The sequence below is a fragment of the Vigna angularis genome, chromosome 7 (assembly GCF_016808095.1).
Source record: "Vigna angularis cultivar LongXiaoDou No.4 chromosome 7, ASM1680809v1, whole genome shotgun sequence".
NCBI classification, from domain to species: Eukaryota; Viridiplantae; Streptophyta; class Magnoliopsida; order Fabales; family Fabaceae; genus Vigna; species Vigna angularis.
In genome coordinates, this window is record NC_068976.1 from 25,112,336 (window position 1) to 25,184,267 (window position 71,932).

General features: G+C 34.7%; 7 protein-coding genes and 1 pseudogene across 7 annotated transcripts; 5 read left to right on the forward strand and 3 right to left on the reverse strand.

The window, feature by feature from the left end:
• Positions 1-10,015: 10,015 nt before the first annotated feature.
• Positions 10,016-10,948, reverse strand: LOC108337771 (probable sucrose-phosphate synthase). The gene is made up of 3 exons (XM_052879845.1): positions 10,840-10,948; positions 10,395-10,583; positions 10,016-10,292 (listed from the first exon to the last, which is right to left on the reverse strand). The coding sequence occupies exons 1-3, from the start codon at positions 10,873-10,875 to the stop codon at positions 10,245-10,247; spliced, it is 273 nt and encodes a 90-aa protein (XP_052735805.1). The 5' UTR covers positions 10,876-10,948; the 3' UTR covers positions 10,016-10,244.
• A 3,757-nt stretch (positions 10,949-14,705) lies between these two features.
• LOC108337474 (uncharacterized) lies at positions 14,706-17,584 on the forward strand. Its single transcript, XM_017574006.2, has 3 exons — positions 14,706-15,227; positions 15,513-15,878; positions 16,782-17,584. The coding sequence occupies exons 1-3, from the start codon at positions 14,946-14,948 to the stop codon at positions 17,421-17,423; spliced, it is 1,290 nt and encodes a 429-aa protein (XP_017429495.1). The 5' UTR covers positions 14,706-14,945; the 3' UTR covers positions 17,424-17,584.
• A 2,435-nt stretch (positions 17,585-20,019) lies between these two features.
• Positions 20,020-20,424, reverse strand: LOC108336581 (class I heat shock protein-like; annotated as a pseudogene).
• Positions 20,425-24,523: 4,099 nt separating this feature from the next.
• LOC108337322 (17.5 kDa class I heat shock protein) lies at positions 24,524-25,388 on the forward strand. The gene has a single exon (XM_017573821.2). The coding sequence runs from the start codon at positions 24,738-24,740 to the stop codon at positions 25,206-25,208; it is 471 nt and encodes a 156-aa protein (XP_017429310.1). The 5' UTR covers positions 24,524-24,737; the 3' UTR covers positions 25,209-25,388.
• Positions 25,389-27,968: 2,580 nt separating this feature from the next.
• LOC128197666 (uncharacterized) lies at positions 27,969-31,883 on the forward strand. Its single transcript, XM_052879846.1, has 2 exons — positions 27,969-28,065; positions 30,050-31,883. The coding sequence occupies exon 2, from the start codon at positions 30,057-30,059 to the stop codon at positions 31,254-31,256; it is 1,200 nt and encodes a 399-aa protein (XP_052735806.1). The 5' UTR covers positions 27,969-28,065; positions 30,050-30,056; the 3' UTR covers positions 31,257-31,883.
• A 2,116-nt stretch (positions 31,884-33,999) lies between these two features.
• Positions 34,000-34,626, forward strand: LOC108336582 (uncharacterized). Its single transcript, XM_017573055.1, has one exon. The coding sequence runs from the start codon at positions 34,000-34,002 to the stop codon at positions 34,624-34,626; it is 627 nt and encodes a 208-aa protein (XP_017428544.1).
• Positions 34,627-56,180: 21,554 nt separating this feature from the next.
• On the forward strand, positions 56,181-61,942 carry LOC108336225 (uncharacterized). The gene is made up of 5 exons (XM_017572585.2): positions 56,181-56,517; positions 56,874-56,971; positions 57,142-57,534; positions 61,479-61,527; positions 61,653-61,942. The coding sequence occupies exons 1-5, from the start codon at positions 56,285-56,287 to the stop codon at positions 61,729-61,731; spliced, it is 852 nt and encodes a 283-aa protein (XP_017428074.2). The 5' UTR covers positions 56,181-56,284; the 3' UTR covers positions 61,732-61,942.
• A 4,761-nt stretch (positions 61,943-66,703) lies between these two features.
• Positions 66,704-68,931, reverse strand: LOC108337058 (uncharacterized). Its single transcript, XM_017573496.2, has 5 exons — positions 68,487-68,931; positions 68,075-68,398; positions 67,608-67,977; positions 67,410-67,526; positions 66,704-67,321 (listed from the first exon to the last, which is right to left on the reverse strand). The coding sequence occupies exons 1-5, from the start codon at positions 68,712-68,714 to the stop codon at positions 67,212-67,214; spliced, it is 1,149 nt and encodes a 382-aa protein (XP_017428985.1). The 5' UTR covers positions 68,715-68,931; the 3' UTR covers positions 66,704-67,211.
• Between the last annotated feature and the right edge of the window lie 3,001 nt (positions 68,932-71,932).

Sequence of the window (71,932 nt, forward strand, 5' to 3'; positions counted from 1 at the left end):
ATTTTTCCAATTTTTTTTTTAAAATGCGTGTTTAACTTTTTTTTTTGTGATTATACTCATAAAACCGTTACTATATTGAACTACTATTATTTTTCCTAATATTTAGGAAAAAAAACAATAGATAATGAATGAGAGGAGTGTTGTAAGATCTTGGTCATTTCTTAGAAGTACACTTTCCTTAGCATGCATCAAATTGCTTATAGGCAACTAAAGTAAATTCAACCAAATTTAGATTATAGTAGAGACAAGAATTGTTCCTCGAATGAAAAAATTGTGCATTAATAATTATGTTTAGCATTGATAAAGACTTAGAAAGAAGGGAAAATTAGATTTTGATTGAGACTTTATCCTCCAAGATTCGTACAATGATTTTATTCTCATCTTAATTAGTAGGACTAAGAAAGGAACATTGGTGAACAATGAATTTTTAAAAGGTGAGATTCGATACATTGAATAGAAAATTTTATTTCAATAATAGTGTATAATGATGTCTTGAATGATTGTTGCATTAATATTGTATCACTAATCATTTTATGATATAATGTTTTATTTCCTCTAGTGCTCCAAATATCATTATAAAGTTTTTTAGCATATTCAACAAAAGTATTGTTTTAATATTAATTTAAATATGTTCCTAATCCCAACAAAAACATTTTAGCTTTAAATTTATGACATTTTCAACATTTACTTTTTTACCTTTTATTGTTAAGTGTCGTTAGTTTACTCCCCAAAATAAAAAATGTTAATTAGTATAATTAAAGTAATAAATATTTTTTCAAATCAAATTTTTTATATTTTTAAGCACATAATTTAATATTATGCTTATTATTTAATACAAATAATATATATATATATATATATATATATATATATTCATTCAAGAATTTACTTTTGACATGGTGTTTTTATTTAAAATAGTAATATTTTATGTATAACTTATGATTTATTTTCTATATATTAATTTTGTATCCCAACATTGAATCATAATAAAATAATTGTTACAATATATCATTGATTAGGATTTTATCTCTATAATAAAAGAAATAATAATAATTTTATACAATAATTAGTGGGTTAAGAGAGAATTGTGTAAAGTATAATAAATTTTAACTTATAAATTAAGTTAAATTATTAGACATATGAAAATAAATACCTAATAAATGATTTAAAACCTTTTTTTTGTCGCATCAAAGTTTCAATCTTCCAACTTCAAATTTATTAGATTAATACAACTAGAATTAATATAATTATATATTTAAATATTGTTCTTTTCTAAAATTTAACATTTATTAAAAGTAAGTTTATAAATTTTTATGATAACTATTTTAAATACTATACTTATTATAAATTGTTATTGGAAAAAATTATAGCAATAATTGATAATAATAATAAAGTCTTAAGGTTTTTCTTATCTTAAATATAGGAATTGCAAATTTACACATATAAGGTGTAATGAGAAAGAAATTAGGTTTAGGAGAAAAAAAGAAGATAAGAATGAAATGATAGAGTGTATGACATAAAGGTGTGTTGAAGCAGCATAATTAGAATGCTATCATTAATAGTAATAAATTGGAAAGAAATTTGTTGAGTGAATGCACGAGTTGCTGCCACTAACTCGCCGCAATTAACGCTCATTCATTTCTCACCTCACTCACTACTACACTTCTCAACTTCTTTTTTATTATTTTTCCTTTCATCATTCTATTACGCTATTGTGAAATTCTACCACTATCAATATTTTTCAATATATGAGAAAAATATATATTTCATTCATATATATATGAGTTTTAAATGTTATACATTTTAAAATAGCTTAATTTTTTAATGTTACTTTAGTCATAACATTTATAAATATATTACTATATGTACTGTTTAGTATAATATTATATTTAGGGTTCAATCAAATTTTAATTTATAAAATATTGTTTAAGTTTTCATGTGAGTTTCAACATTTTTTTCGTAAATAAATATTCGTTCCATGCTACTTAATATTTTTTTTCATTATGTAATTTTGTTTTGATAAATTATATTCTTTTAACAATTATTTTGACAAAATTTAATTTATCAATTTTAGTATGGTATTGTTTTCGGGGTATTGAAGGTTAAGTGTTGGTTTAGGTATGCTTAGTTTGACATAAGATCTACAGCGTATTTAGAATTTTTTTTTTTATTGACTCATGTAATGAGTGTGTTGAAAAGGTTTAAATTTAAAAGAAAAAATTATAATATAAAAGAAGGTTAAAATTAAGATAAAAATAGGTTTGATCCGGCACAGGTAAAATATATTTTAATAATAATAAAGTAAATCATGACCACTGTTTTAAATTTTTTTGTTTTCAAATACAATTTATTTATTTATCAGATTTTTTATCTTTGAATTTACTTGTTTTGCGGGTTTATTAAAACAATATATTCTAAAATGTGAAAACACACATTGTTTCCTAATTTATTATTATTGTTGTTATTATTGATATTGTTATTGTTATGGTAGTGTGTTTTTTTTAAATTACTGTATACACTTTTTTTAAGTATAAACACATCTTACATAATCATTAAAAAATATTAATCAAACCAATTTAATACTAATTAATGTTTATAAAATGACACAATCATGGAATGTATAATTTTATTAAAATTTGTATAGAAGAACACAAGAAAAAAAAATTAAAAATATGGATACAAGGATAATTATACCATCTAAAATTAAGTCATTATTTTTCCAAAGACGCCATTTTATTATCACTACATTAATCAAGAATTATTTGCTAAATTGTGTAACGTAGAATTATAGAAACATTAATCAAGAATTATTTGTTAAATTGTGTGACCTAGAATTATAGAAAGTTTAATAAGAGTCTCAAAATGGATTCAAATCTGAATAAAAATAAATTTTGAATGAAATTGATATCATATTAAAAAAATATATAAAATAATACAATAACTCAAGATGTCGTTGTGAGGACCTGAAAATAGGTGGCAAGAGCTGATAGGTACTCTGGATTAATGAAGCCAGACTCTTAAAACCCATTAAGCTTAAAAAGTAAATTTTTCAGCAGCTGGTTCATTAGCTCAGCCCTTATCTCTCTCTAGACCACTTGTTCTTCATTTTCTCCTCCTTCTCTCTACTACTCCTTCTTATTCAGCCGTTGCATGTCCGATTAGGTGGTGCCTAGATACTCCTGACGCCGAGAGCTTCAAGTATCACCGATTACTTTCTCGTTTCAATTGGTGAGTGTTCTTCTCTTTCTCTGTGGTTTCTAGGGCTGTGAACACGCAAGTATTCTACTTTGCATGTGATTACACTACAAAAAAGTATGGCATTACCGAAGGCCAGAAGCCTTCGGAAAATGCCAAAAGCCGTCGATAATGGGTGTTTACCGAAGGCCTATCGACGGCCAAAAATCCTTCGGTAAATCCCTTGTCGCTAACCATTACCGAGGGCTTTTGCCCTTCGGTAATTACCGAGGGCCAAAAGCCTTCGGTAATTACCGAAGGGCAAAAGCCTTCGGTAATGGGCATACGAGGGCATTTACCGAAGGGCAAAAGCCTTCGGTAATATGCAGGGCAGGTTTCAACAAAATGGTTTTTGTTGTGCAACCCAGACCTGTATAACAAAATTCAATTACAACCAGACCTGCATAACAGTTTTCAAACACATACAAACAAGCATAATGTGCATCTCAAAGATCTAATCAATGATCAATATCCAATGCACATCAAATAATCCACAGGACATCCATTAATGTATATAATGTTAATATCTTACACGTGATTCATCTATTTTTAAATTTGAACAAGTTTCTAAACATACTCTAACATTATCTGATGTATATATTACAAACCATGGTTAACTACTGTGGTCACATAATATGTTATGTTATGATATAGAAGATTGAAATGGGGAGAGATATATAGGTGGTTGATTTAATTTCATGTGTCCTACTCGTTGCTGTATCTGTCCCTAAGTCCCCAAAAGTGAACACAAAAAGGCCAGAGACATTCCTTGAGTCTCTTTCATTGATTTCAAGTCCACATCACACATGCAGCTAGCAGAAATTTTCACTGCTTTTAGTTTTACTCTCTATGTGAAATATGAGTACTACCTCATGGGAATTCCAAAAAACATGTACCCTCATTAAAAGCTTTTAACTAGGCATTAGTTTTGGTATACCAACAAGACTGTAGTTTTGGACCTCTCTCTTACTAGTAACATTAGGTTCATGACCCTTTGTTTCCTAATTAAGAATGAGATAAAGTTTAATACTGCACTAATATTGACTTGTGCTTTAACGAAGCAATCCCTGGAATTGTATTTCCAAGCAAAATTTTAAAATAAAAATAACTATTTGAGAAGAGTAGAAAATAATTGACATCATGCAGTTGTTCCTTTGCAACATTAGGAACATTAAGCTTGTTCTCAGCTTCCTGAACCTAAAGCATTGCAAACACAACCAATCCTAACATGAATCTAACCCAGACAAAATCAAGCAACAGCTTGTTGCAAATAATAATAAATATGAAGATATAAATAAAATAGAAATAGATGCCATCAAAACAAGCAAACATTTTTAAAACAAGCAAACAACAGCAAAACTCACACAAAAAAAATGTTAGAACAGCAGAAAAATGAATGTTAATACAGCAGCATTGGTCCCCTCAAAACAACAGCAAAAATTGGCTCAAAACTCACGGTGCTATATGGAATCAAGGCAAGATCACTCCCTCACATACACCCTTCTTTCAAAATAGTAATGTGTCTCTCAAATAACAATTCTAGAGCACCAAGTCAAGGCTAAAGCAAGTGGAAAAATGTACAATCCAACCTCAACACAATAAAAGAACCAAGCCAAGACAACATACACTTTAGAAGCCAAAAATGGAAGAAATCTGCAAGACAAATGGTGAAAAACAGAACCTAGAAAGCAATAAACTTGTCACAGAAAAAATTGGCAGCAATCTAAAGATTAAGAGAAGACAAAACAACAAAGAATTAGGAGTAAAAAATAGTGGCACATTAAGAAGACAGCACCAAACAAAGTTAACACAACTAAGAAGCAAATCACACCAACATGCTAGGCATACATGAAGAGTAAGATCTAATTAATGCTAGAAATAATTTGGCAAACCTCAAACCTATATATTTTGTATTTTTAATGAGAAAAAAAGGCTTCAAATGAATTATCAAACACGCTAGAGACAGTAATTGATTTTCGGCCAGACCTCATACAATTGCACACAACATTGAAGTTGATTTGAAAATTTTTTTACAGTATGCAGAGGTGAAATTTAAGTCTCGACCAAGCAGTATTGAAAGAGGAAAGTGTGTTTGATTAAAAGGACAATTGGAATGGGGTAATGCCTCTATGGACACAGAACATATAAGTAAAGTTCACACACTTAAATCCTATGGTGATCAAACTCAAATCAGCATACAAACATGGAGATGTAAAAGACTCTTAGCTATGCCATTTCAGAAATGTTTTCTAGAAAACTCCTAAATAGGAAAAAAAATATGACTCAAAGCAAAGCTAACAATCAAGAAAGACATATACAATCCGGCCAAGACAAAGAATAAAACTGGAACAGGCACACACAATGAAATAGGACACCTACTCTCTAGATTTTTAATTCTTTAACAGTGACTCAAACAATGATATTTTTGTTGAAGGATTCAACTAGCTTTCTTAATATTATGCAATTCAAGTATTTGGTTTTTCTTTTTATATATTTCACTTTGCTCTGAATATTTTGCACTATATGAATATTCATTAAATGGCATGTGTTCTTTTACACCATGCAAATGGGAAGGAATTCATTGTAACAATTCCAAGTCCATCTCCAACACACATCATGTAAATTATGGTCTCATAGGTACCTTTAACACCCTCAAATTCTCAGCTTTCCCTAACTTAATTATCCTAAATATCTATAACAACTCCTTATATGGGTACATTCCACTACAAATTGGTAACACGTCCATAATAAATATTTTGAATCCTTCTTCAAATTTTTTCAATTGTTCCATCCCTCAACAAATGTGGACATTAAGGAGTTTAGAAGGCCTTGATCTATACCAAGGTCAACTAAGTGGACAGATTCCTAATTCCGTAACAAACTTGTCGAACTTGACATTAAACAATTTTCCACCACTGACTTGTGACTTTAGGCTTAAATAGTTTTCCAAATTGACATATTTAATCAAACATTATAGGACAACAAGCAACAATTAAAGTAAGTTTGCATTCATCTTGGTTTTACCTCAATTCTCCAATTACCAGAAGCAATCACAGAATTAACAAACACATCACATTGGATTCACATGTCATATGCAAAATGGTAAACTAATTAACACTAACTTGGTATTTTACGCAGAAGAAGATGGCTTAATCATCGAAGCTCAACACTGCACGAACCCTCGACCTTAGTCAACGCACTAGGGAGCCCCTCCTTGCGACAATGGCCTCCTCACACCAACATCCATGACCACGAACCCTCTACAAGCCATGAAATTGTCATACCTCCACCAACCACAAACCATAACCACGAACCAGGAAACCCTTGTACCTCCACCAACAACAAAACACAAACCCTAGGAAACCGCAAGCACATAGGAAAGGGAAGACCACAACGATGGGCCTCTCGATAGCAAGAGTTAGTGAAAGTTGGGGAACTCCAGAACACACTGTGATTGAACAAAAATGGAGGTAGGGGAACATGACACCGACAACGAATTGGGGAATAACAGTGGCAAAGTGAGATTTGGAAACTAGAGAAAAAGTGCAAGGTTTATGGCGTAGAGAAGGGAGGGGTGATGTTGGGGTTTGGCGAAGAGGAGGGAGACGGTGTGCGGCGGCGAGGGGAGAAGAGAGAAGCGGGAAGAAGCGGGAATTGCGAAAAAATGGCCACCGTTGAGATTAGGGTCGAGAGGTTTTGGGAGGGAGAAGATTTCACAATACTGAATTTGGGAGAATGAGATAGCGAAATCCCAAATTCTCATTTCACTCAATTGAACCTTTTACCGAAGGCCGTATTCCTTCGGTACTGTCACTGCTTACCGAAGGATAAAAGACCGTCGGTATTAATCCTTCGATAATAAACATATTTCTTGTAGTGTTAGTGGTTCTTCCTTCACTTTCTATCTCAAATTAGGTTTTGAGAACCGTTCTTGATCACTGAATGGTGAATCGTAGGGTCCTGTTGAGTCATTTTCATAGTGCAAGGTACTGTAGACGTGTGTGAGCTGTGTTGTTCAACTTTAAGGTAAGGGGAGCTGGACATTCTTTGATTTTATTGTATGGTGTGCATGTGTGATGAAATCTGTAATATTCTACTGTTTGGATTATATGTTAAGTTTTGAGGGTATGAAATGGTACGTATTGTTCATATGTTATGAAACTGTGTTGTGATGTTTGGAATTGATTTGGATGGGTTTGGAATCAATTGGAAGTGAGTGAAGTGTGAAGTCTGTATAACCTTGGTTGGATAGGAAATTTGGAGCTTATATAGTTCTTAGGTCACTTTGAGAGGAAGTGAGATAGTGAATTTGAGAGTTAAGGGTCTAGGGCTCTTGTAGTCTGTTGGGACAATATAAGGAGGTTATTTGTGACTTGTTAGAGTCATCAAACTGATCAAAACAGGTGCAAAATGGTTGAATCGAATTTGGGTCCCTAAGTGGTGGAAATTGGCGTTTTAGAGTTGAATTTGAGTTGTAATTACTTTAGAATGGTAGTAGGAAGGTTTTAGATCATCTAGACAAGTTTAATTAAGTATAAAATATAAATTAGAGGTGTTAGAAGTTGGGAAAAATGATTAGAAATGGTAAGGGGTGTGTGAGTTGCATAATTTACCAAAACTTACGTTCTGCAGATTATGCAGACTCGTTAAGCGAATGTTTTCGCATAGCGAGTCCTCGTATAGAGAGGTGCTCTCTGTTTGATCATTCGCACAGCGAGTTGGTGCGCTGTGCGAATGGCTAGAAAGGGTTGCTCTCTGTTTGGTGATTCGCATAGCGAATCCGGGCGCCGTGCGATTGGGGTTGCTTGAGAAAAGGCTAAATTAATTCGAATAACGAACTTGGTGCGCTATGCGAATTTTAGATGTCCCTTTGTTAGGAAAATTTGCCCAGCGCATCAAGTGTGGTGTGCTATGCGAATTTTAGCTGAAAAAAACTTCCCAGTCAGGGAAATTCGCTCAGCGCACCAAGGGTGGTGCGCTGTGCGAATTATATGTGGCAGATTGAGTGTTTTTATGTTTTTGACGTTTTGGGAGTTCTGAACGTCCATTTTGGACGTTCTTTAGTTCGTTCTGGGGGTTTTTGACCCTTTCGGAGCCATTGGTGAGGGTCTCCAAGCTGTTTGAATTACTTAAGTATTGATAATTAAAAGTCCTAAAGAAATTTGTGTTAATAAGTGATGGTTTTGTGAAAGTATGTAATGTATGAGTTGTTTTTATGACATGGTTGATGTTGTATGATGGTGTATGGGTTTGGTATGAGACAATATAGTAAGAATGCACTTGAATGACTATGAAATTTTATGTTTGATGAATCAAAATGGTTTATGAGGTACATTATTGATCTAAGAGGAATATCATGTGATTTAAAGTGGTCGGATTGAATATGAAATTAAGATCTCTCGATGGGATCAGTTAGTGTATTGAATGAATGTGAGAGGCTTCCATATGGGGGGTTAGCCCTAACACTCCAACGGTCTTTCATTCTCACTTAGAGAGGATTGATGCGTGTGGTGGGAGTAGTGTGAGGTCCTAGGGTAGGCGTTATCACTGAAGGTCTATTCCGCGGTAACGGACTAGCCTTGTGTATGGTCGGGTGGAACCCGTCGGCAATGGCTTTGCAAAGCAGTAGGGGCCATCACAAGTGCACAACCCGCCCCAGCTCTACATACATTCTATGTCCGGACGTGTCTAGGAGTCTTAACATGATATGATGCTGTCTTGATGAGTTTTATGAAATAAATGCTTATGTTTATGATGACTAAGGTGTTTATGTGTGTATGGATATTCTGGGAAATGCTAGATTGATTGAAAATGAATTGTATGATTGTTTGAGACCTAGCTCACCCTTGCATTTGTATGTGTTGCATGTGTTTGCTTTCCCCCTTGCGATGATCATCCAATCCTTTGGATGTGAGCAGTAGGTGATGATGTAACTTTGGAGCAAGCTTTGGAAGTTGAGGAAGACCCAACCCCTAGTGCTTAGGATTTCTACTAGCTCTTAATTTAAATAGCTCTTTATTTTGAAAGACTTATAGCCTTCATTTTATCATGATCTGTATTTTGGAGAATTATGAACTTGTACTTAAGTTTTAAAACTTTCCAGCCAGACTTGGATAACTGTACTCCTTAATCCTATATATTGTGTACTCTTAACTGCTTTCTATTATTATAATTGATGCATTCTACATATATATACATTGCTATATATTTTGAGATGTCACAGTCGTCCTTAAAAAAACTAATTATATATATATATATATAAATAAATATATATATCATAAACATTTTGTACATAAAAAAGGAAATATAATAACTAATTATATAATAGATAACATACACTACAAAAAAAAGGGCATTACCGAAGGCCATAATCCCTCGGAAACAGCTAAAAGCCATCGGAAAAAGACATTTACAGACGGCCTACCGACGGGTATCGAGCCGTCGGTAAATTCCTTGTCGCTAACTATTACCGACGGCTTTTGCCCTTCGGTAATTACCGAGGGCCAAAGGCCTTCGGTAATGACATGAGATGGGTATTTCCAGAAATCATATATTTTCAATCATACATAACAACCACAAATTTTATCCTAGCATCAATTCACACATAATGACTTTTCAAGAATCTCGAAACCATTTACCGTACATCATATTTCATCCAACATATTCAAGTATATATTAATTCCGCATCAACATTATGTTATTTAAAGATGATCCTTATATAAGTTTTCCAAACACCTAAGCACATCCAGGTCTAAACATCATAAAACCCAATGCACTAAAATATATATATATATATATATATACCAACCAGAAAAATACACATAATAAACCATAAATTTCTAGTAAGTTGCATTTATTTCATCTCTCGATAGTCGACCTTGCTTCAGAAGTTGTTCCAACTTATCACGGCCAAGCGAGTGCCCAGTAAAAAGCATAGGAACATTTAAGGCGCCAGCTAAAAGAGCAGCAAAGTCACCTGCATCTGCATAATGTCCATGGATGGCGACTGGTCAGATAGCATGCCCGCTGCCAATCTGTTCCCCAAGAGATTTGGACATCTGTATAATGTGGTTAAGTGCTCCGTCAACAAATTCAGGAATGTATGGCCAGAGAAGTTCTTTCGGAATATATTTATCTCTCGGACCAAATGGAAAACGAACAATATAAGAACCACTACTCTCTCCCATGTCATCTCCATAATCATCCGCGTCTCTTGGTGTCAACATTTCTGTTGGCTCCGCATAACTCCAGTCTACATCCGGAGCCGCCACTTGTCTAGTTAGCAAATCAACCCGATAAACTCCTGGCATAGACCCCAATGCCCTCGCTAGTTCCACCACATACTTAACCTATTCAGCAGAAACAAAGACAGATGGAAATATTTTAGTTTGCACGTACTGGCAGTGTGAAAAAACAAAAGGAAGACAAAGATCCTTTTTGGATAAGTTTTTCCCTGAACACTGGCAGAAAAAGAAAACTAAAAAAAGTTGGAATAAACTTTCTATCAAAAGCTGAAACGAGTTGTTTTAAATAAGTCTATTTTGTATATAAATTAAAATCAGCATTTCGAAGAAATTAAAAAACAAATAAAAATGAAAGCGCTACCTGACCACCGGTATCAGAATCACGTCCTAGCTCCATATTCTCACCTCGTATTAGGCCATGAATTCTGCACACATATGCCCCTTCTTGTTAAAATCAAATAACGAAATCAAACCAATCATAGCTTAATCTAATCAGCGAATACACATATTACACTCTGCACAGCAGAATAAAGAAACAAACAGTCTAACTTCAATATCAATCTACTTATCACCAGAGCTCGATTCAATTACACATTCATTACAATAAAAACAAAAGCAAAAAGATAGAGGTGAAGGACACCTACCTCACGAGTACAATGTAGAGCTTCTTCCCTTTCTGACTGTTGGCCCAAGTCTAAGTATAGTTTTCAAATTTTGATTTTTCTTTAACTGTAATAATTTCAGTTTGGAAAAACACCCTTCATTCCATCGAAGCAAGTTTCAATCAAGGTTTGGATATTGTAAGTTTCCTTAATAATTATATGAAAACTACGAGATATATATATATATATATATATATCCAGAGTATTATAATAATATTTGTAAAAATTAGAAAGTATTATAAAAAAAATTATTTATTTTTATTGTTTTAAATGTTACACATATTTCACATCAATTAATTATTTATACGTCCAATTTATTAATATTATGAATATCATAAATTTATATAAGTAAATATACTTTACCACAATATAATAAGCGCAATAATAAGTATAAATACATTTATTCTTACAAATTAAATATAAAATGTCATTATTAAACTATGTAATACATTTTAGCTTATGGTCGTTCATAGTCATCTCTGATTGCAGATTAACATAATAACTTGTTAATATTATTATCTTTTTTACAAATGAAGATAGTAGTAATGTTTGAGTTTTGGGATTTTTTTTTTTGTTTTTGTTATTTCTAGAAATATATGTTTTGTTTCTTTTGTGATTTATTTTTAAGTTCTGGTAAACCATCATACTTAATGTTAACCATTTAAACTAAATTGTATTATAAATAATCAAATCCAGAGCAAATTAGCTTCTCTTTTTTTTTTATTTGTATAAAAGTTCTTCTCAAGTTTTTTTTTAACTCTTATTTTTTAAAGATATTTTTTACTTAAAAAAATTAACAATGATTTTTTATGTAGGCATTTGTAGATTTTTAGGTCCGGGTTCATGTGAGTTAAAAATTAAACCTTTGTGGTTTGAAATAAATTGTTATTAGAGAATATTAATATTTTCAGTTAACTCATTACTTAGTCTCAATGAAACAAATTATAAATGGCATGACCAAACTTGAGTTGGATGACCAGAGTTAGTGGCAGGAGTCTTGGCCTCCAAATTATTTTACATATAAATTAATATAAATACATCCATTTTCTTTTGATTTTAGTATATTATATATATATATATTAGTTAATTACTTATTGTTGCTAAAAGGCCGATGATAAGCAATGTGATTAATTATATTAATTAATTAAAAGGTAGAAAAACACTGAAGTGTTATAATAAGTAATAACATGGAAGCCTGGTTGTAATTTTGATAAAAATAAATAGAACTTCTGTTGTGAGAAAAATGAATTTCCTTTTCAGAATGAAACACTTTCTTCAGCATTTGCTCCTTTTTCCTACCCAAATGCTAATTCTTTTGAAATATAGAAATACTTACCTTTTTTTGTTTTACTTAAAATACCCATTTTAAAAGTTTTTACACTGCAGTTAAGGTTGTGTTTGAAATAATTAATATCCAGTTATTTCTCAAGCAAAATTACCTCCAGATATTTTTAGATTTACTATAATATTAATTAGTGTGGATGATTAACATATTAATTGCTCTCAGTAGAATCTTTTCTATTTACAAAATTTGACTCTGAAATGAAACCAAATCTAATTTTACTCACAGTTTTATTGTCTTAATTTGTAATTTAATTATTTTTTATTAAATTTGTTTATTATTTTGCGCGCACACACACATGTATACACATATATATATATATATATATATATATATATATATGTGTGTGTGTGTGTAATATTTTAAGCCTCCACTATTTAATTGTTATCTTATTAAGTGTATGATTAATAATTTCTTCCATCTTATGATATTTAATAATTAATATAAAATAATATTAACAATAATTTATTTTAAATATTTTATTAAAATTGTGGTAAATAATAAACTGTTAATACTTTCTCATAATTTCATATAATCACCTGATTGATTAATATAGGTGTGAATGATGGTTTCAAATTACCCAACACTTTCTCAATAAAAACAATAAAAACCATTCATTTATATTAAATATAATATTATTTTATATTAATTACAGGATATAAAAACAAATGAGTAAAAATCATATCATCTGGTTAAAAAAAAGAATAAACAATAGTAAATCAATTAAAAAATATAGAAATAATTGAATACTAATGTATAAAAAATAAACACTCAATTAAAAATATCTCAAACAACGTCAATATATTACAACTTTTACTTCTTTCTGCCTCCTTGAGAAACTATTCACTCCAAACGCAACCTAAAGCAAGCCCCTTTCAGTACATATCAATACAATATGATATCAAACAAAAATCATTATCATGAATATCCACTTAAACTAATTGTGATATATTGCAGAACCAGTTTTGTTCTTAATTATATAAAACTCATACACAAAAACATTTCATAAATAATAAAGCTCTTGATAGTTGTAACAACATGGTATATAGTTAATTGGTGCAGCATTTTTCATGAACGTGAGTGAAATGATTCAGAATTGAGAAACGACAAGATGTGTTTTGTCGCTTAACAGGTTCTTGTGACCAATAATCAGAGATAGGATCCGACCACAGCTCATGTGGCCCTGTTCGCCGGAGACATGAACAAATTCATGTGAGCCTAACCTATAACCAGCAACCACCAATTGGCAGGGCCATGGGCTACCATTCTCAATTACAATTACAATTTTAGAATGTTGGTCGCATCTTCCATATCTAACATTCACATCTTTATGTTCTTCGCATGCATCATGTGTTGCCCCGACATTATCTCAACTTAAAAGGTATCGTATCTTCAATAACCATCATCTTATCCTTTTAACCAGTTACCAATTATTAGTTAAAAAAAGACAAAGCTTGTATAAAGGTATTCATGCCATTCTGGGAGGTAACAGAGTTTGAATTGTGGGGTTATTACTCTCTTTCGACCTCGTCCTTGTCCAATTGCAACTTCACTCATCACTTTCTCTTTTTCTTTTCTTCATTTTCACTTTTATTTTAACCCCTTAATCAAATTCACTTATTGTGTATGTGTGTGTCTCAAGAGAAACTACCCCAATTGTGTAGCGGCCACACTAAGTATATACATGTTTCACCTCCTCACAACCACATTTCATACAATGTCAATTTTAATCTACTTGATTAATCAATAATATTACTATGTGAAAGAGAAAGAACACCAGATTCTTACATCATTGAATTTCCATTTACGTTTTTTACTTAAAAACAACAATAATAAACTATATAATTTTAATACGGAATTTTGTTGATCCTCCTTTGAAAAGACATGTAATTAAATACATTGGACAGATTTTGGTTAATAATTTAGCTAAAAAGTGATGCAATAAATTCTTACAATTTGGCGTTTGGAAAGACTATAAGAAGGTATGAACCGGAGGACTTTTATGAGGATTTGGGCTTTGATTTTGTGGCAGAGTAAATAAAGATAAGCAGGGACAACCTAACTTAGCATGTTCCCTTTGGAAAAAAATAAAATAAGTTGAGATGAAAACCTTAAAATTATTGAAACATGTACATTAATTTTAAAGGGAAACCTTAAGTTATTAAGAAAAGTACGAGAGGCGTGCGAACACGACGAGATAGACGAGTGAGGGTCCCCATAGTTTGGTTGTTAATCTTTTTCCAAAGTAACATACTCAATACTCAACAACACTCGTATAACTATTTCCTTCTCCCTTTCCGTTCAAGACTCCAACCCTCTCTTTTCTCTTCTCTTTCGTCACTTTCTCATCTCATAAGCCATCTCAACCCATAAACATTTTCTTCATTTCATGCTCATCAAAATCAAACCACATTTTCTTCACTCATCTCTTTGATTTCTGCTTCCTATATCTCTCTCTCTGCTATGAAGAAACTCTGTCCCAATCTTGCTCGCGAGGATGGACTCCAAACCGTGCTCGAGGTTCCCATCCCAGAAGAGATTTTCACCATCAAAAGCGGAACCAGCAGAGCTTGGCATAACATGAAGTCATGGATGAAGCCAAACGTTGAATCTTCTACATCATCATCACTCTTTGGGGACCAAAATACTGATATCCAGCTCTTGCTTGGTGTTGTTGGAGCACCATTGATCCCTCTCCCTGTCACTTCTCACGACCAACCCATCACCATTAAATCCCATAACATTGTTAGTATACTAGTTACCAAGACAGCATTCTCTCTGTTTTCCACGCAGTTCTTAGATGTTTTTGATACTGTTTTTCAATTTAGAGTTTCACTTCAGTAATCGATGTTATCTTTTAATGCAAAAATTTACTATTACCAGTACTATATGTCGATTACTGATATGAAACTCGAATTCTCTATGCTGAAAAGCAACCCCAGAAAGCATCTGAAGAAGAACTATAATAAGTTTTTTTCTTAGTAGTGTATATGTATCTAAAGTTTGAATCTTTCATTGTGTGTCGTGAAGGAGGCTTCGATGGCGAAATACATAGTGAAACAGTACGTGGCGGCTGTGGGAGGAGAGAGTGCTTTGAATTGGGTGGAAAGCATGTACGCTGTGGGGGAGGTGAGGGTAGGGACAACAGAGTTTTCAGGAAGTGAAGAATGTGTGAGTAAGAAGAAGATGGTGAAAGTGAAGAAGATGCAGAAGAAAGGGGAAGTGGGAGGGTTTGTTGTGTGGCAGAAGAAGCCAGAACTGTGGTGTTTGGAGCTGGTTGTTTCTGGGTACAAAATCAGTGCCGGGAGTGATGGGAAAGTGGCATGGAGGCAAACACCATGGCACCATTCTCATGCTTCTCGTGGCCCACCAAGACCACTCAGGCGTTTACTTCAGGTAATTTCACTTTAAATTATCCTTTTCTTTTTCAGTTTTTTCCTCTTTAATTTGAGTTCTTAATCATGATTATGTTTTGATATGTTATATTCTAAACCGTGTTCTTGCAGTAATACTTGTTTCGTCTTTGATTGTATTAAACTTGATTTCCTGAGTCACTCAAGCGTGAATCTGAATTGAATGTGTTCCCAAATACGTTGCATTCCCACTTCACATGCTGTTTTTTTTCTCTAGCAATTAGAATAAAGGTTTAGCTCCCTGCAGCAGAAAAGCTAGTTTGAATATGTTTTCAAACGCTGCCTAACCAAAGCTTAGTCACCCAAAATCAAGTGCTTCCCTTTCAAAAAAGAACACCAGAACTTTTTCTCAGAAAAGTCAAATTACTTTCCTCATTGCTTTTCACAGAAATTGATAACTTAGCCCTCCCAGAATGCAATGGTGTCTACATTTATTAACAAAAGTCAACAATTTAATGCAAAGAAATTTCTTCCTTATATAGTCTGAACCCAAAAGTATAATACTCCTTCAATTTGACAGTTAACAATATCTACCTCATTCTAGAAGTCAACAATATCTATCTTCATTCTTCAGTGCATGACAACTGGTTTATCCATTTTTGTCAAGTCCTTCCAAGCCTTTCAACACGTACTCGCATTTAAACATCTTCTGGCTATTACCAAGACATCAAGTATGACTAACAATAAGCATCATATGCATTATCAATAGGCATGATTGACGTACCATTTTCCCATGCTTCTTAAGTCTTATCAATCAATTCTTTAGGCTAAGGATTGACGTACCATTTTCACATTACCTCATGTTTATTTCCACACTTTGGTTATGAATTTGTAGAAACACTGTCATCTATTCTGCAAGTTTTTGACAGTTAATGCCTTTAAACAGGGTCTTGATCCAAGGTCCACAGCCAATTTGTTCAACAACTCCATATGCATTGGAGAGAAGACAGTGAATAACGAAGAATGTTTCATATTGAAACTTGAAGCAGATTCCAATACACTTCAAACAAGAAGTAGCAGCAACGTAGAGATTATACGTCACACTGTGTGGGGCTACTTCAGCCAAAGAACAGGTCTTTTGGTCCAATTAGAGGACTCTCACTTGCTGAAACTCAAAACCACAGCAAATGATGCTATATTCTGGGAAACCAACATGGAGTCTCTAATACAAGACTACAAAACTGTGGATGGAATTAACATAGCACATGCAGGAAAAACTTGGGTGACACTGTCTAGGTTTGGTGAAGGCCCAGAGAGCCATTCCAAAACCAGAGTAAAAGAGGTTTGGAAGATTGAAGAAGTGGATTTTAACATCAAAGGGTTGTCCATTGATTGCTTCCTACCACCCAGTGATTTGAAGAAAGAGGAAGAAAAAGTGGTGGAAGATTGTAGGATGGCTGCAAGCAATACAAAGTTACCTTACAAGATTCAATCTGCTTCTTTTAAGATTAGTGTTTCCAAAGTAGCTGCTGTTAATGTGGATGATTCAAGTGGTAGTGAAAGTGATGGTGATGAAGAAGACATGTAATCAGTACCTTCCATTTTGTAAGACCACACCATTTGATTTGTGGGGCTTGGTCATGCTTGTAGGAAATATATATAGTGTATGTCAAATAACATGAGTATGAGACTAAAATCATTTCTAAAAAACTAAAACATTGTTCAGTCTAATATTAAATATTTGAGTAATACTGGTTGTCAAATGAACAACTATTTATTTGCATATTTATATATACTAAATTACAGTAATACCCATGTTGATGTCTACGTGAACCAGAAATAAAATAAAAATAGAAGCTAAAACAATAAAATGGAATAAATGAATAAATAGCAAAAACAAAATCAGAAAAAGAAAGGAGAAATAGTTTATTTCATCTTTTTTCGTTTTATTTCTCTTTACTCATTTAATAAACCAATAAACACAATATTTTTTTCTTTCTGTTGGGTTCATAGTTCAAAGGATGAAAAACAAAATGAAACAACAAAATGCAAGAATAAGAAAAAAAAGAATATTGGACAAGAAATGCCGTCATTGATAAAGAAAAAAGAAAATAACAAATGAAGAAAAAATGTAATAAATTGAAGATGCTGGATATAATTTTGGTCTTTTAGATTTGCTTAATCGATTCAAGACTCTTTTTCTGCCCAAAATAGTAACCATCTCACATCATCTCCATTAATGGAGATGTTCTTTTCCGAGTGCTTAAATGTGTCTTATATATACATTATTTGTTTTAACTTTTTTTCTAATTTAAGTATTTACATAACTTTTTTTCCAATTTTTAATTTATTTTATATTATAATTATGTCATAATTTCTAAAATACATAAGCACTGGTGCCCATTAGTATTTTTTAGATTTTCTTGATGTACTGTGTACAATTGTCAATTATTCTTATAATTTAAAATATATAAATATAATGAGAAAATCACTTCGTACTACTTCTTAATAAATTTATTTATTTTAGATGTGTATTTTACAAAATCTTTATAGTTGAAATTTTAGTTTAGAATTTTAAATTATATTTGATTTTCTTTTATTGTTTGTCCTTCTTAATTTATTTTTTTATGTTCATATATATATATATATATATTATTTACTTTATTAAAATATTTTAACAATTTTCTTCAAAATAAATTACTAAAAAGAGATTAAGTAGATCTTAAACTCTTCGCATATAATTAGACTAAATCAATAACAGATTTTAACCTATTTTTTGAGAGTCAAAAAAATATACATAAATTTATACATTTAATAATTGTTAATAATACAATAAAAGTAAATAATCTCAAAATAATACACATAAAATTTATATATTTAATAATTGTCAATAATACACTAAAAGTAAATAATTGAATCGTGATTAAGAAGTAATTAATATCATGCTTAAGAAAAAGTAGTGAAGAAATTGAATTTTGAAAATCAAAATAATATACTTATTTCCTTTTTCATAGGAAACTTTGTATCACAAATGAATCTATTCTTTCATTTTTCATAAAAATAACTTTGTATCACAAATGAAACTATTCTTTTATTTTTCATAAAAATATCTATCTAAGAACTTTTAAGAAATAAATCTATTCTTTTATTTTTCATAAATATATCTATAAAGAAAACGTTCAAGACGAAAAAATATAAATCATCATAATTTGATTAAATATTAAGATATGATTACTAAAAAGAAAATCTATCAAGTCACAATTAAAAATGATTAAAAAAACACATAAATAAATCATGACAGAGATATAATTATTAAAAAGAGATACATAATTACTAAAATGAAAATATATGATAATTAAACCCAGTTAAAAATATTAAAAATATATGAGATAAATGAACCAAGAGAGATGAAAAATAATGAATTTATATTTAACTTTTTTTTCTCTTTTTTTAAAATAGAAAAGAACATGGAAAATAGTAAAAGATGAATAGAAATTGTAAATTAATAAGATGGCAAAGGAAGAAAAATAATATTTCAATAACTTTTTTATTTTTATTACATTTAATTTTATGTTTTACTATTTATTAATGACATGGTTTATAAATAAAAAATAAAAAAATTATCTAATTTAAATCCCATAAATTCTCTAGGACCACCGCATCCTCCAGTTCCAAGAAAATTTGTCCGAGATATTTGTCCTTGAACTAAACTGTGTGAACAACAAAGCTAATAACATAAAATATTTTATATTACTTCATTCAAACTCTCATACTATATCATATTATATGCAATTTTTCCTCAAGGAGATAGAATCAATTTATTACAAGTGAATACACAAATCACTTTTGGTTCTCACAAGTACTATATTGTTTTAGTTTCATCAATAGAAAAACACTCTAAGAGAAAACACAATCCAACTTACTAGCTATATTTCCAAATGTGAAAGATTGTAAATGTTATCACTCATCTATAAAAATTAGTGTTAGATCACTAATTAATATATATATATATATATATATATATTGCAATAAAAGATAAACAGAGGCTAGCATAAGTGACTTGAGCTAACATTTATTGAAACATGTAACAAGAAACTTGAGAACCACAAGATTAGAACTTTACATAACTGTAATGCATGATGATACAAAGAAAACACAGGATAGAATATAGAAGAAAGAGATATCTAGTCAGAGGTTTGAATTGACTTCATCTGAGGTTTCTTCTCTTCCTCTTTAGGTACAGTAACAGTAAGCACCCCATTTTCCATACCGGCCTTGATCTCTTCAATTTTTGCATTCTCGGGAAGCCTGAACCTCCTCACGAACTTCCCAGAGCTTCTCTCAACGCAGTGCCACTTATCATCCTTCTCTTTCCTCCTCTCTGCTTCTCTCTCCACTAATCTGCAGCACACTCCCTTCTTCCACTTCCACCTTCACCTCCTCCTTCTTCAACCCGGGAAAGTCCACCCGGGAAGGTCCACGATGAACACGTGGCCTTTGCATTCTCTTTCCAGTCCACGCGAGTGCTGAGACAAAGGATCGTACGCGTAGTTTCGTCAACCACCAAAGACGTTTGGGATGAGAGCCATGGCTATTTACAGGATTTTCAGCCCCACTTTCTTTCTTCTACAGAGAATAAACTGAGGAACATTTATATAGGAAATTATGCGTTAGGTTAGCCCATGTTTTTCTTACCAACCGCTACACATGACAACTTGCTCAACGAATCCTTCAATATCTCAATGGCTCTCTAGCAATCGATATAGCTTTAAACCAAGTTTTCCACGAGCGCACCAAACACATCAAAATAGATTGTCATGTCGTTTGTGAGAAAATTAACTCTAAATTACTCAAGTTGTTGCCAATAACCTCTTACCAGCAAGCAGCGAATTTTTTTATTAAACCTCTAGATTAGTGTTAGTGTAAGGGTTGAAGTAAGGGTTAAGATTAAGGTTTGAGTCTGGGTTGAGGTTACATTTATGGTTGGGGTCGAGGTTAGTATCAGGGTTAGAGTGAGAGTTATTCTTAGGATTATGGTTATAGTTAGGTTTAGAGTTGATAATTTTTTGGCAAATATACCAATTCATTCAAGTAATACAGTGAAATAAGTTTAAAGTATCGTTCTTCCAAGGAAATTTGAGTTACGTTATTTAATCAAGCTTGTTTATCAAAATCAATTTACTGATGATAACATTTGATTTCAATTTTGGAAAATGGCATAAAATTAACAACGTAAAAATTTAAGAATGTAAAATTGGATAAAAGATCATTGTAATTGGTCTTAAACTACATTACAGTAACATCCTGAACAACATGCGTTCTATATTCAAGCATTCACATCAATGTATCTTGATTTAATTTCTTAAAGCAAGTTCTAAAATTATCAATTAAATGATTAATTTCTTAATTATTCAACAAATAACTTGCATTAACTTCAGATGTTAAGAATGATCAGAAGCACATAAGTTATTCCTAGTGTAGTTACTTTTAGTTGATTTTCTTACGTTTATGTTCCAAAAATACTTTCCAGTAAAAAAAAGAACGTTTAAAGAAAATTATACTTTTGTATAATCTTAAGCAAGTCAAGAAAAACACAAGAGCACAGACATATATTACACAAGAAAATTACATTAATGTAAAGTCATACAACAAATTCTAATGAACAGAAAAAACTAGCCTCTCCTAGACATCTAGAACATACTCTTTACAACAATTCCTTGCTGAAAACGAAGTCTTGATGTCTTGAAGTGTTTCCTGATCGTCTCCTCAAGTTCTCCAGTATTTTTCGTGCTTAGTTATGTTAGAAGATAGTTTTTGTCTTTCTCTCATGTCTTTTAAGCCAACATCATTTAATTAATTCGCTGTGTATGCGTTGAGCGAATTTCTTAATTGTTGTTCTTCAACTGATGACATTCGCTCAACGCATAATGCTGGTGCATTGTGCGAAAGTCTTCCTTATGATTGTGCAAATTACGGCTTGCGCTTAGCGAGAATTAACTGACAATAGTCCAAATAATGTAACCTTTCCTGTACAATGTTTACACAACTTTCTACTTCCTTTTATAACTTTGCAATGAGGAACAACATGAATAATTACAAGATTGAGCTCAAATATAAGTGTAAAAACAACTCTTTTTCACACTTATCAACTTCTCCAAACTTGAACTATTTCATGCCCTCATGAAATCACAAAAGAAAATAAACATCACAACAAACATTTGACATTTTGATAAAATGACTTTGCACGTCAGAAAAATCACATGCATTCCTAAAGATTTCAAACAAGTATGACATGGTGCATCACTCATAAAATCACCTATGCATATAATATGAGCAACCAGATCAACATGTAGCATTACTCACCACTCAAGTGTTTGTCCTCACATGACAGTCGAGTTGTCATAGAACTTCATTAGCTTTTGCATTTCATTTAATTCACACACCATTGGTTAAGTCAAAAGGTCTTTTTAGGTTATGGCTTGACTTGGATAGAAAAAAAAAATCATGGTTTTTCTTGGATTCAAAGTCACCACTTTAAATAGAGAACATCAGTACATGCTTCAATTCCCAAAGCAATCATCAAATACTAATATATATCACTCATTCCATACCATTTCCTTTCACAACTCAACCTTCTTTTTCAGTTCAAGCACCCTTTTTATCAATCCCTTTCTTGTTATGATATTTTCTTCCCCCAAACTTGAATTCAACCTTAACCTCAATTAAAGCATAGTACATGTTCTCTTCTAGTGTTACCTTAACCTCAATCCGTTTTGTTGCCAATTAGGGTTTAGGGTGTAGGGTGTAGGGTGTAGGGTGTAGGGTGTAGGGTGTAGGGTGTAGGGTGTAGGGTGTAGGGTGTAGGGTGTAGGGTGTAGGGTGTAGGGTGTAGGGTGTAGGGTGTAGGGTGTAGGGTGTAGGGTGTAGGGTGTAGGGTGTAGGGTGTAGGGTGTAGGGTGTAGGGTGTAGGGTGTAGGGTGTAGGGTGTAGGGTCTAGGGTCTAGGGTCTAGGGTCTAGGGTCTAGGATCTAGGGTCTAGGGTCTAGGATCTAGGGTCTAGGGTCTAGGATCTAGGGTTTAGTTAATCATGGTTGGTTATTTAACCATAGTTGGTTAATTAACCATGGTTGGTTAGTTAACCATGATTAGTTAACCTCAATTAGTTAACCATAGTTAGTTAATCGCGGTTAGTTAAATCGCAGTTAGTTAAATCGTAGTTAGTTAACCATGGTTAGTTAACTGTGGTTAGTTAACCATGGTTAGTTAACTGTGATTAGTTAACCATTTTTAGCTTACCACAATTAGTTAACCGCGATTAGTTAGTTAATCGCAATTAGTTAACCATTGTTAGTTAATCACAATTAGTTAACCATTATTAGTTAATCACGATTTGTTAACCATGGTTAGTTAATCACTGTTTATTAACCATGGTTAGTTAACCGTGATTAGTTGACAATGGTTAGTTAATTTATTTTAGTATTTTAATAGTATGAATCGTTCAATTATATATTGAATATTGAATATTGTGGTTATATTGAATATTGTGGTTATATTGAATATTGTCATATTTTTTTTTGCAAATGTAATCATAGTTGCATTAATTATATATTTTTTAAAATTTTAAAAACTTTATTCGCAATGATTAAATAATATCAGTTTCTTTTGTATACATTAATAGTATGAATCGTTCAATTACAAAAATTATTAATTCGATTTTTCTAACAATTTTTATAAGGCAAATCTATCAAACATGTCAATTTGTATTGCATGGAAGGATAAAAGATATTTAAATATCGATAAAAATATATTATTTTTTTAAGAATATAAGAAATAAAAGTAAAATATATTTTTAGTAAAATTAAATTTGTGTACATATGTTACATTAAACGGGAACTAGGTTCAGGCCCTTGAAGTATATATTTTTTTGTTAATACGAATTGAGTAAATTGGTTTAGTATAATTTAAATAAATGATTGCAAACTCAAATATGAATTAAATGTATAAATGGGATGAGGCAGAGCCGTAGATTTATCATTGGTCGATCACGTCATTTCACATGTCTGCTCTTCAATTATTCTGATTAAACGGTTTGAATTTAGGAGTATTATTTGATATGATAATTAACATACGTGATTAATTTTGGGTACTTTAATCTCTTTTAATACGTGAGTTTAGTCTTAATTTATTTTTAAAAAATATTATATTTTGGGTACTATTTAAAAAATTGGCTAATTTAATTATTAATTATAAAATTTGTATAAAATATTTTAAAATTAATCATTTTTCTATTTTCAGTAGTTGATCTTTTAAAAACCAATAATTATGCATACTCATGACTGTGTATGCTTTTAAAATCTTGATTTTGGCTTATTAATTTACAATATGTAATTTTAAATAAAAATATAAATAAAATAAAAAATTGAGATTAAATAAATTTGAAAGGATTTAAAGATAAATTTTTATTATTTATTTAAACGAATTTGAAAATAAACTAGAATAAATTTTGAATTAAATTTATTTTAATATGTTATATCCGTCCAATTCTATATTCAAAAAATGGTTCGAAAAATATTATCTGTAGCAAATGCATGGTGATAGGTGATGTGAATACAGCCGTACACGTGGCAGTGGTATGTTAAAAATATGCTTTATTTGTTCCGGAAACATCTTCATGGTTCTTTTTACGTCCACGCTGGCATCTTCTTCGTTCGTTCATCTTCTTCAGAACGGTCTAAACACTTCTTCTCTTTTCTGCCATCACTTGACTCATCATGAAAACTCGCGAACACTCTCCTCACACCATATAAATACGCTTCTTCTTCTCCACTTTCTCATCACTCAGCAAAATCTCATCAAGAATAACCAAGCTCAGTTCTATCCATCAACAACTCTCAGCAAAACGATGTCGCTCATTCCAAGTTTCTTCGGCACAGGGCGAACGACCAACGTCTTCGACCCCTTCTCCCTTGACGTGTGGAACCCATTCGAAACCGCACTCTCCTTTCCGCGTTCCGAGGTCTCGAGCGAGACGGCGGCGATCGCCAACACGCGCATCGACTGGAAGGAGACCCCGGAGGCGCACGTGTTCAAAGCGGATCTCCCGGGGCTGAAGAAGGAAGAGGTGAAGGTGGAGATCGAGGAGGGAAGGGTGCTTCAGATCAGCGGACAGAGGACGAAGGAGAAGGAGGACAAGAACGACAAATGGCACCGCGTGGAACGTAGCAGCGGCAGCTTCCTCCGCCGCTTCCGCCTGCCGGAGAACGCCAAAGTCAATGAGGTTAAGGCTGCTATGGAGAACGGAGTGCTCACTGTCACTGTTCCCAAGGAGGAAGTGAAGAAGCCCGATGTGAAACCCGTTCAGATCACTGGCTAGGCTCCCGAATGGTACCTATGTGATCGGAATCAAATGATGATGTTGTGTCTTTTCTGTATGTCTTTTTTTTTTTTCTCTTTATCTGTCTCAGTCTGACAGAGATGAATAAAATGTATGTGTTTGAATTGAGTTTAAGGAGTGTCAGATAATACTGAAATGTTATAGCAGTGTTTGTGTTCACTACTTTAGCTTCAGAATCTTGTTTCATAATGTGAAATTTTACTATTCCCGCGCAATATAAAAGTTATCGATCTTATTCTTAATAAAAATGTTTTTTTTTCTAAATAGATAAAAGGTGTTTTAACATATATTAATGATAATTTGATATAAGAATAACAGAAACATGGAGTCAATTTTAACAAATAATTATTAACGGATTATAGCTAATATGGATATCAGTACTTTAAAATAGATATTTATGTTGAAGTTCACTTTTAGGATGTATTAAAATGACATTTAACAAATTAAATTAGAAATTAAAAACAGTTTGATTAATATTCACTTAGTTAATGCTTGAGTTCTTTGTCCACCACTGGTGGACATTTATGTCTGGTTTTTCTGGTAACATTCTTCGATGTAAATGTCAACACGCATGGGTAAGAAGGGAAGTAAAGTAGAACTTGCATCGTCAGAATAAGATAAAAGCTGGTAGAACTGAGATTGATGTCTGAACAATTGTAGACACTATAAATAAACGTTTTGTAACTGTACACGTAGGTCCAAGCTGACTTCAAACTCATTGATTGATAAAATAATGGTATTATGATTCATTTAAAGGAAAATATAAGGAAAAAATGGTCAGTGTAAATTTTTCGTATTTCTTCAGGAAAGAAGGAAATAAAAAGTAAGAAAGGATAAATTTTTATATTTTTTTGAAAAAGAAAGGAGTAAAAAATAAAAGAAGATAATGTCAAATGAATTTTGTATTTTTTGAGAAAAGAAGAAAATAAAAAGTAAAAAAGGATAAATTTTTATATTTTTTTAAAAAAGAAAGAAGTAAAAAGTAAAAAAAGATAATGTCAAATAAATGTAAAAGATATAATAAAAAAGAAGAGAGTGTAAAATGAATATAGAAAATTTAAGTGTATAAAAAATTATTATTGGTGGACTTAGTTAAAAAGTCCTAGAGTTATTTTAAGAAAAAATATATGTTCACTTTGACATTGAGAACATTTTGATATATGTGTTATTTTTTAAAGACTTTCTAAGTTAAGTGTTAAGTCAAGGAAGAGCAGGTGCGAATTCTTTTAACATATAATGTTTTTTTTTTCTTTGTTATTGCACTGGAAATTAAATTCTCTCATATTTTTCTATTGTGTATCAATTCTATCTATTTTTAAACCGTTAATATTAATTTATTAGATGGGTTGTGGTTGAATTTTGTGTGTCATGATATTTATTTTCTGACTATACAAGAACTTTTTCATATAGAAAAAAATTTTGTGGTGTCGTGATATTTATTTTCTGATTACATAAGAACTTTTTGATATTGATATGGTAATTTGAGATTAAGATTTAGAAAAAGAATTTATTAAATGTTTAAAATTGATGATTCTAACAATAAAGATAACAATAAAGAAGAAAAGTGAAATTAAAAATTTTATTGTTGAAAGAGGAAAATCATTTTTTTCCAAATTTTCTTTAATAACGAAGTTGGTTTCCATTAAAAGTTAAAATGCATTGAAGTGAAAATTTGATATTAGGATTTAGAGAAAAAAAATTAGTTTATGAATGCTTAGGAATTGAGGATTTCAATTGTAAAAAGATAAGTGAAATTGAGAATTTTACTGACGGTAAAGTAAAAATGGAAAATCAAGTTTTCCTTAATAATAAAGTGAGTTTTATTGAAAATCAAAGGTGTGTTGGTGTCAAATATACATAATTTATGTGTATATATTTTAAATTTTCTGATATGAAAATTTAAAATTAGAGTTTAAAAAGAAAATTAAGTCAATAAATGTTTATGAATTAAAGATTCCAATAATAAAGAAGAAAAACGAAATTGAGAATTTCATTTGAAGATTGAAGGTAAGTTGGTATTAAATATATACCTTAATCCTTATGTATATCAAATTTTCTTTTTTTCTTAGTTTACATTATTAAGAGTTTTTCTTTTTTCTTCTTTGTCTCTTTCTCTTTGCATCTACATAGTGAAATATATATATTACTTTTTACTGTTTTAGTTTTTTTATTATTCTGAAATTATTTTAGACTTTGGATATAGATATTGTAAGACCTTGAAAATTTAACCCAAAAATCCACCTGTCAAATCTCATTTAATGTACCGAACCCCATATGTTAACTTTAATTATTACTCCCAAAACCCTGCTCAAGTGCATTTAAAACGCACTCTCAAACTTTGCACACTGACGCCAGGTGTCAAGAATGGAAGGTTCGAAAATCAGTAGTGGAATACAGGTGCCCACAAGAGAGCGCACGTTCGTCTGGACGTGGGGCAGACAAAAAATGATTTTCTGAAAACGCTGCCCACTCTCCTGCACGCACCTTCTTCTTCCCAAACTCAGACCTTCCATTTTCTCCTCCTTCTCTCTACTGTAACTCATCCTTCCCTTCTCCGATTCCATTTCAAAGACCATAGGAGAACTCCCGGCGTCATAAGCTACAATCTGGACCGAACAGTTCCAGATTCTGAAACTGGTAAGTTTCTCTTCTTCGTCGAACGTTCTCTTGTCACATGCAAAGCCAAATTATGGTTGCATGAAGAGTTAAATTCTAAGTATTTCTTGATTTTTATGGTTAGATTTAGTGGGAGGAATTAAGTAATCTTTGAGGGTAGAAAGCTGTAGACGGACGAACCCGAAACCCTGCATATAGAACGTTTCAGTCACGAATCCGGGTAAGGGAAGCTTATTTGATTTAATTCATATTTTTGTTTGTGTGAACGATCGCTGTTTGATTGAACGAATATGGTGTATGTTGGTTGACCTGTATGATAACGTTTGATATTTTATGTATGTGAATATGATTTATCACTTTGAAGTATGAAGGAATAATGTGAATTCTAAAGTATGTAAATTGATATTTGATATGAATTTATAAAGTATGAACTGATATGTTGAATCTTGAGTTATAAATAGACGAAAATCTGAAATATGGAATTCCCACTATGATAATGTATGTACGTTATCGAACGGTCTTATACCGTTCGGTTTTCTAGTAAACTGCCAAAAATGGAATTCTTTCATTTGGAGAGAATTCTGATCGAGAACGAGCGTTCTCGTGTGAAATACTATGTTTGAGCGTTCGGCTCAGCATAGTGGTATCTGGATATCTGAAATAAAGTAATAATACATTTATACCCTTACACTTTAAAATTAGTAACGCTCGGTCTTATACCTAGCGTTCGTCATAAGTAGCGCTCGGTCCTACACCTAGTGTTCGCCCTAATTAGTGCTCGGTCTTATACCAAGCGCTCGTACTATCGTATAATCAACCTTGATAAAATAACGTTCGTTCAACATTAATTATATTTCCCTTTTTCCCATGTCGGTCATTTACTGGCATCGGACTTCCGTATGTGAATTATTCCAAAGATAGTTCTCAACATTCTTGGTTATTCTCCTTACATTGGATCCGGTCTAAAATCTCCATAATGGAATTATTCTTTAAGTACCAGTGTGAGCTCAAACGAGTTAGTTCATTTAACTGACTCACGTGGAAATTAACGTTCGTCACAGATTTCCTTAGTTTATTCGGTCCTTTTTATCTACAAGTACTTCTCTTAGTCTTATTCTATTCTGAACAGGAAAATCATTGGTATCATTCTTATCGTTCGTCCTCGTTCTTTAGAGGGCTGGACGTTCGTTATTTTATGTCCATGTAACTAATGAGGAAAATAATAATAAAGTAAAGGATTATAAAGGGTGAACCTTATATGGAATGAGTATACGATTATGGAATTTGAACGAGCGTTCCGGAGAGGAACGACTCATGTATTGAATATTGGAATTGGTAAAGTATGACTGTGGTTATGCTAATGCTGGCTGTTCATCCTGATGTTCCGTGAGTACTCGTCCTCACGTAGAGGGGGTAGGTCATGTGTGGGAACGGCAGGAGGTCCTAGTCCTTAGGGGTACTTTGGATAGGGCTAACCTCGAGTGGCAGCTGTTGAGTGTATCCCAGTTACTACATCACTCGGGTGCAAGAACGCCTGTAGCTACGCAGATTCATACAGTCCGGACGGTCCGTCTAGTGATAGATTTCGTATGATTATACATGTTGAACTGTATGCATGTGTGTTGATTGAAATGTTAAATTTATATGTTGGTGTATGAATTAAATTACATAAGCTTACCCTTCGTTTTTCCTTGTGTTGTCTCTCGTCCTTGTACTTCCGTCCTGTCATTGCAATGATCATCCGTGTAGATGTGAGCAGAAGGCGAGGTATTGTTGGAGGACGTTATTGAAGAGGAGAACTTGGTGGACGTTGAAGTTAAGGTCAAGCCTTAGGTCGTCCAGCTGACTTTAGACTTTAGTGTTTTGTAGTGATCGTTCGGTATTTATTTTGTAAACCGTTCGATCCTAGTGCTTCGTTATTTCTGTCAAGTTACAATCCACTTCTGTACTTTACGCCGCTCGACTTTGTGAGCGTTGTTTTAATGTAAGACTGCACTGTGTGACTGTTAATTGTAATTAATTCTAATTTATGGTTATTACTGTATTTTGGGATGTTACATTAGTGGTATCAGAGCAGTTTTGTTCTCTTAAGGACACTGTAGGTTATGAGTACACTGTGTTTTTGCTGTGTGCTTAATGTGTGTTTAATGAGTTAGTTTTCAACTCTTTGAACATGACTAACGCTCGTTTTTCTCTGTTTCCAGAGAACAAATGGCACCTAGACTCCCTCCTCCACCACAGCCAAATGAACCTGATGCGCCCAACAACACTAGGTTGTTGGAAACGGTGATAGATAGGTTACAACAGCAGAACACTACATTGATGGCACAGAACGCTACCCTACTGCAGCAGAATGAGAATGCTTTGCAGAGTTTGGAGGCCTCTCGCGCCAACTCTGAAGCAACACAGAGGCAATTGATGGAGATCCTTGCCGCTACCAAGGGCACACCAGGAGCGTCCTCTTCCAACGCTACCCATCAGGCTGAGTGGAGCTTGGAAAGCTTCCTTCAACATCACCCAGCTAAATTCAGTGGAAAGTGCCTCCTTGACAAGGCAGATCAGTGGTTGCGGGATATGGAGAGAATCTACAACGCCAAGAGATGCCCGAACGAGAACAGGTTGGCGTTCACAAAATATCTACTGACCGGGGAAGCAGGCCACTGGTGGGCGAGCATGAGAGCTATCTTAACGGACGCCCAAAATCCCATCACATGGGAAGTATTCCGGAGCAAATTTTATGAAGAATACTTCCCTGACAGCGTCCGTTTTGCAAAGGAGGTGGAATTCCTTCAGCTGGTACAAGGCGGAATGTCTGTCTCGGAATACACCAACAAGTTCAAGCATCTAGTCCGTTTCAATACGATGGCCACCAATGAGGAGTGGCAGTGTAGGAAGTTTGAGAACGGACTGAGAAGTGATCTGAAGGTCTTGATTTCCAGTTTATGTATCCGAACGTTTCCTGCTATGGTGGAGAGAGCCAAAGTACTGGAGAAGAATATGAAAGAAGTAGAACGGCAGAAGAAACAACAACAGGTGGTTAGGGGGCCGACCGTGACCAGAAATAATGCTAATCTGAGAAGGTCTCCTTACGTTCGTCCAGCTCGGTCTCATAATGGATCGCAAGCAGTGGTTGCCGTCGGACAATCTGGGCAAGGAAACGTGACTTGTTTCCAGTGTGGAGGACCACACTATCGATCATCATGTCCTCAACTGGTGGGACGAAAACACTGCACTCGTTGCGGAAGGAATGGGCACTTAGAGAATGAGTGCAACATGGGTGGACGTGCTGTGATGAGGCCACCAAATGCTGGGAGGAATCAGTCGAGAGGTGGTGGCAGAGCCCAAGCTGTTGGACGTGTATATGCTCTGACTGGTACGGAGGCAGCAAGCTCAGGTAATCTCATTCGGTGATTGCTTGCTGTTTGGTAAACATTGTTGTGTGCTGTATGATTCGGGGGCGACCCACTCCTTCATCTCGAAGGCGTGTGTTGAAAAATTGGGTTTAGAAGTGAGAGAGATGCAGTTCGACCTGGTGGTGTCAACCCCAGCGGCTGGCAAGGTTAGGACGTCCACTATGTGCGCCAGGTGTTCTATAGAAGTGGAAGGGCGTAAGTTTAAAGTCAATCTCATCTGCTTACCTCTTCAAGGTTTGGAGGTGATTTTAGGAATGGATTGGCTGACTACCAATCGCATTCTCATAGACTGTGGCGCTAAGAGATTGGTCTTTCCCGAAGAAGATGAAGAAGAATTTTCTGTGACGCTCGGTCAGTTGAAGGAAGACATCATGGAGGGTGCCAGCTGTTTCCTGATTATGACGCATGAAGATCAGGAGTTCGGAAGTTGGATACAAGAACGATCGTCCACTAGTAACAGTAATGGACGATCGGTTGTGGATGAGTTTCCGAACGTCTTTCCGAAAGAAATACCTGGACTTCCCCCTCCTCGCGAAGTTGAATTCACCATTGATTTGGTGACGACCGCAACACCTATCTCTGTTCAACCGTATAGGATGTCGCCAGCTGAATTGGTTGAACTCAAAACGCAGATTGAAGAATTGATGGATAAGAGATTTATCAGGCCGAGCGTATCACCCTGGGGAGCGCCTGTTCTATTAGTGAAGAAGAAAGATGGCAGCTCACGGCTGTGTATAGATTACAAGCAATTAAACAAGCTGACCATCAAGAATAAGTACCCATTGCCAAGGATAGATGATTTGTTGGACCAACTGCATGGGGCCACCGTATTCTCAAAGATTGATTTGCGGTCTGGATATCATCAGATCAGAGTGAAGGAAGAAGACATCCAGAAGACTGCTTTCAGATCGCGTTACGGACACTACGAGTATGTAGTGATGCCGTTCGGTGTGACGAACGCGCCAGCAATCTTCATGGATTATATGAACCGCATCTTCAGGCCGTACCTAGACAGATTTGTGGTTGTCTTTATAGATGATATTCTCATCTACTCTAAGACTCAGAACGAACATGAGGAGCACTTGAGGATTGTGCTTGGCGTACTAAGGGAAAAGAATCTGTATGCCAAGTTATCAAAATGTGAGTTCTGGATGAAGGAAGTTCAATTTTTGGGCCACGTGGTATCGGCTGGTGGTATCTCTGTAGATCTAGTGAAGGTGCGAGCGGTACTGGAATGGGAGAGCCCGCGTTCGGTCACTGAGGTTCGTAGTTTCGTGGGACTTGCGGGCTACTACAGACGTTTTATTGAGGGATTTGCTAAGATAGTAGCTCCGCTAACTCAGCTGACCAGGAAAGATCAACCGTTCGCTTTGACCGATCGGTGTGAAGAAAGTTTTCAAGAGATGAAGCTCAAGTTGACGAGCGCTCCAGTTCTAATTATTCCAGACACAGCCAAACCGTTCGAGGTATACTGCGACGCTTCTCATCAAGGTTTGGGCTGTGTGTTGATGCAAGAGAAGAGAGCAGTAGCGTACGCTTCTCGTCAACTAAAGATTCACGAGAGAAATTATCCAACGCAAGACCTGGAGTTGGCAGCGGTCGTTTTTGCACTAAAGATTTGGAGGCATTATTTATACGGATCTACGTTCCAAGTCTTTAGTGACCACAAGAGCCTCAAGTATCTATTTGATCAGAAGGAGTTGAACATGAGGCAGAGGCGTTGGCTGGAGTTCTTAAAGGATTACGACTTTGAACTGCTTTATCATCCGGGAAAAGCTAATGTAGTGGCAGACGCCCTAAGTAGGAAAGCAGTTCATGTCTCGGTTATGATGGTGAAAGAACTCAGTCTGATTGAAAGCTTTAGAGATCTAGGGTTACAGTTCAAGTTGGAACCGAACAGCATCAAATCCTGTAACCTTAGAATATCCAGTAACATTTTTGACCGAATCAAGACGAAGTAACGAGAGAACGAAGACCTGGTGAAGATTCTAAATACGCTCGGTTCAGATCAAGCTAAGTAATTCAATACTGGAACGGACGACCTATTACGCTATATGGATAGGACGTGCGTTCCAAACGACGGAGATCTGAAGAGGATTATCTTGGAGGAAGGGCATCACAGTCGTCTTAGCATACACCCTGGTATGACTAAGATGTATAAAGATCTCCGAGAATCCTTCTGGTGGCCTGGAATGAAGAATGATGTCGCTCGTTTTGTGGCGTCATGTCTAACATGTCAACGTGCGAAGGCAGAGCACTAGAGACCGGGCGGTTTACTTCAGCAGTTGGAAATTCCTGAATGGAAGTGGGACAGCGTTTCCATGGATTTCGTGACCCACCTACCACGCACGGTCAGAAATCATGACTCAATTTGGGTGATTGTGGATCGACTAACGAAGAGCGCCCACTTCCTGGCAGTCAACTTGAAGATGTCGATGACCAACTTAGCTAAGTTATATATCAAGGAGATCGTTCGTTTGCATGGAGTCCCTTCGAGCATCATTTCTGACCGAGACACGAGATTCACATCTCGATTTTGGCAATCTTTGCAAGGTGAATTGGGGAGCAGACTGCAAATGAGTTCAGCTTATCACCCTCAGACGGACGGCCAATCTGAGAGGACCATCCAAACGCTTGAAGACTTACTGAGGACGTGCGTCCTAGATCACTTAGGCGCTTGGGATGAAGTCTTGCCGCTAGTGGAATTCACATACAACAACACCTTTCAGGCTAGCATTGGAATGGCGTCGTTTGAAGCTCTCTACGGTAGAAAATGTCGAACGCCACTTTGTTGGTTTCAAGAAGGAGAGAATGTGTTAACTGGACCCGAACTTATCCAGCAAATGACCGAGAAGGTGAAGCTAATCCAAGAGAGATTGAAGACGTCACTTAGCAGGCAAAAGTCATATGCGGATAAGAGAAGAAGACCTTTGGAGTTCGTCGCAGGAGATCATGTGTTTCTTCGACTCAACCTGATCACTGGAGTAGGTAGACCCGTTCGTCCAAAGAAGTTATCCCCCAAGTTTGTCGGACCTTGTCAAATCTTGAAGAAGATTGGACCAGTAGCGTACGAGTTGTCTTTGCCACCTCAACTGTCAAATCTTCATCCAGTCTTCCACGTTTCCCAACTTCAGAAGTACATAGCGAACCCCTCTCACGTATTGGAGTTGGAAGACGTTCAACTTCGTCAAGATCGAACGCTGGAGATGCAACCAATCCGTGTGGAAGATAGCCGCACCAAGTATTACAAAGGAAAAGACGTTCATTTAGTGAAGATGGTGTGGGACGCAGAGACTGGTGACTCATCGTGGGAAGTGGAGAATGCTATGAAAGAATTGTACCCTCACCTATTTCCGGGTAAGATTTAGTTTTCGAGGACGAAAATTTTTGTAGTTAGGGGGAATGTAAGACCTTGAAAATTTAACCCAAAAACCCACCTGTCAAATCTCATTTAATGCACCGAACCCCATCTGTTAACTTTAATTATTACTCCAAAAACCCTGCTCAGGTGCATTTAAAACGCACTCCCAAACTTTGCACACTGACGCCAGGTGTCAAGAATGGAAGGTTCGAAAATCAGTAGTGGAATACAGGTGTCCACAGGAGAGCGCACGTTCGTCTGGACGTGGGGCAGACAAAAAATGATTTTCTGAAAACGCTGCCCACTCTCCTGCACGCACCTTCTTCTTCCCAAACTCAGACCTTCCATTTTCTCCTCCTTCTCTCTAGAAAACCTTTTCTTCTCTCTACTGTAACTCATCCTTCCCTTCTCCGATTCCATTTCAGAGACCATAGGAGAACTCCCGGCGTCGTAAGCTACAATCTGGACCGAACAGTTCCAGATTCTGAAACTGGTAAGTTTCTCTTCTTCGTCGAACGTTCTCTTGTCACATGCAAAGCCAAATTCTGGTTGCATGAAGAGTTAAATTCTAAGTATTTCTTGATTTTTATGGTTAGATTTAGTGGGAGGAATTAAGTAATCTTTGAGGGTAGAAAGCTTTAGACGGACGAACCCGAAACCTTGCATATAGAACGTTTCAGTCACGAATCCGGGTAAGGGAAGCTTATTTGATTTAATTCATATTTTTGTTTGTGTGAACGATCGCTGTTTGATTAAACGAATATGGTGTATGTTGGTTGACCTGTATGATAACGTTTGATATTTTATGTATGTGAATATGATTTATCACTTTGAAGTATGAAGGAATAATGTGAATTCTAAAGTATGTAAATTGATATTTGATATGAATTTATAAAGTATGAACTGATATGTTGAATCTTGAGTTATAAATAGACGAAAATCTGAAATATGGAATTCCCACTATGATAATGTATGTACGTTATCGAACGGTCTTATACCGTTCGGTTTTCTAGTAAACTGCCAAAAATGGAATTTTTCATTTGGAGAGAATTCTGATCGAGAACGAGCGTTCTCGTGTGAAATACTATGTTTGAGCGTTCGGCTCAGCATAGTGGTATCTGGATATCTGAAATAAAGTAATAATACATTTATACCCTTACACTTTAAAATTAGTAACGCTCGGTCTTATACCTAGCGTTCGTCATAAGTAGCGCTCGGTCCTACACCTAGTGTTCGCCCTAATTAGTGTTCGGTCTTATACCAAGCGCTCGTACTATCGTATAATCAACCTTGATAAAATAACGTTCGTTCAACATTAATTATATTTCCCTTTTTCCCATGTCGGTCATTTACTGGCATCGGACTTCCGTATGTGAATTATTCCAAAGATAGTTCTCAACATTCTTGGTTATTCTCCTTACATTGGATCCGGTCTAAAATCTCCATAATGGAATTATTCTTTAAGTACCAGTGTGAGCTCAAACGAGTTAGTTCATTTAACTGACTCACGTGGAAATTAACGTTCGTCACAGATTTCCTTAGTTTATTCGGTCCTTTTTATCTACAAGTACTTCTCTTAGTCTTATTCTATTCTGAACAGGAAAATCATTGGTATCATTCTTATCGTTCGTCCTCGTTCTTTAGAGGGCTGGACGTTCGTTATTTTATGTCCATGTAACTAATGAGGAAAATAATAATAAAGTAAAGGATTATAAAGGGTGAACCTTATATGGAATGAGTATACGATTATGGAATTTGAACGAGCGTTCCGGAGAGGAACGACTCATGTATTGAATATTGGAATTGGTAAAGTATGACTGTGGTTATGCTAATGCTGGCTGTTCATCCTGATGTTCCGTGAGTACTCGTCCTCACGTAGAGGGGGTAGGTAATGTGTGGGAACGGCAGGAGGTCCTAGTCCTTAGGGGTACTTTGGATAGGGCTAACCTCGAGTGGCAGCTGTTGAGTGTATCCCAGTTACTACATCACTCGGGTGCAAGAACGCGTGTAGCTACGTGATGAGAGGGTCGCACCTCTCACAAAAGTTGTGCATAAAATAATGCAGTACAGTGCTAGGAAGTGACTCCTAGGTCGTCTCTCAAGGACCAAATGTGGTTCAGTCAATAGGTCGAACACGTAGTAGGGGGGTTGGTGAAGAGTTTGTGAATGCGGATGAACTTAAATAAAAATGAAAATTAAATACAACCAAACATAATTGAAAACACTGAAATAAATGAACAACGCGTGAAAATCGAACGGTCCTACAGATTACTGAACGGTTTTACATTGAGGCCGAACTATCTCTAAATCAAATAAGAAAATTGAAAATGCAAGAAAATTAAAAAGCCGAATAGAATAAACAGCATAATGAACATAAACAATAAAGCGAAATAATAGACATCACAGTGAATTGAAAAATAAACTAAACAATCCCAGAGATAAATATCCAAATACAACTAAAACTATTAAAATGCAACACTTAAACTGAAACATTAAATGCACAATGTTGTAAGCTAAACATTAAAAACAATTCATCACCACAAGAAGAAAACGCTTGAAGAGTTAATTTAAATAATTTAGTAAACTGCTGTAAAATAAAATTTGTGTTGCACCGTTTTTCCATCCAAGGTCGTGGCCTATCCAGTTGATGCATGCATCTACTTCTTCATTCAAAGCTAAATAAAAATAGTCACTTGCAGCATATCCCAAAACCAAAATAACTTCTATCTTCTATCATTGAAATCCACGGCAAACTCCTTTTGTAAAAGCAAATACAATAATGATGAAAATCCATTCCCCCTACAGCAGCTTCAGCGTTCCTTTTAAAAGAAAATAAATGCATTTTTTTTTCACTCAAAATGAAATCACCGCTTCTTCACTCAGCTTGCAACCAAACATTAAGCAACCATTCAATGCAACAGTGAACTTCTGTGATGATGAGCTTTGAAAGACAGAAATGAAAAATCAGCAAAGATAAAAAATGCTTCTAAGTGGGTGGCGGCTGCCATGTCCAGCACATCCCATTTTCTACAAGAAAGAAAACTAACTCTACTGGACATCACCATTCATTAATGCACCGTTTGCTTCCAAAAGAAAGAAAAATGAAATGTGCTTTTTTATATTCTGGATGTAATCCTATGTCTAAAAGCAACGTTCCAGCCAGCTCCTTCCCGTGAACTCCATTCCTCTCCGTATCCTCCCTCCAGCTCTCTCTCACTCACTGTTTTTTTTTTCCGCCCCTGCACCGTGAGCTTCTTGTGCACTATATTTCTCTCTGCCCCAGAAAAAAAAACATTCCTCCTAGGTGGCGGCTACTTACTTCCTGCTTCCCCTAACCGTGAAGCCTTCGGATGTGTGCTACTGGGCTGCTTCCGTGTGCACCTCCCAAGATGCTATCCGTCATCACCTATCACCTTTTGCTTCTGCTGGAACACTTCTTTGCTGGACGCTGCTGGAAAATGAAAAATAATGTTGGGCCGTGGGCTTCTCAATGTGTCATGCTTTTCAATTTGGATTTTGGACCTTCCACAGTTTGCAAAGCAATAACTAAATGCTCTGAACCAAAACCGTGTGGGTGGTGGCCCCTCTACTTTCCGTGCCTTTCTTCTAATCACCATGCACCAAATTTAAAAGAAAGAAATGATGTTTCTGACCACTTTCTCCAATTCATGTGTGTTGCCATCCATTCTCCGTAACACTCCACTTTCCACTTTTAAAATCCAAAAGCTTTCCATGTGGGCCGATGTGCATGTGGCTGCTTTTTTTTCTTTGCTATTCAATAAAGCCAAGCCGTTGTATGCCTTGTTTAAGAGTGTTGGGAGCTTTTAGCACTGTCCAATTATCAATTCCTAGCCACCACAAGTACCCAACAGCAAGCAAATGCAAACAGATTAGAAATCACTCAAACAGTAAGCATTGGACTGACATAGGGGAGTAAAAAAAATACTGGGAACAGCACAGAACGAATTTGAACAAAATAAAAACTATACATGAAAATAGACATCCATACGAAACTATGAAAAAAAATTACATGAAAAACGGATAAGAATTGAACTCAAACGAGGACACACAAGTTGACACAACATTCACGCAGCACTGTGCGAAAATTGAAATGACTGAGATGCATTGGGCTCAATTGCCATTTCTCATTTAACCTTCGAATGTCCCAAATTGTATCTCCATATTTTCCTTGTAAAATAATTAGCTCAGATAATTCAAATTAGTTAAAATAAGAATTTCCGATCAAATTTAGCACAATTAGGAAAAATAGGATAATACTGTACATTCAAGCACAATTCCCTGATTAATTCTGGCATAATAAGCTAAGTGAAGTGAATAAAATATTGACTCATCACTACGCAGATTCATACAGTCCGGACGATCCGTCTAGTGATAGATTTCGTATGATTATACATGTTGAACTGTATGCATGTGTGTTGATTGAAATGTTAAATTTATATGTTGGTGTATGAATTAAATTACATAAGCTTACCCTTCGTTTTTCCTTGTGTTGTCTCTCGTCCTTGTACTTCCGTCCTGTCATTGCAATGATCATCCGTGTAGATGTGAGCAGAAGGCGAGGTATTGTTGGAGGACGTTATTGAAGAGGAGAACTTGGTGGACGTTGAAGTTAAGGTCAAGCCTTAGGTCGTCCAGCTGACTTTAGACTTTAGTGTTTTGTAGTGATCGTTCGGTATTTATTTTGTAAACCGTTCGATCATAGTGCTTCGTTATTTCTGTCAAGTTACAATCTGCTTCTGTACTTTACGCCGCTCGACTTTGTGAGCGTTGTTTTAATGTAAGACTGCACTGTGTGACTGTTAATTGTAATTAATTCTAATTTATGGTTATTACTGTATTTTGGGATGTTAGAGATATTTTATATTAAAATTTTAAACTGTAAAAAACATTTTATATAGTTATTATATTAGGCATTTTCTTATTAAAAACAAAATTTATATATTTTTTATACATTAAATATTGTATATTAAATGATAAAAATTATAATTCAAATAATAGAAGATGATTATTTTTAAAATAATTTATGACAATATTTTTTTAGTTATATTGTCAACTTATTTTAGTATTTTTTTTTTTTGTAAATGTAATTATAGTTGCACTAATTATATTTTTTTTAAATATTAAAAACTTTATTCGCAATTATATTATTTGGTTAAATAATATCAGTTTATTTTGTATATAGTATGAATCGTTCAATTACGAAAAATATTAGTTCGATTTTTCTAACAATTTTTATAAGGCAAATTTATCAAACATGTTAATTTATATTCCATGGAAGAATAAAATATATATATATTGATAAAAAATATATTAATTTTCTAAGAATTTGAGAAATAAAACTAAAACATATTTTTAGTAAAACTAAAACATATTTTTAGTAAAACTAAATTTGTGTACATATGTTACATTAAAACAAACCGGATTAATTTTGGATACTTTAATCTATTTTAATATGTGAGTTTAATTTTAATTTATTTTTAAAAAATATTATATTTTGGATAATATTAAAAAAATTGGCAAACTTAATTGTTAAGTATAAAATTTGTAGAGAAAATATTTTAAAATTTATCATCTTTCTATTTTCATCTTAAGTGGTTGATCTTTTAAAATATTTTAGCTTTTTAATTTATAATATGTAATTTAAAATAAAAATATTACTTACTTAATGATACTAAAAAATTTAATACAGGAGTTCGAAAAATATTATCTTTATAGCAAATACACGGTGATCGGTGATGTGAAAAAAAGTTGTACATGTAGTAGTGGTATGTTAAAAATACTTATAACTCCTAGTTAACTTTAGTCCCTAGTTAAGCCTAGTCCCTAGTTAACCATATCCTAATTAACCCTAATCTCTAATTAAGACTAGCCCTTAGTCCCTAGTTAACCTTAATCTTACTCCTAGTTAACCCTAATCCTAATCCCTAGTTAATCTTAGCCCTAGTCCCTAGTTAATTTTAGCCTTTAATCCTTAACTCTTCGTTAACTTTAACTCTTAACCCTTAGTTACCCTAGCACGTAGTTCTTTAGTTACCCTAATTCCTAGTTCTTAATTAACCCTAGTCCCTAGTTCTTAATTAACCCTAGTCCCTAGTCTATAGTCCTTAGTTAACCTTAGTCCATATTAACCCTAGCCCTAACCCCCTAGCCGATAATTAATCTCAGCCTTTAGCCCCTAGTTACCCTAGCTCATAGCCCTTAGTTAACCCTAGCCTCTAACCCCTAATCCCTAGTCTTTACCTAGTCCCCAATTAACTTTAGTCCCTAGCTAACCCTAGCCCCCTAATTAACCCTAGTTAACCATAGCACATGACTCTTAGTTAACTCTAACTCTAGCCCTTAACCCTAGTTAATCCTAACTCCTAGCTAACCCTAATCCCTAACTAATTGTTAACCCTTGCACATAGTCTCTTACCCTTACTCCTAGCTAACATTGGCCCCTAATCCCTAGTTAACCCTAGCCCCTAACTACAGCCCTTAGCTAACCCTAGCCCTAGCCCCGAGTTAATCTTAAGCCCCGGGCCCTAGTTAACTATAACCATGCCTTTAGCCCTTAGTTAACCCTAGCCCCTAGCCCCAAGTTAACATTAGTCCTTAGATAATCCCTAGTTGCCTTAGCCTGTATAGCCCCTAGTTAACACAAACCCCTAACGTCTAGTCCTTAGCTAACCTTAGTCCTAGCCCTTAATTAACCCTAGCCCCTAGCCCCTAGTTAACCCTAGTCCTAGCCCCCTTAGTTAACCCTATTCCTAGCCCTTACTTAACCCTAGCCCTTAGCTTTTAGTTACCCTAACCCATATAGGCCCTAGTTACCTTAGCCCATATAGCCTCTAGTTAACCACCCTAACCCCTAGTTAACCCTCATCCTAGTCCCTAACCCTAGTTCACCATAGCCTTTAACCCTAGCTCCTAACCCCTAGTTAACCCTAGCTCCTAGTTAACCCTAGGCCCTAGCTAACCTTAATCCCTAGCTGACCCTTGCAACCTACCCCTCGTTAACCTTAGCCCCTAGTCCCTAATTAACCTTATCCCCTAGCACATAGCCCTTAGTTAACCCTAGCCCTAGCCCCTAGTCCCTAGTTAACCATAGCCCTAGCCCCAAGTTAACCCTAGCAATAGTCCTTAGTCCTTAGCTCTTAGTTAACCCTAGCCCTCAATCCCAAGTTAACCTTAGTCCTTAGTTAACCCAAATCCTAGCTCCTAGTTAACCTTAGCCCCTAGTTACCCTAGCTCGTATAGTCCCTAGTTAACCTAAACCCTTAACCCTAGTTAACCTAAACCCCTAACCCTAGTTAACCCTAGCCCCTAGTTAACCCTAGCCCCTAGTTAACCATAGACCCTAGACCCAAGTTAACCTTATACTCTAACTCCTAGTTAACCCTAATCCTTAGCCCCTAACCCTAGTTAACTTTAGTCTTGTAACCCTAGCCCCTAACTCCTAATTAACCCTAGCTCCTAGTTGACCCTGGACCATAGTCCCTAATTAACCGTAGTCCCTATTTAACCCTAGCCCATAGTCCTTAATTAACCATAATCCTTAGCCGTAACACCTAGTTCATCCTAGTTCATAGCCCCTAATTAACCCTAGCCACTAGCTCTTAGCTCCTAGCCCCTAGTTAACCCTAGCCCCTAGTCCTTAACTAACATTAGCTCAGCCCCAAGTTAATCCTAGTCCTTAGTTGACCCTAGCCCTAGCTCCTAATTAACCTTAGCCCTTAACCCCTAGAGTTTAATTAACCCTAGTCCCTAGTTAACCCTAACCTTAGTTAACCCTAGCTCCTAACCCTAGTTAACCCTAGCTCATAGTTCACCCTAGCCCTAGCCTCTAGTTCCTAGTTAACCTTAGTCCTAGTGCCTAGCCCTTAACTCTTAGTTACCCTACCCCGTAAGCCTCTAGTTCACCATAGCCTTTAACCCTAGCCCTTAACCCTTAGTTAACCCTAGGCCCTAGCTAACTCTAACTAACCCTAACCCCTACCTAACCATAAACCCATAAACCCTTAGCTCTTAGCCCTTTCCCTCATAACCCTTATCCCTAGTTAACCGTAACCCCTAGCCCATAGCCCTTAGTTAATCCTAACCCTAGCCCCTAACCCCAAGTTAACCCTAGCAATAGTCCTTAACCCTTAGCTCTCAGTTAACCCTAGCTTCCGGTTTAACCTTAGTCCCCATGTTAACCCTAGCACCCCTAGTCTTGTGGTTAGGTTAACCCTAGTCCCCACTAGCCTCGTGGTTAACCTTAGCTCTATGATTGACCCTAACCCCCTAGTTAACCCTAGCCCTCTAGACCTTTGGCTATGACTGAAGAAACGACGCTGATCTAATTGTTCTGCAAGAGATGGTCTGACATAGGCTGCATCTTCTGGCTCAGTTATAGATTCTTTTCCCTTACGACTTTTTCTAGGCCTTTTGGTTGATGATGAGGCCATTTAACAATTTGTTCAACAAAACCATACATAAAAACATGCATAAGTTAAGTCATAACAAATTAAACAATATTATAAATAACAATAATTAAAGACAAAACATTAGATCATAACCATAACCTTAACTTCAATATTCAACATGGATGAAGCCCAACATGTAATAGTATAATTGAGAAACACAACTAAAAAGATAGCAAAACATTCTAACATTCATCACCCGATATCATTTTACATAACTTGTTCCACCTCTTGTGTGGTGGAAGTCTCATTAACCTCTTCGTACATGTGGGGTTTGAACATAAGAAATCATAACATTGATCGAGCAAGTTTTCATCAGCAATATTCATAGCACTCAACATTTCATAAATGTCGTCCTCTGTGTATGTGTACATGGAGGTGCGACGGAGTATTTGATTTATATCTTCAATTGCTGAGACTTGACGCACGGCAGCACCAGAAATTACACCGAAGTGAACATTTGTATAGTCAAGGACATTTGTGAAACCATCGAGGCTGGTGGTCAACTTATCAAATTGTGCATCTATCATATCAACCATAGGTGCCTTCCTTTTGGAACCTCGTGAGGATGAAGTTCCTCCGGATGGAACGGATGGCACAGATTGAGTCTGCCCTGGACTGTACTCATCCACGGATGGAGGAGGTGATGGTGGAGTTGGGTCTCTATACTCCTGATATGTAGGCTCTTCAGGAATGTACTCCATATTCTGATTCAGATCAACCTATAGACGAGGCCCAACCCGCTGACGATGCGTTTGACGAGCGGTCCTTACACCACTCTCAATTGCTCGATCCGCAGCAAATAACTCCACCATTAAATCGTAGTGTCTGATGCTATTAACTCTCCACTTTGTTGCACTTGGCTTCGACTGAAACAACATTCATGAAACAGATAGTGGTTGAACTTATGTATTTGAAAAATCTACCATATCTGAATATTTAACAAATACCTAAATGAGGTCAGTCCACACTTCGTCCTCAGCTTCAAATCTCATAGTTACGACGTTCCAACCAAATCCGCTCAATCCACCAAAGAGGTCATGAACCTCATGTCATCTGTCTTTTAATACCTTTTGATGATTTTTGACATTATTTTTACTAACATTAACATAACCACAACTATGAAGGTATTGAACCATGTTATTATACGCTTGGGTTGTCCAGCTGCCATCAATCCTATTACCCAAACGAGTCTCCTCGATCATAGAATGCAAAAGCCTAGCATCCATGTCCTCAGTCCATTTAATGAACTCTCGTGTACCAGCAGATGACTCAATGGTTGCTCCATTACCCCTGTCCATATTAATCCTATTTCATAAAGAAAATCGTAACAAGTGACGTTGAGTTAATCATAAAATCAAGTACATGTCATATTCAAAGAACAGAGTCATAAAAAAACTACTAATTACAATAACTATAAATTTTGATACTCTCGTCATATTTCATCAGCTATGGCATCCCTAATAGTACTAGCAACCCTATAATCATCTTCTCAAACTTTAGAAGATGACCCATTATGCTCTTGCCTTTCATTTAACTCATTATCAACCTCATTAAGCAATGAGTCATCGTTATCAACTCCACGGATAAAGTTGTGTAGGATACAACAAGCTAAAATAACATCTGTCATTGTCTCCAATCCATAACGTGGTTCAGTGCCACTTGCAATGATAGGAAACCTTTTCTCCAATACACTGAATGTTCTTTCAATAACATTTCTCAATGATGAATGTCTATGGTTAAAGAGCTCGCGTGCATTTTGTGGTCCTCTGCGTGTAAATTCTTTAAGGTGATATCTGACGCCTCTGTATGGTGTCATAACCGTACTTTTAAGCATAAATCCAGCGTCACCAAGATAGTACTTTCCTACAATAATGCATAACATTTGATTTAGTAACTAATAAAGAACCAATCATAACATCCCAATTAAGACACTTACCTTGAGGGATGACCAACAGATCATCTCGATTAAGAGCATTTTTTAAGATTCTAGAATTAGATGTTGTTCCTTCCCACCCAGCTAGAACGTATGTGAATTTCATATCAAAGTCACATGCGACAAACACATTTTGAGTTGGTCAATCTTTTCTTCCACGAAATCTCAGAGCATCTGTTCTTGGCACCCTTACACGAACATGAGTACCATCTATGGCCCCTAAGCAATCCTAAACATTCAATTAACAAGTCATCATTCAACTGCATGACATAAACATTGTTTCGTAAAATTACATCAGTATTGACAGATTCATATGATTACCTTAAATTAATGATAAAACTGATTGTTGTTTAAGACATATGGATGAACCTCGTCTCCTGATGGCTGAGTTAAAAATTCTGATTCTAGACTTAAAATAGCATCCAACACATTGTGAAAGTGTTTGCTAATTGTTGCCCCAGATCGATGAAAGAAAAATACGACACTTTGATTCTTAACATTATGCCTAATTATATGAAGAAATTGAGCTACTTGTTGAGCGAATAGCGTCTTTAACTAACCCAGTTGTTCTTAGTCTCTCACAAAGATTAATAAATGCCTCTGCACCCATCCGAATAATGTCACGACATCGATTAGTATGCACCAGATAAGACATTAACTGTTGCCTGCGACGGTCTTTGTCGGGAAGGAAAGTGCTTACACAACTTGGATCACTCGAGCACATATTCAATATATTCAAGGCATAACAAACAATGCATAACATTGTTAGTGCAGCCAGCGAGGTCGTTAGTTGTAATTGTTGATGTAGCATTGCGACTATATTAAAGTCTACACCAACCACATCGTCGTCTATATCTTCACGATCCAAGTACGACAAATCTAATTCTTCTTCCATCTATTTTTACTTAAACAAATAATCATACTATAATTAACATCATGCATTCATATATTCATTAAACATATCTTATTCATATTATGATACATTCATATATCATATATTCATATATTAAATAAACAAAATACATTAAAACATTCATATATTCATTAAAAATATAGCAAAATATATTAAATAACACATTAAAAAGGCATTCGTATTTTCAAATTAAAAACAAACAAACAATAACACTAACCTGTTGAAGATTTGTGTACGTGGAATACTTCAAAGAAAAAGGCAACAGATTGAACTGAAACTCCAACCAATGTACTCAAACCATCACTCATTATGGACTTTAGATCGTTGTCTATGTTTTTCAATTAATATAGTATCACCAAACCTGTTAATATGATATTATTAGATCATTGTTCAATAAAATCATAAAAAATTTTAAATGATGATCTACCTTCAACGAAGTCGTTCCAATTCATCAACCAAATCAAAATAAATAACTATTAATCTTCAATCTTCAACTACAAAATGCATCATCTTGGCTGGCACAAATAATCTTCTTCACCCAAACAAATAACTCCTGCTTAACACACGTCCACCACCTTCACAATATGAAGAAAAAAACCATGATCAACTCCTTCCCTTAGCATGAAATTAAACTCCAAATCCCAAAAATCATAATACCAACCACACACAACACAAAAGGCCGCTGATGAACTTCCACCACGCAAGCCCTTGGCAATCAACCTTCAAGATTTTCCTTCACCAAGTTCACAACACCTGCATCACAAACCATCACAAACAAACCGTTAGGACTCTGATATTTGAACCAATAATGTCACATCTACACTCTTCTCTGCATCGTGTTGTCTGCCCATCGTCCTCCTTCGTCCACTGTGTGGCCATCGTCCTTCTTCATCCACTGCTTCAACGAGCATGGAATCCTCAGTGCATCCTCCACCATCACAGACACCTTTGTCGCTGCTTCACGGACCATCGCATGGTACCTCCATCCTCCATCATCACGGATAGCTTCGTCCACTGCTTCAACCAGCATTGGATGCGCGTTGCATCGTCAATCACCATAGAGAGCTCAGCTTCGGACCAAACACATGCCTCTTCAACCACCACCTCTGCCTCATCGGTACTGCAACGTCCACCTTTGTCAACCATCAAGGCGCCAACGACTTCGACGGACGAAGCAAAATGAAGGAGTTGCAGGGAACAGAATACGCCCTCTGCAACCGGATCTGCGTTGCGACGTCCCCGCCGCACTTCCTCGTAACTGAATAAAGCTTATGCTACCCGAATACGCTTTGTCATGCCTTTCTTCAGACGCATGTAACCGGATACGAAATTCGTCGAACCGAATACACTTTTGAATGGCTTTCTTCAGACGCATGTAACCGGATACGCAAATGCTCGAACCGGATACGCTTTCACCATTCTGCGTCTTCTCCACCTTGACACACTTGTCTTCTTCATCAGCCACTTTCGTCTTCATCAGTCACTGTCTTCTTCATCTCCTCCACCCATCCACCTTATCTTCTGCATCTACCTCAATGGCCTGCAACGTAAAAACATAACACACACGGTATAAAGAACTACAATCATACCATACGTTATCTTTCTCTCTTCCTCCGCACTCAAACACAGTTGCACCACCTCCTTCACTTGCACAACACAATGGTCTTCTGGCTGCCTCAATGCTCTCTGCTTGGCTCAATTAAGACGACAACAACCACACACGCACCACATATTAATCGTTGTTGAACACAGTCAAAAGCTAGTGCAACTGATACTGTGTATAGTGTGACTAATGCATGCGGGAATCTTCACTGTTGAAGGCATGTTTTAAGCTAAAGCTCAGGAATCTCTTCTGCAAGTTACAGCTTTGAATAACTCAATAACGCGTGAATGCACAGTAGCCAAATTCTCAGTTCGAATCCATGCTTATCACTTACAATATATTATATATTAAGCATGCAAGGACGTGTAATTTTGAAATGTTTGAGGGGCACATGAGACATTTACTCTACGATCCCTCCAAATTGCTTCTTCTCCACGGGTGACGAAAAAGCACTACATCCCGCAATTGCGTCTCATTCCTTCCGTGCAATTCTCTTCAAACGAACACAACTTTCACTTCTTTTCATCGCTCCCAAATATACGTAAACAGTAAAATACCTCTAAGTGAACACAGTGTAACTGCAACGCCTTTTATTCTGTTTTAAATTTAGGCATCCAAAAAAACATAAAGCATATAAATATGCCAAAAAAGAAACATAAAGCATATGAGACTAAAATCATTTCTAAAAAACTAAAACATTGTTCAGTCTAATATTAAATATTTGAGTAATACTGGTTCTCAAATGAACAACTATTTATTTGCATATTTATATATATTAAATTACAGTAATACCCATGTTGATGTCTACGTGAACCAGAAATAAAATAAATAGAAGCTAAAAAAACAAAATGGAATAAATGAATAAATAGCAAAAACAAAATCAGAAAAAGAAAGGAGAAATAGTTTATTTTATCTTTTTTTTGTTTTATTTCTCTTTAATCATTTAATGGACCAATAAACACAATCTTCTTTTCTTTCTGTTGGGTTCATAGTTCAAAGGATGAAAAACAAAATGAAACAACAAAATGCAAAAATAAGAAAAAAAAAGAGGAATATTGGACAAGAAATGCCGTCATTGATAAAGAAAAAATAAAATAACAAATGAAGAAAAAATGTGATAAATTGAAGATGCTGGATATAATTTTGGTCTTTTAGATTTGCTTAATCGATCCCACACTCTTTTTCTGCCCAAAATAGTAACTATCTCACATCATCTCCATTAATGGAGATTTTCTTTTCCGAGTGTTTAAATGTGTCTTATATATAAATTATTTGTTTTAACTTTTTTTCTAATTTAAGTATTTACATAACTTTTTTTCCAATTTTTAATTTATTTTATATTATAATTATGTCATAATTTCTGAAATACATAAGCACTGGTGCCCATTAGTATTTTTTAGATTTTCTTGATGTACTGTGTTCAATTGTCAATTACTCTTATAATTTAAAATATATAAATATAATGAGAATATCACTTCGTATTACTTCTTAATAATTTTATTTATTTTAGACGTGTATTTTACAAAATCTGTATAGTTGAAATTTTAGTTTAGAATTTTAAATTATATTTGATTTTCTTTTATTGTTTGTCCTTCTTAATTTATCTTTTTATCTTCATATATATATATATATATATATATATATAATATTATTTAAAAAATATAACATTATGAAAAGTTTTAGTTTCTAAACATATGTTAGTTTTTATTTGAACATGATGTGATTTATTGATTATAGTTTCGTGAATTTATTGAAAAGTAATGATTTGTAAAGAATAATGTGATCATGTTTTGTACTTTTGTCACATGAAATGCGTACATCAAATAAACAGCTAAAATAGTGAGAAACAAATGTACGAAAAAGATCAGGGGGAAATTGTGAAATTAAAAAGTGAAGGAAATAAATATTAACTAAAAACTTTTTTCTTTTCTTTGTTGGTGTGTTTGATTTGTTGTTAATTGTATATGTTCATGTCAAATCGCAAGAAATTACAAAAACGAATCTCAAATTGATGAGAATCCAAACATGTAATTTTGTGTAGCGTGTTTCACTCTGCACCTCCAAACATTTCAGCATGCACTTCCAAATGTTTTCAGAATGTCATGCACTTCCAAATGTTTTCAGAATGTAATCATTACCCTTGCTTAAAATGTTATTAATATTTAAATTAATGAAATGATGAAAGATTATTTACAGTTTTTATTCTTCATGAGCTGTTATTCTTCACGCCTGCAAGTAACGCGTCTCATCTCACTGTCTCATTTTCTCTCTTTCTCGTTTTCGAAAAAACCTCCTCTTTCGCATCTCTTCTTCAATTAAAATCTGAGGCTTTTAATTAAAATCAGACATCGTCTTTTTTTTTTTTGTTAAAAACAAAACCCCAAAGAGAAGAATTCAAATAAAACCCTGAAAGTGAAATCTTCAAATAAAACAAAGAATACCAGCTTGTTCCTCTCAGCCTCCGCAAAACCCTCGGTGATATCCTCCTTCGACGACGCCGTTCCCGCCTCCACCAGCATGGCACGTGTTGCCGTAACAGGCTTCGACAGTTTCGTTGGCTGCTGTCGTGGAGGCAAAGCAGCAGCAACAACGCCGCGACGAGAACGGACTCGACAACGATTGCGACAATGGCGCCTGTGGAGAGCTTCTTGGACTTCTTACGGGTCGTGATCGGGGTCGAATTGGAGGAGGGAGGCGGCACCAGAGCCGAGAAAAAGGGGTTGCAAGCCTTCAACAACGGGCCACAAAGATCTACGTTTTCTGCGGGCCATTGGGTTCCAAGAAGAGGCTGGTGAGGTGAGTTAAGTTGTTGACGGAGAAAGGGATTTGACTTGACCGGTGAAGTTGTTGGAGAAGAGATCCAAGCGAGTGAGACGAGCGAGGTGAGTAAGACTCGGAGGGAACTCACCGGAGCAATGGTTATTTGGGAGGTAGATGTTGCATGGCAAAGAGAGAAAAAAAAATATTTAATAAAAATATAGAAAAGTGAGAAAAAGTTGGGGGCATTTTAGGAAAAGGCAGAGGAGAGAGAAGAAAAAATGCAGATTTCTTTGTCACATGAGCTGAAAGTTAACTCTGTTACTATCAAATATAAAATCGGATACTAAACAAAAATTCACCTCTTAACATGTGGACGAAGTAATCATTTAAGCCTAAATATAAATCGGACGTGGATATCCGATAATCAAGGAATCGAATTTCCAATAGACATATGATCATATTCTCATATCCGATAACACATAATCAAACTTTTTTATTTTAAATTAATTTTAATAAATTCATACAATTACATTTATATCAATTAAAAGTTATGTATTTACATTATAAATTCATTCATAAATTTATAAGTAATTATAAACTAACATAATAATAATTAAATATATAATGAATATAATTTCAACATACACTAAATATTTATCAGAATTGAAAAGCCGAAAAATGCTCATCGGATGCCCACATCCGATTTATCACACATCGGATCTCAACAGTAGTCGATAAACTCATTTTTGGATTTTATTATCTGATTCATGTTCTGTTGTGTATTTAAATAGGATCTTTAGTGTGGGGTTTCTTTGTATAAATGAAAGAGGGTGTAGGGGTCAAGGGTGAGAGGTACATGTCTTGTAATAGGGAAAAATGAAAGTGGGGTCAATGTTGAACATAGAAATAATCAATAAGCATATAATTAAAAAATAACAACTTAATTAATTGGGAATATTTTAGGAAATTGGAGGTGCAGGTGAAATGCTTGGAGGTGCAGGGTGAAACACTTTTGTAAAATTCAATTTCCCATGTGTTAACTGGATTGGACTGGTCTGCAACGCTGGCCCAAAAAACATTCCAAAAATTGATCAGGGCACTTCTTCCTGCACCCCAAACTGCACTTCTTCATGTACCCCAAATTTTTCCTCCTATACCACCAAACGTTTTTATATTTCTAAAATGATCCCTATTAGCTTTTGACTTTCACTTTAACTAAGGTTTGGCTTTCAATAAGATTTTGACTTTCGCTAGGGTTTAAAACCCTTTGATCCTTCAGTGTTGCATTGCACTTCATGTGCGCCTCATACATCACCTTACTTCTTTCTTCTCATTTCCATCACATCTTTATACTTTCTTCCTTCATTCTAAATCAACAGAAAAATTATCGAATTTCAAAATTTGAAAGATTCTAAATTGAATTTTAAATTTTAAATTTTAAAATATTTCAAAATTCTAAAAAATTAAAATTAGATTTTGAAATTCAGAAAAATCTAAAACTGAATTTCAAAATTTAAGAAATTCAATAACTATTTTTCAAAATCCGAAAATCTAAAAATTGGATTTTGAAATTCAAAATTTTATATATTTAAATTTTAAAATCCAAAAAAATTTAGAACAGGATTTTGAAATCCAAGAAAATATCGAATTTAAAAAATTATAAAAATCCAAAAGTGAATTTTAAAATTGAAAAAAATTCAAAAATTGGATTTTGAAATCCAAGAAAATCTGAATTTCAAAATCTTGAAAAATTAAAACAGGATTTTGGAATCTAAGAAACTCTGAAATTTAATTTCAAAATCCAGAAAATTTCAAATCTAGTTTTCAAAATTCCAAAAATTCCAAAACTAAATTAAATAATATATATATATTACAGAATTATGATGGGTATTAGTAAAATTTGAAAGTGAAAAAAAAAATGTGAGGTGCAAAGGCCCTTGATTAGCTAGACTACATATGTGCACAATGGAGATGGTCAACCTTATTCTATGAGCACAATTCTTTAAAAAAATTGTAAAAAGTTAAACTTTATTAATTCATAGATAAATAAAAAATTATTTTAAAAATTTAGATTTTAACTAAGATATCTTGAATGAAATCTGTAACATCCCAAAAATACAGCAATAAACTATATATTAGAATACTCACATTAATAATAATCCAGAATCAATCTTACACTAGAGTCGAGCGTACGCTCAGGGCCGAACGGCCTTACAGGAAGAGTTACAAATTTAATCCGTTCAAGATAATCAACCCTGACCGAACGGTTTACAAAAGAAAATACCGAACGGTCATACTTAAATAAAGGGAAGGTGATCGAACGACCACCTTACTATAACTAGACAACGGACCGAACGTTCTACTGCTCGATCTTTGCTTCCACTTCTTCCAAATTTTCTTCTTCCAGCGCCTCTTCCAGCCGCTCGTCTCCTTCTGCTCACATCCACACGGATGATCATTGCAATGACAAGGACAGACGTACAAAAGCAGACACGACAGGAAACGCAGGGTAAGCTTATGTAATTTAATTCATGCATAAACATACATTTCAAATAATCCAACACCAAATAAATTTCAACGTATGTATCATACAAAGCCTATCACTAGACTGACTGTCCGGACTGTATGAAATCTGCGTAGCTACAGGCGTTCGTGCACCCGGGTGATGTAGTAACTGGAATACTCTCATCAGCTGCCACCCGAGGTTAGTCCTATTCATCCAAAGTACCCCTAAGGACGGGACCTCCTGCCGTTTCCACACATGACCTACCCTCCTCTACGTGAGGACGAGTACCCACGAAACATCAGGATGAACAGCCAGCATTAGCTTCCCACAGTCATACTTTACAAATTCCAACATTCATCCATGAGTCGGTCCTCCCTGGAATGCTCGTTCAACTTCACATCATTTCATTCATATCACATTCTCTTCTTATTTCATTCATAATCATTCTCAATTCCATCTTTCATTATCACTTTTCTCAAATTCATCTTTATTGCCAATAAGTTAAATTTCATCTTTGTTCAAAGGTTTATAAAAACACCAAATATCGAACGTTCTATCCTCACTCAGAACGAGGACGAACGCTTGGAACGAGACAGAGAGGTCTCCTGTTCCAGAATAGAGTAAGACCGAGAGGTTTACTATCGGTTTGAGAGAGAAACCGAGTGTAATAGATATAGCAGGGAACGAATGAACCGAACATACATTACAAAGTGAATCAATTATAGGAACTGACTCTTGATAACTCTGACCGAACGCTGAAAAGACCTTGCCAAAGGCTACGACTCTATGCTGGAACCAATCGATACAGACACTTCAAGATATTCCAATAATAATACTTAGAAGAATTCTCATGAAGAAACCGAACGCTTATGGATATTTAATTTATTTGATTTTACATCAAGAAATCCTAATGCCAGTAAATGACTGAGCACGGTAGAGAAGAAAATTCTATCGAAGTTAGACGAACACTATTTTCATCAAGATAGATTATACAAGAAACGAGTACGAGCGCTTGGTGTAAGACCGAGCACTACTCAGTACGAGCGCTTGGTGTAAGACCGAGCACTACTCAGTACGAGCGCTAGGTGTAAGACCGAGCACTACTAAACTTATAATAAAAGGCTTGATAAATATAATAAGATACTATCGAAGTAGTGTTTACGAACAACAGAAATATACCATTATGTATATATATATATATATATATATATATATATATATATATAAATTGAGTTTATCACATGATACCCAAATACAATTGTGCTTGGCCGAATGCTCAAGCATAGTATTACCACCCGAGGACGCTCGTCCTCAACTAGAATTCTCTCCAAATGAAAGAATCCCGTTTCAACTAGGTTCACCAGAAAAACTGAACGGTCAATGACCGTTCAGTAACGAACGTACACTTTTATATAAGAAATTTCATACCAGACTCATTTATTTTCAAACTCATTTCTTAACATATAGTTTCATAACTTTATACATTCATATCATAATCAACTTTCATACTTCACACAATCCATATCATATAAGTTTCATATACTTCATACATCAGAACATGGCAACCATCATATATCATATAGTCCAATATCACAATAATCATACTTCACTTTAATTTAGTAAATCAACGAACGTTCATTCAATCCAATCATATCAGCCATCATGCATCAACATCATTCAGTCAACTAAACGAACGTTCAAACATTTCAACAGCATACAAATTAAATTAAATAAGCTCCCCTTACCTCTAAGCGTGACCGAACGTTCGTAGACGCAGAAATACAATTTCACCACTACCGGTTCCCTACCCTTAACGCTCGATAATTCCAACTACACCAAAAGACAACCCAACACTATTAGAATCACTCATTTTAAGAATGATGATCAACACACGAACCCAGAACTGGGTTTGCATGTTTAGGAAAACGAACGACAGAGCGAATAGAAAGACTTACTAGCCCAGCTTCACAAATTGAACGATTTATCTGGAAGCTCTTGACGCCGGAAGTGCTTCTACGGTGCCGGAATAGTGATCAGAGGAGAGAAAGTGGGTGTTTTCTCAGAGAGAAGATGAAGAGGATGTAGAGAGAAGGAGGAGAGAATGGGATTCTTTAGAAATCTGGAAAGGGGTGCATGCAGAGAGTGGGGTAGATTTTTCTGAAAATTCAAGTTTTTCTCCACACATCAGAACGAACGTCCCCTCTTCGCTTGACATCTAGCGTCCGTCATCTGAGTGTCGAGCCTCCTTCTCGACACGTGAATTCCTCTAAACGACGTGCGCGGTTTTTACTGGTTCTGACAAAATCAATTAGATTCATTAATCTTATATTTCCTGATTTTATCGCCCTATTTATTTGTTGCAAAAAGAATGAATGAAAATTGAAATTGAAGAAATAATATATATGGATTAAATTTAGGATTTCATTTTCAAACTTGTTATAAACAATAACATATGCTCTCTCTCTCTTCTTCTTTTTTGCAGTTTTTTTGGTATGGATACACAACCAAAGCTACTCATTTTCCTTTTTATTTTAATATTACCCAATAATAATGGGATTCAATTTTGCAACTTTTGTTTCAGTGTACACTTTTTAACCCCATCTACCCTTTGTATTTTTATATTTATTGTCGAACTTTTTGTTTTCATTATATAAAAAATCATGATAAATTTTGAAAGTATTGTTTGTTCTAAGTTATAATCAATTTTTTAATTTAAAAGTATATATTTTTATAACTATTTTCATATAAATGTTACTATAGTTTCCTTTTTTATTGTGATAGAAATTTACAAATCATCCTATTACAATTATAGAACTATGACATTATAAAAGTGAATAAAATGAATTACAATTACTTTTAATATATATAATTTTTTTATACTTTCAGTAGAAACTATAGATATATTTGTAATTAATTTTAATATAATAAATAACTTTTAATTATATTTTTATTGTTATTATAAAAAGAATAGAGAAAGTATGGGGATTTATATTCCTCATCTTTTAATCAATTAGACAATAATTATAACAACCAGTTTTTAATATTTAATTATTATTATATCTTCAAAGATGAAAGATTGAAAGTTACCTGCTACTGAGAAAATTATAATATGGAAACATATTCACACATGCGTATATTTTTTTAATAATAATAAAATTATAATTAAAAAAGTAAATATTAATATTTCTTAATAAAAAGTTCAATTTTAGGTAATTTTTTTCGTAAATATTTATTTCATTTAAATAATAATTAACTTAAAAATAGTTAAATAAAAAATGATTAAATTTAAAAAATATTTAAAAGATAAAATATAAAAAAATGATAACTTTACGAAAAAAAATACTTATAAAAAGATAGAAGTAGACAAAAATATATACACAAAAGACATTGTATGTATAAATCAAAGGTCTAAAGTGCAATTAGGTCTTACAATTCTTCAAGCTAAAACCCTCTCTGTTAACACGACAACACAGAGTGAGGTAATGGCAACGACAGAAGACAATGGAAAGAAGGAAGGAACCAACTTGCTTGGCTCGCCCACTTTCACAGAGTTGGAAAACGGCCGTTTCAGGTGCGTTGAAACTGGCCACGAGGTCCTTTCTAAGGACATAGCGTCCTACTCTCACAGCAAAAAATGTCGTTTGGGTCTCATCGATTTCGCCTTGTCCAATCGCAAAGCCCCTCTCAACATGTTCAAGCAAGACCCTCTCTCTCGGTGAACTACAATTTCCCTTTCTCCTTTTCTTTCCCACTTTTTCTTTTCCTGATTTTTGTTCCTCCCTTTCTTCAGGCCTTCACGTGTGTTTATCATACCAATATTACTTTGTTCGATTAGGTTTAACAGAATAATATCGAAACCTTGCTGAAAAAGCTCTTAAAATTTTCAACATATGTTTGTAATCAAATGTTGTTTTAAAAATTGTGAATTTTCGACTGAGTTTGTGTGAGTCTGTTTGTATGAAGTAACAACACAGTCTGCACATGAAAATGTGACAACTTTCAAGGGTTACATATTTTTCTGTGTCTGTGGAGTATGTTACTGACGTAGTTGTTTTTGTTCCTCTTTTTCAGTTCAAAGTTAATATGTAAGCTGACTGGGGACAACGTTAATAAGTCTGAAGAACATATCTGGAAGCATATGAGTGGCAAAAGATTTCTCAATAAATTAGGTCAGTGATGTTATGTCTTTTATTTACTCAATATTGGATTAGGAGTGGTGTCAGCGCTTCAATATTGAAGCGAGACTATGTTTTCCTGCTAGTATTTTCAGATTATGTGATCTGTGATTGAGTATAGATATTGGGAGCTTTGTTTACTGATACATTTTTTTTATAAACAGAGCGAGAGGAAGAAGATAAGTTATCTTGCCAAGGAATGGAAGTTGAAGATAGGTTAGAGGAGTCAAAAAGTGCAGACGATGGAGGAAAGGATAAAAAGAAGAAGAAGAAAAAGAAGAAGAAGAATAAAGGAATTGATGAGGAGAACTTACTGGAGTCAAAAAGTGCAAATGCTGGAGAAAAGGATAGAATGATGAAGAAGAAAAAGAATAAGGACACGACAGTTGAAGAAATTAGATCAGAAGTTAGGAAGTCTTCCGTTGAGGATAGTGACACAGAAGAGGAAGACTTCTGGATGCCTCCTGTTGGTGATCGGTGGGACCATGATGATGGGGGAGATCGATGGGGTTCTGAGTCTGAGTCAGTGCAGGAAATTGAAGATGGGAATGTAATCGGTATGTATACCCGTCATGTCATTCAACATTTATTGTCAAATTAACTGTCAATAACAGAGTTTTTTTGTTTCAAAGTTGGGAGAATTGAATTTTTATTGAGTTTATTTCCATCTGCTGAACTTTATTGGGATAGCCTGATCATAGATTTTAAATTGTAATGTGTGTCATGAGTTACTGATTCTGAGTGATTCCGCAACAAGTACTTGGCTGATTTATAACTTGACTTCACACAGAAGATAATGCCTAAGTAATGGTTTGAACAGTGTTGTCAAAACTGAATAACCTCACCAATTATTTCAATGCTACCAATTTTGAGGAGGGGTTGGGGTTCATATGCTAACATGCAGAGGGATGGCATGTTGTATGGATTTCTTGTGGAGTAAGTTTTAGTGCAAGATTCTTGTAATGATCGATCCACTTTACCATGACAAAATGAAGATGCTCTTGTCCTCTGTCAATGCTTGGGTTTCCATAGCCAACAGATGTGTTCTTAGACAAGACAATGTTCCAGTCGAGGAGAAGGTTTGACGAGGCTATTATAGGAAGCAGTGTAAGAGCATGAATTAACCTTTGTTTGTAGGGGTTGTTTGACAGTTATAGTTGTTCGCCTTTTTTTTTTATAAAATGTATATAAATAGACTTCTGTTTGTTTTAGTGGGATCATCTTGGAAATATTAGTTTTGTGGTGTCTGAGTTATCTAGTGTGAAAGGATACAATTCCCTTTTGTAATCTGTTTTGCTTCTTTTGGTTCTGGAATAATTTCAAGAGTGAACCTTTTTCTGTAGTTTTTCTTATCTTCATCCTGAGAATCCTAACAATTGGTTTGATCTGCTGGATTTAAAACTTAGGGTAGCAACCTATTTTGGTGATGATAGATAGTGGAGCTAGCCACAACTTTTTTTCTTCAAAGTTGGTGCGCAGTTTGGGTTTACAGGTGTAACAAACTCCACCATTTAGAGTAAAGTTAGGAGACGGTAGATTAAAATTAGGAGATGCGCATAAAAAACAAACACAAGGACTCTACAAAAATACTAAGGTTCTGTTCGGTGAGTATGCTCATATTGAGGACCTTTTCATATTTGAACAGAGGGTGGATTTTTATTTTGGGTGTGTCATGGTCAGCCACTCTAGCAGATGTAAAAGTAAATTGGAGGACTTTGACAATGAAATTTGCTGAACAAGGTCAGGTTGTGGAAAGTAGTGGTGATCTCTAGTTGTGAAAAACCTTTATTACTCCACAAGCTCTGATGAAAGGGACAGAGATAGAGGCAGTATCAATATGTGGGGGATAGAAACCAGGGAAAACTGGTTCTTGAAGGAAACACATAATAATCTGCCGGAGTCTGGGAAGGAAGAGAGTTACAGTACATTATTGAGGAATTCTCTACTGTTTTTGCTGAACCATAAGGACTGCCACTAAACAGGGCAGTGGATCACAGAATTCCCATAAAAATATGGGGTAAATCCTCTTAGTGTGCCCTATAGGTACCCACACCTTCAAAAGAATGAAATTGAGAAGCCAGAGAAAGATATGCTGAGTTCAGGAATTATTAGGCCCAGCAACAGTCCTTATTGTAGTCCTGTCTTGCCAGTGATGAAAAAGAATGGAAGTTGGAGGTTTTGTGTTGAGGGCTTTAAATAAGGCCACTATAGCTAACAAATCCCCCCTAGTCCAGTCATTGAGGAACTGCTAGATGAGTTACATTTGAACCATTTTTTTTAGGTCGGATTCAAAAGCTGGATCTCACAAGATTGATATGCACAAGCCAGACATTCCTTAGAAAGACATTATTAATCTCTTTAGTCGTGCCTATTGAGCTGACCTATGCCCCAACTGCATTCCAATGTGCTATAAATGTAATTTAATAGCCCTACCTCAGAAGGTTTGTCTTAGTTTTTTATTTATTTATGATATTCTAAAATACATAGTTAATCATGGAAAGAACAGTTGAGGCATTTGAGAAAGGTTCTCAGTACGTTACAACAACGCAGATTCTATGCAAATTTGAAGTGAGTTTGCCCAGACAGAGTTAGAAAGGGCATGTGATTTCTGTGCAGGGAGGTAGTAGCCTTGGATCCATAGAAAATAAAGCAATTCTACAACGGCCTATGCCTGAGTGTGTCAAGTCTTTAAGAAGATTTTTGGGGCTAACATGTTACTATAGGAGGCTCATTAGCAATTATGGAAAAATAGCAAGAATTTTCACTCATTTGCTAATAAAAGGGATCTCCAATGGTCTCAACATAGTACTGCAGCATTTGAACAATTGCAAGTTGCTGTCAATACAACTCCGACTTTAGCAATGTCAAATTTTGTTCAACAGTTTTTGTATTGAGTGTGATTGATTTGGTGCTAGCTATTCAACATTTTAGAGGCCTTATCTTTTGGGGGGGAAAAATCAGTGTACACTGACCAGAAAGGCTTGAGATTTCTGCTGGAGCAAAGGTTTGCTGGTTAGAGCCAACATGGTTGGCTAAGTTGCTGGGGTATGATTTTGATATTGTATATAAACTAGGGGCTGCAAACAAAGTGGCAGATGCTTTATCCAGAAAATGAGGATGGGAATTCCAAGTGTTGTCCAACCAACCACTGGCAAAATATCAATTTGTTTGATGAGAAGGTACATGAAGATCCAGTCTTGGGCAAAATTTTGGAAGATTTACAGAAGGATCCAAATTATCATGGCCACGACCTTCGAACACGGTAGGTTATATTACAAGGGTAAACAGGACTTAGCACAGCCTTATCCAGGAGGGTGGTAAGGGATTTTTCACACATCTCCCAAGTTCGCTCAATCTTTGTATTGGATTGATAGGAAAAGAACAATAGCAGAGTAGGTTGCAGTCTGTCCTATTTGTCAATAAAGTAAATATGAAGTATTTTCACAGGCCACCTTCATCCCCTGCCCATCCCCAATGCCCCATGGGGAGACATGAACATGGATTTCATGGCAACTTTTCCTAGATTTAAAGGTTTAGATGCAATTCTGGTGGTTATGGGCAGACTTAGAGGATGCAATCACACTCATGATGACCGTTTTATTCCCATAAAAATTCATATTCAGCATGGAAAGAGAAGCTAAATTGTGTTATTTGCATTAGAAAGGAAACTACAAAAGGAGGAAACTTCCAATTGCCCCGAGCATAAGTTTTTTTAACAGAAAATCAGTTCATCACCCCCTCTTCCCTGTCTCATGAGACTAAATAATAAAAATATTCTCCCACCGCTAACAACCTCCTCACTGCTCATGCCAAATCTGTTTTGTAACAATTTGTCCACTAACTCATGCCACCTCAGCTTGAGATTTTCACTCTCTTTTTTTATGCACATACCTTTGGTGTCTCATTTACCTTGTGGACCAGTGGCTCTTTTGGCCCATAAACTTGTTGAGCTGCAACATACTCAGTTGAAGTTAGCAGTGGGAAATAATTCAGTGGAGTTCACTTTACCTAGAGAGCTTCGGGAAGAAGTTTCTAATTATGTTCCTAATCAGGTTTTGGGTTCTTGCATAATAGCAGAATTAGGTGTTTGGAGTGTGTCGACCTGTTTGGGTTTATAATCCTATGTTACATGAAGAAATATTGTATTATGTTTTTAGTTATTTATGACAAATATGAGCTATTAGTTTTCCTTATATATATATATATATATATATATGTATGTGTGTGTATGTATATTACTTTTTATGTATATGCATTTATAAGTATAATTTTGAAGTTTTAGGAAGGATTTTAGGATCTTGTTGATTTTTTTGCATCATCGAGTCACTACTCTTTTACACCATTTTTTATCCTTCAACTTTTTATTATAGTTAGAGTTTGACACCATTGGACATGAGGACATGCCCATACCATTAGTTGTTTCTTGTTTGATCTGTCATGTGTTTTCTTAATTTTTTAAGTATGATAAATATGATTGAGCAGAGGATGTTTTTTCTCACAGATGGTGCTGTTGTTGAGGATTGCAAGGAGTCAGAAGAGTTGTCATCAAGGTATTTTTCTTCAGTGTGAAATAGTGGAATGGATACAGTTTCTGAATGTTATAAGTAGATGTTACTAGCAGTGTCTGGTTTCCTAGACTGACACAATATATATTTGAATTTTCTATTTTCTTCAGGACAAAAAGAATGTCAATAGAAATTGGACCGAGCAGCTTTGCTACAAGAAAGAAGAAAAGTAAGAGCCAGCACACTTAGATTGGTTTGGAAGTCAATTTTTCGGTGCATGAATCAAACTGTCAGCCCATGCTATTCGCACATGGGTACAAAATGCATTTTACCATTGAATTTTTTCTTGTTTTGAGAAGCTGCTTTATCGTCATATTTGTATTACGAGTAGCATCAAATTGGATAAAATTGCAAGTCTTTAAATTAAGCATGCAATCAATTGCAGGTCAAAAGTTCTTTATGATGATCGTTCATTATTGTGTGGGCAAAGTATTTTATTATTATTATTATAATAATACTTAGCTATTTATAATAATTGTTTTAAAAATTATATATAGAATAATCTTTTAATTAGTCAAAATCCTTACATTGACCGTTTTTGAAAATTATGGCAGTTTTAACATGAACTTAATCTTTCAAAAGTTAAAAATCCAATTTAATCTACAGTTTTCTGCATACTCCATCTGATCTATAAAATATAAGAAATGGGACCTAATCTGTCAAAAAAAATGGGAATTAAAGATCAAAATTACCAATCATAAAGCAATCGATGATAAGATAAGATAAAATAAAATTTTGAAATATATTTTCCGTGCTTAAAATAGAAAGTAAATTCAGTTTTGATTCTTTAATTTCAATCTATTTAAATCCTCAAATCTGAAAAATTACAGTTTTTAATCTTTTAAATGTAGTTTTCGGAAAGATCTTATACATGTTTAAGAAAGATAATTTAGTTATTTGAACTGAATGTTTTCTAGTATGATATTGATGCAATTTATTTACTATAAAAGATAATTACTAATATTATTGACAAGTTAAACTTTAAGTCACTACACTGTCAATCAATATTGATCTGCAAATTTAATATTCATGAATTAATTCTTTTTAATTAAAAGGTTAAAATTAATTTTCATGAACTAATTCCTTTTAATTAAAAAGTTAAAATTAATATTCATGAATTGACTCTTTTTAATTAAAAAGTTAAAATTATGTAAAAGCTTTTAAACCATGGATATAACAAAAACATTAATCCATCTTGATTCCCTTGGTTATTCAAAAGTATAGTTGCCTCTATAATCTTCACATCTACATCATTGACAAAAAGCTTTAGACACCCATCTGCTTTAATTAAATTAACTAAAAAATATTAGTGAAAAATGATGGTCTTATGTGCACGCCATAGAGAGAGATAAGAATCATGAGTGGATTATCAATCAAAGGATGTTATTGTTTTTGTATTAACAAAATGAATCGACTCAAAAGAACGTGCGCGGTGTGGGCCTTGAAGGATAGCATATGTACCTAGCTTCATCAAACTCCGTACACTCACTTAGTATTGTTACTCAAACGCTCAACACCCACTACTTTTATGACTTCCGATCCTCGTCTACACATGAATCAACTCAATATTCAAATCCCCAGTTCATTTTCCTATGTACTTTTAGCGTGTGACGATAATTCACCCAAATGGGTTGCTTCCAATCCAACTATTCTGCCACAATCTACAAACATTTAACATTGACATTATACTTGTTAATAAATAAGTGAAACTAACTACCTTGTGAGTTAACAGGCCAAAAGGCAAGTGTAAGTTATAAGGTTGTAGATGGAATGAAGAAAAGTGTTAAAAAATAGATGGACCGTGGACCCATAAGAAACGTGATTTACGGCTAGATATGGGCCAGAAATCAAGCAAGGGCAGAAGGGAACCCATTCGTCAAAAGACAGAAGAAAAAAAAAAGTAAAAAAAAAAAAGCAAAATAATGATCACATCAAACATGATATTATGAATGGCATCTCGGTGACCCTCCACGTGTTGACAACCCATCTCCCCTTGCACGTTACTTTAAATTATTTTGCAGGATTTGCTTGGTATCTTGGTGGCAAAGACAAGTCCATAATAGTGAATGAATACGCACAAAACCTTTCATCAATATTTATCTTTCTTTCTTTAAAGAGAAGGCCCTATTCCACCACCAACATAACCAAATCAAATCCTCTTCAACCCATATGGAGCGTGCAAGGTGCAACTCCATCATCTCATAGAAAAAGGACACAACAACATGATTCAATTGATTAATTCAGAGCATGGCATAGTAGATAATTCTTTAACAATATGCTTAAATGGCAATAATTGAAATTTTCAATGGAGACAGAAATGTGGTTGTTTGTTTTGTTGCTCCATAGGGACAAATCTAACATCCTTATTGGGTGTTGATTAAGAAGTGAGTAAGTAACCAAACAAAACAAAACCAATTAATGAGACGCAACAACCGCCACCGACCTCAATCTCTGCCTTTTACTTCCACCATTTCTAGCAATAACCACCTTTCTTACTCCAATTAACCTCTCATCTAGTAAAAGACAACAACTTAGACCGTCAATTAAGCAAAACGGAGTACAAATCAAAACCATCCTATGTATGAACTGTCACCAACTCACTCCTCTCTGAAAAGACAGCTATGTTTATTCCCTTTTCAATATTAGCCACCCATCGTTCACCAAAATGACCTATTATGTTTCCCAAACGATCATTATTATTATTATTACAATCTCAAAGTAAATATCCATTCACATTCACTTCTTAGAGTGGTTATCATACTTAACGGCGAAGTAAGTAAAAAAGTGATTTTGGATCTAACACGGAGGTTCGTTCTATTTTTTTTAATGTGAGATTTTGACTTATTATTTGTATAAATTAGTTACTAACACAAACCTTTGATAATATTGTTGGGTCTAATGAGAATTAAGTTTGAGTTAATAAATCTTTTATCTTTATATAATTTTTATATAATATTCTATTTTTTTATTTTTATCAAATATGATATTTGGACTCGTTCTTAAATTCTGAATAAACAGCGAAGTAAGTAAAAGAATAATTTTGGATTTTGATTACATCGTTTGATCTAGCTATCTAGGTAGCCACACGTGACTTAGACTAGCTTGAAACATAGAGGGTTGTTTTATTTTATGTGTTTGCTTGCATAAGTTGCAAAAACCAAATGAGTGAAGATGAACCCTAGTGTGTGTTATTACCCCACATGCTCACAAAGCTTGAGGTTGGGTCTTGGCCTGAGTTCAAAGACCCATCTCATCTGCCATGTTAGTATTCTCTGTGACAAACTTTATAGCTGTATTCCACTACCTCACCACCAGTCAACCACTTCGATTAATATAAGAAAATCTTACACATTTTTACGTAAGATCATGTCACGCACAATGACCCTTTTCTTCACCTTCTTCCTTTTAATTACACTTTGCACATTCCTTTCTTCGCCTCGATTATATTACACTATTTCATTCATTAACGTTAATACTGGTTTTCACATCCCAAATTTGCTCATTTGCTTTCTGTCTCTGTTTAAAGTTTGTAAACTGGTCTGTAAAATAATCTTGTTAATAATACATGAAATTTCAAAAGGGCACTTGCAATAGAAAATAACAAACAAAATAGATGTGCGTTTCACTCTGCACCAAAGGAGACATGTAGAGAAAATCGTGATGGAAAAAATAAGTATTTGTTGAAGGCTTCTTTAGATTCTTAAACAAGCAAGTACAACAACTAGTTAACTGCTTAATTTATTAAGCTAATGTGCTCTTAATGCTATAACGTGTCGTCCATAAATCCTTGACTGTTATTCATTAATTGTTTCTTTTATTACAAAACACACTCATAAGGTCACTCTCATCACTTATATTTAAGCTGGTCCAAAATTTTAAAAATAAACTAATTCTAATTTTTATTAAAAATTAAAGTTCAAAAATATATTTAATTCAATTTTTATTGATAATAAATTAATATAATCATCCTTCTACGCTTATTTAATGAAACAAAGCACTTATTACATATGATTGTGGTTTCGTTTTCTTGAGATAGGTTTCACCTCTATAAATGATTAGTTTACGGGTTTTATTCATTATCAAAATAAGTTTTAAAACTTTCGTTTTCATCGTAGGTTTTTTTTATACATTTAAAATGTTTATATTTTCATTTTCGGCAAAATATCTCGATGTGTCTGTTCTTAAGCCAATCATGTAAAGGAGGTAGTGATCTATGACTACCCTGTCGTGCGTAAGGTTAACATAAATTCATGAACACTCGCATTTCCTAATGAAAAGCAAGATTCCGTTACCTGTACAAGGCCAGATTATTTTGATATCCCGTTAAGCAACAATAATGGTTATATGATCATGTTGTGGAAAAAGTGTTAAAATAACCCTACATTAAAAACAATGACAATAATTATGATCAACGGATCTACCTTAATAAAATAATATTGTGCTAAGTAACACTGAACGCCTAAGTATGATAGTTAGAAAAGTGAGCATATTAGTATTTTAAATCCTATTACTAAAAAATATAAAATAACATTAAATAATAACTATAGAAACAATTATTAACTTCAAAATAATACATATTGGTATTAAATTTTAAAAGGAGAAGAATAAAATAATGTGAAGTTTGACCAGGTCAAAATCAGAAGAGCAAGTCCAAATCAAATCACGAATTTCAAAATGACAACTCTTTAGATGGTTTCTGGATAAAAACAATAATAATTAAATAAATAAAAAGAGCGGGAATGCATATGAAGAGGGTAGTAACCGAGACAGAGGGCCCTAACAGTGGATTCAGAGAGGGACCCATCAGAGGTACCCTCCATCTTCAACCAGCATCCCCTGTCCCAATGTCTACACTTTCTTCCTACTTTCCTTCTGCTCTTCCCTCCATTAACTTGATAATGACCTTTCAAATTTACATTCCAGTGAAAATATCTTCCAATATTTCCTCCAGTATCATTAACCAGTAGTCTAGTATCGTTTTTAATTCATTTATTTATATTTGCTTTTTGACAACTGTACTTTTAAAAGAAAATAACTACTGGCATTAGCATTACTCAAAAATTAATATCAGTCAAACATACTGATGAACTCATGGGCAGTGGCAGCACATATTCCATAAGAAATCAAGAAAAGCTAAAAATGTAAACTCTCAACAGGAGGATGATGGAGATATGGAGGATAATGGAATTACACAACAGTTGCCTTTACTACATATAGTATAACTTATTACATACTATTCTATAAGGAGTATGAGCTTTTACAAAAGAGTTATGGGCAATCTTCCAACACTTTTTCTGCCAGCTAGACTTTAACCCCCTTCTAACACAGCAAGCTCTACCCCATCTTCCACAAAATTAATTTAACTTCGAAGAAAACCAACCCCACTTATTACAAAATAATAAATATATTCTTAATCAGAGATAAAACCCTTCCCCTAAACTGCTATCTTTCACTGTTTCTTCAACTAACAGATCCCAAAAGCTGCATCTCTCACAAAAACCGGATGTTTATTGCCACTAAACTACCCAAAACACATTCTTGAATATCATCTTTATATTATAAAATTTAAACTAATAAACAACTTCCCTACGAAATTTTCACTACGTTGCTTCCTTCACCGAATTTAACTTATGGAAATTGAATCTTTGTTTCAACTATCATCAAAGTAGTCAGTACGTCCATTCTTGAGGCAAGCGAAGTTCATGGTTGGCTGCCTCCTCTCGCCGCATGTTGAACTTCTGTTGAAGGATAAGAGCATTTCTCCTTGCTAAAAAAGCATCTACAAGAACCCCAAACTCAATCAAGTTAGCAGGGGAAGGACTCAAGTTTAATCCAAAATATTTTGCATAACTAGAAGACAAACTTACCATAGTCCGCCCCGAATGCACTAGGGAAGCGTTGTTGGCTAGCAGCATTGATGTCATCAATGTTGAGGTTCAAAGCATGGATAACCTTAGCTGGGACCAGAACCGGAGCAGGACAACCTGTTTCAAAACAAAAGCAATTATCAGATAACCGCTAAATAAGCAGAAACAATGCTTAATCAATGGGATTCAGTAATTTACTTGTTTTCTTGCGAGATTCCGGTGGAGGTGCCCCATACTGACGAGGCAGGAAAACCCCTGTTCCAGCGCAACCCTTTTTGTTAACAGCGCCAGATCCAGCTTGCAAACCGGGTCGTGACCCTGATCCGAAATGCGAAACCTGCTGATTCTGGGGCTTCGCTTGAAGAGGACGGCGCCATACAGAATGAGGCAAGGCGCGTATGCAGTTCATGGCTTCATAGTCATACCCAAAATCACGCAAATCACGTACTCTGTTCTGAACTTGTGGCTGCTGCTGCTGGGTCACCCAAGCAACCTTCTCTTGCCTTCCCCAAACGGAACCACACTGATGCTTCAGCACCTGCTCCGGTCTCACCTGCGGGTACCGAGCCTACACAAGGGGAAATAAATGTAAACACCGGATTCCAACATGCAACTTCTTTTACACATTTTCACAAACACCTTGAACACGTTAGTAAATAACTCACCTGAGGACCGCCATGGTTCACGAAAAACGCATTCTCCGCCACTACTGGCGGAGAAACACCCCCAAAAACTCCCCCGTTCTGAAACTCAAACTTCGAAGAGACTTCGTCGTTCATCCTCAGCCTCGCAACTTGCCCTGCGGCCGCGTAAAGTACATCCCACGCATCATTTGTAGGCTTAAACGGCGTCGTCGTTGGCGAGGGAACACGAGAAGACCCGTTGGGACTCCCGTCGCCGGAACCGCCACTCCGACCAGACCAGCTTCCGATTCCACTGAGTATAGACTGAGGCGACCCAGCCAAACCCCGAGCCATCAGTTTCTGACTCTGCAAAAACCCAGAAAAACAGCGTAAGTTTACCCGAAAAGAAAAAGCAACCAAACAAAACAAAAGGATCCATCACGGTCATCATTACCTCAGTTTTTTCACCGTTGCAGATTGGAACAGTGAGCAGATGTTCCTTCCTGGTGTCATGGAGCGATGCATGACCGAGCCGGCGAGTCAAGCCGGCGAAGAAGTCCTCCTCGTCGCTGCTCTCGGTCCCAGTGGAACCGGACTCGAGCGGTTCGGCCCCAGGCGAGTGAAACTCGTAGGGAAACTCGGAGGGGAAGGCAAACGCGGCGTCAAACTCAGCTTCATCCATGGGTGAAAGTGAAGGAGTGAAGGAGTGAAGAAGCAAAGGTTGGAAGAAGAAGGAAAGAGGTTTGAGAGAAGAAAAGTGGTATGAAGCCGTTACGAGTTACGAGGGTAATGAAGGGGAACGAGGAAGCTGAAGTTGGTGGTGGAGGAAGATTTAATAATAACACAGCTGTGTGTGCAGAGTGGGACCCACAGTGCGAATGAAAAAAAAAAGATAAAGTAAAAGAGATGGTTGTGTTGTTGTGATGCGTTGGAGGATAATAGAATGTAAGAAGACAAGTTGCTTTTATTAAGGTTTCAGGGACCCTTTTAGACACTTGAAAATAAAAATATTGGTGCGTATGAAAATGAAAGAGAGAGAGAATTGCACTGTAAACAACTGGAAGAGTGGCCCAGTGGTTGTGGACATTTGTCCTTGCATGCATTTCACCTGCCATTTGTCCACTCCGTTACTCCTAAACTTCAATTAATCTTTCAAATTAATTAAGCGCCACACCAACACATTTTCCATCATTCAAAATTCTCCGTTTTTTACTGTTTCAAATCAAATTTCAAATTTTCATACTCACCTAATTCCACTCTCTTCCCCTCTCTTTTTTTTGTCCCTACCTTCTTTTGGAAAATTTTGGACTTTCCCAACATTCACTTCAAATTTTAAATTCCACCATTTTTTTCAAATTCTTTTCTTCTTTTTTTTAATTTCATTTTGATAACGATGGGGTCCTTTCGGTAATGTTCCTCCACGCTTCTCTTTTTCCAAATCAAACTTCTGCTTCGAAAATCTCTCAGTTGTGCAATTCCACGAAAATAAGTCCCGAGGTCGTTCATTTGTTAACTATGCGAGTTACACATTTCTGTTTAATCTTTTCGTCTTCGATACAGAACAAATCCATAATATGTTTTCGAAAGCTTAAAAAAACAAAGATTATGTCAGAAAAGTGTGAGGATTATGTTAAACAAAGAGTTTTAAAAAAATTACTGAAATTGATGGTTAAGTTGTGATTACTAATAGATATAAGATTGAGTAGCAAATACATATATAAGCAAAATATATATTATTGTTCTTTTATTGTTTGTATATTTTCAACATTAAAATTAAGTTTAGTCAAATCTATTAAGATTAAATACAAGATAGTCTTGCTTAGGTTGTGAAATGATGTAACACAAGTTTAACACTATTAGTAATATAATTGATAAAAAGATCAATTTGACACTAAAAAATGTAAAGAATCGAAACGAAACTAATAAATAAAACAACGAAACGAATGCACTGTTAAATCTATACAGTCTTTAGAAAAATTAAAAGTATATTTTATAAATAAAAAAATATTTAAAAATGTATTTAAAGGAGTTAGTAAACATAAATCTATATCCAGTATAAGAAACGTTAATTTTAAAAAACTAATCAATAAAAAAATGCTTTCAACGTTAAAGGGAGCATGACTCTATCTTGGTTTTTTCTTGTTGGGTCATTTTCAAGTCAAAAAATGACAGTTTTAAATGACAACAATTGCCATGAATGAGAAGTTCAAAACTTTATTTATCCTTTGTGGTGTGATTAGTAACTTGAATGTGAATATGTGCAAAATCATCATCCATTTATTTAAAAGTTTACTTGAAGTGGGGTTTGAAGGTTCCCTCTGATTGGAATAAACTCAAAGTCTAAAAAATTATTAACAAAAAGACTAACATGTCTATATATGAGATATGAATCAAAACCTTACAAATTGAACCTTTACAAGTATATTCTCATATGTTACTATTATGAATAATTTGCGAACCTGTTGTTACGTTTAGTGTGGCTAAGTTGGATGATTTTTGTGATATTTTCCACCGTCATAGATTCGTATTTTAAGCTAAGCAAATTCACACTGTCACATGTGACAAAAAAACACACCCGAATTTTTGCTTCCGACACAAATAGATTCACAATTAAAACTCTTCCTTGTCTTCGAAGGCACGATTAAATTAGTGGGCCAAAACAATAATACTGTATATGTTTTTTGTTTTATTTATTTTAAAAACAAAACAAAGAGAAATAGAAATATCTTCAAATAAATTCGACCCAAAAAAAACCAAACAGTCTATTAGCTAGTGCAACCATCGTATTTGTTTTAGTATGTGATTTTCATGGTTTTAAAAATAATGTTGAGATTAATAAAGTACATTTTGAAATGGGAACAATGACTTTCTAATGAAAATAAATGGGTATGAAACCATGTATTATATTTATATTCAGAGCGTTTTTCCTTGGGATTTTTACCAAAACTAACACTTCTGAAATATGTTACAATGATTGGAAAAGTTTTTTTTTCTTCAAAAATGGATTTTAAATTATTTAAACAGGTATTCCATATAAATTTATTTGTTCCATCTTGATAAACAACTGTATGAATCCTCTGCTCTATAAACATGCACAATTATTCAAGCTTTTCGTTAGGTAAATTACAAATCATGATAACTAAAACATGTCCAACATTAATTTTTCTCGTATATGTCATTTTCAAACTTATATATTAATTTACACTATCTCCATATATAACCTGTTTGAATCTGATCACAAAAAGTAATATATTGCTACATTAATACTTGACTATCATAAAATAAAATCAGGAAATTTTGACTAATTTTAAGGACGTTAAAATGGGTTATTCAGCTACAAATTTACCCCTTCTGTTTTTAACTTGTAAAAAATAGGTTAGGGTTATTATTCATAATTACTTTAAAATTACTATTAACTGTGTAAATACTTTTAAATAATTAATTAATTAATTAATTAATCTTTTTAATTAGATTATTTAAAATAATTATTATCTTGACATGATAAATTACTTAATTCTAAGCAGTAAGTAAACCGTAATTCATAATTTACAGGTATTCATTATTTAAATTATAATTATTACATCCTTTAGACAATGTAATATAAATTTCCCATTCTTAAATTTGTATTCTTTTATTTTTAAATATAACATAAAATTATCATCTTTAAATTGTATTATTTTATTTTCATTTGATTAAATTAAAAAAACTGGGAGTTAATCCACTCGACTTATAGTTTACCAAGGTTATCAATCAAATAGATAGAGTAATGTTAAACTACCATATCTATATTTAAAATAAGGCTTAATACTTCTTTTGGTCCCTTGAAAGAGGGGGATTGTTCAAAGTGGTCCTACCTTTTTCAAAAAATTCGAAGTGGTCCCAATTTGTGAAAAATTGGGT

What these genes read in the sequence shown, in the direction of transcription:
- LOC108337771 (XM_052879845.1), bottom strand. Translation starts at nt 10,875, where the DNA reads ATGGAGCTAGGACGTGATTCTGATACCGGTGGTCAG. An exon ending in ATTCTGATACCGGTGGTCAG is followed by an intron (nt 10,584 to 10,839) that starts GTAGCGCTTTCA and finishes TCTGCTGAATAG; the next exon opens with GTTAAGTATGTGGTGGAACT. An exon ending in AGAGTAGTGGTTCTTATATT is followed by an intron (nt 10,293 to 10,394) that starts GTTCGTTTTCCA and finishes CACATTATACAG; the next exon opens with ATGTCCAAATCTCTTGGGGA.
- LOC108337474 (XM_017574006.2), top strand. Translation starts at nt 14,946, where the DNA reads ATGAAGAAACTCTGTCCCAATCTTGCTCGCGAGGATGGACTCCAAACC. An exon ending in CCATTAAATCCCATAACATT is followed by an intron (nt 15,228 to 15,512) that starts GTTAGTATACTA and finishes TGTGTCGTGAAG; the next exon opens with GAGGCTTCGATGGCGAAATA. An exon ending in CACTCAGGCGTTTACTTCAG is followed by an intron (nt 15,879 to 16,781) that starts GTAATTTCACTT and finishes GCCTTTAAACAG; the next exon opens with GGTCTTGATCCAAGGTCCAC.
- LOC108337322 (XM_017573821.2), top strand. Translation starts at nt 24,738, where the DNA reads ATGTCGCTCATTCCAAGTTTCTTCGGCACAGGGCGAACGACCAACGTC.
- LOC128197666 (XM_052879846.1), top strand. Translation starts at nt 30,057, where the DNA reads ATGGCACCTAGACTCCCTCCTCCACCACAGCCAAATGAACCTGATGCG.
- LOC108336582 (XM_017573055.1), top strand. Translation starts at nt 34,000, where the DNA reads ATGGCGTCGTTTGAAGCTCTCTACGGTAGAAAATGTCGAACGCCACTT.
- LOC108336225 (XM_017572585.2), top strand. Translation starts at nt 56,285, where the DNA reads ATGGCAACGACAGAAGACAATGGAAAGAAGGAAGGAACCAACTTGCTT. An exon ending in AAGCAAGACCCTCTCTCTCG is followed by an intron (nt 56,518 to 56,873) that starts GTGAACTACAAT and finishes CCTCTTTTTCAG; the next exon opens with TTCAAAGTTAATATGTAAGC. An exon ending in TGAAGATGGGAATGTAATCG is followed by an intron (nt 57,535 to 61,478) that starts GTATGTATACCC and finishes TTTTTCTCACAG; the next exon opens with ATGGTGCTGTTGTTGAGGAT.
- LOC108337058 (XM_017573496.2), bottom strand. Translation starts at nt 68,714, where the DNA reads ATGGATGAAGCTGAGTTTGACGCCGCGTTTGCCTTCCCCTCCGAGTTT. An exon ending in GCAACGGTGAAAAAACTGAG is followed by an intron (nt 68,399 to 68,486) that starts GTAATGATGACC and finishes GGGTTTTTGCAG; the next exon opens with AGTCAGAAACTGATGGCTCG. An exon ending in GGAATCTCGCAAGAAAACAA is followed by an intron (nt 67,527 to 67,607) that starts GTAAATTACTGA and finishes GTTTTGAAACAG; the next exon opens with GTTGTCCTGCTCCGGTTCTG.